A 72,089-nucleotide genomic window follows, 5' to 3' on the forward strand; every position below is an offset into this window, starting at 1 on the left:
ACACTCTCTATTTTCTTCACAGACTATTTTCTTATATCATGTCTGTGAAACCTCACTCTTTCTTTCTAGCTCTCAGATATATTTTCCTCTGAGATTGATAATCAAAAATGAGAGCCGAAGCTCTCATTTTATAGGCAAAAACGAGCCTCTCATACTTGTCATTTCAATGTTCTACAGCCTACTTTCTTTGACAGACAAAGAAAACGTGGGATGATGCTGCCTATATTGAAAACTGAAGCAAGGAAGAAAACTTCTTCCTTAAATTAAGGGGATGGACCCCACAAATCTCCCCCTCCAGTCTCATTCACCTGAAGGGGATAACACCGCAGTTTCTAGTTTGAGTTTATGCGGACAAGTTCTTTGCATAGCTCAAACTTGTCTCTTGGTACCACTTTGGTTAGCATATCCGCAGGATTTTCGCTTGTGTGAATCTTTTTGACCTGTAAAGATTCGTTTTCCACCTGCTCACGAATCCAATGATATCTCACATCTATGTGTTTGGTCCTTGCATGGTACATAGAGTTCTTGCTAAGGTATATTGCACTTTGACTGTCACAATAGACGACATACTCCTTCTGATGCAATCCAAGCTCTTGAAGGAACCGTTTGAGTCATATCATCTCCTTGCCAGTTTCTGTAGCGTTTACTCTGCTTCAGTTGTTGAAAGTGCAACACACTTCTACAACTTAGACTACCATGATATAGCTCCCCCTGAAAATGTAAACAAATATCCAGTAGTGGATTTTCTATTTTCAATGTCACCTGCCATATCAGCATCTGTATAGCCTTTCAAGATTGGATCAGATCCTCCAAAGCACAAACAATCTCCCGTGGTACCTCTCAGGTACCTGAGTATCCATTTGACTGCTTCCCAATGTTCCTTTTCAGGATTTTCAAGAAACCTGCTGACAACACCAACTGCGTGAGCAATATCAGGTCTAGTACATACCATTGCATACATCAAGCTTCCGACTGCTGAAGAATAAGGAACTTTAGCCATGTTCCCTTTCTCCTCCACTGTTGTAGGACACATCTTCTTACTCAACTTTAGATGACCAGCAAGAGGTGTGCTGACTGGCTTAGCATTCTTCATGTTGAAGCGTTCTAGTACACGTTCAATGTACTTCTCCTGAGATAGCCACAACTTTCTACTTGTTCTCTCTCGAACTATCTTCATCCCTAGAATTTGTTGTGCTGGGCCCAAGTCCTTCATATCAAATGACTTGGACAGATCTCCTTTCAACTTTGCTATCAACCCCTTGTCTTTTCCTACAATTAACATGTCATCCACATACAACAACAATATAATAAAGTTATTCTCAGAAAATCTTTTGAAGTATACACATGGATCAGAATAGGTCTTTAGGTATGTTTGACTTTTCATGAATGAGTCAAACTTCATGTACCACTGCCTTGGTGCCTGCTTCAATCCATAAAGACTCTTATTCAATTTGCACACCATGTGTTTCTTTCCAGCTACTTCAAATCCTTCTGGCTGCTCCATATAAATCTCCTCTTCCAAATCTCCATGAAGAAATGCAGTTTTCACATCCAACTGCTCCACTTCAAGATCTAGGCTAGCTGCTAAGCTCAAAATTGTTCGAATAGAAGTCATTTTGACAACAGGTGAGAAAATTTCGTCAAAATCAATACCTTTCTTTTGTTCGAAGCCTTTAACCACCAATCGAGCTTTGTATCTGACCAGCTTGCCATTTCCATCTTTCTTGAGTTTAAAGACCCATTTGCATTTGAGTGGTCTTTTACCCTTTGGAAGTTCAACCAGCTTGTATGTGCCATTTTTCTGTAGAGATTCCATCTCTTCTTGCATAGCTTTCATCTACTGGTTCTTTTCTGGATGGGACAACACCTCCTTAAGACTTTCTGGCTCCCCCTCATCACTGATGAGGACATATTCTGTGGAAGGGTACCTGCATGACTCTACCCTTGGCCTCTCTGATCTCCTCAGAGGTTGAGGTTGTTCTTCTCCCTGAGTGGGGTGCTCCACTTCCTCGACACCTTCATCAAGTTGCTCCCCCTGCTCAATAACCTCACCAGGTTGCTCCCCCTGCTCGGCAACCTCGTCGGTCGTACTTTCTGCACTTGTGGGATTGTTAGAAGTAGAAGGAATAGTAACAAAGGTTAGGAATTATACCATTCTTCGCCTTTTCTGACATATCAGCAGCAGTTCCAACTTCACTTTCTCGGAAGACTACATCTCTGCTTCTGATGACCTTCTTCTTTACAGGATCCCACAGTCTGTACCCGAACTCTTCATCTCCATATCCGATAAATATGCAGGGAACAGATTTATCATCCAGCTTTGTTCTCTGCTCTTTTGGTACATGTGCAAAAGCTCTGCAACCGAACACCTTCAGATGCGAGTAGGACACCTCCTTGTTGGTCCAAACTCTCTCTGGGATTTCAAACGCCAACGGAACTGATGGACTCCTATTGATCAGGTAACAGGCTGTCTGAACTGCTTCACCCCAGAATGACTTAGGCAGTTTAGCCATTCTGAGCATGCTTCTCACCTTCTCCACAATGGTGCGGTTCATCCTCTCGGCTACGCCATTGTGCTGTGGGGTTCCAGGAACTGTCTTTTCATGTCTGATCCCATGACTTGAACAATACTCTTCAAATTCCCTTGAAGTGTACTCACCTCCATTGTCACTTCGGAGACGCTTTAGCTTTCGACCCGTCTCCCTTTCTACTAGAGCATGAAACTTCTGGAAAACTTGAAACACCTGATCTTTGGTTTTCAAAATATAAACCCATAATTTTCGTGAAGCATCATCAATAAAAGTAACAAAATATTTGTTACCGCCCATTGATTCAATTTCCATTGGGCCGCAAACATCAGAATATACTAAATCAAGTATATTCAATTTTCTTTCAGACGATGTCTGAAATGAGACTCTATGCTGCTTACCAAATAAACAGTAGTCACAAGGTTTTACCGTTGTACCTTTGGCATAAGAAATGAGTGATTTCTTGGCAAGAATCTGCAATCCCTTCTCGCTCATATGACCCATTCTTTTGTGCCACAAATCTACAGAAATCTCATCTTGTGCCGCGTTCAATTCACCTTGGCATATTTCTGCATTTGTCCTGTACAACGTGCCACGAGCAACTCCCTTTGCAATCACCAATGATCCCTTAGTGAGTCTCCACTTTTGATTTGCAAAATAACTCTCGTATCCATCTCGGTCTAAAGCAATTCCCGAGATCAAGTTCATCCGCAAATCAGGTACATGCCGCACATCCTTTAGAACCAATGTGCATCCGACATTTGTCTTGATACAAATGTCACCAATCCCCGCAATCTTTGAGTAACTTGTGTTACCCATTTTCACTGTGCCGAAATCACCTGCTACATATCTGCAAAAAAGATCTCTTACCGGTGTGGCATGGTGAGATGCCGCTGTGTCAACCACCCATTCCGACTCTGGACCTGACAGGTGCATGCATTCCTCTTCCTCATTTATAAAGAGGACAACATTATCATTATTTTGCACCATGGCGGCTGTATTGTCGTCATTCTTCTGGCCATTGGTTTCACCTTTGCCCTTCCTTGGATTTGGGCAATATCTTTTGAAGTGACCTGGTTGATCACAGTTGTAGCAATTTCTGGCTCTTGATTTAGATCGGTTCTTTGACTTCCTATGAGCTCCGGATCTACCATAGTTGTTCGAACTCCTGCCTCTACCTTCTGTGATGAGAGCATGTCCTTGATTTTCAGGCTTCTTTCTCATCTTCTCATTGAGTAGAAGAGCCGATGTGACATCTTTCAACTCAATAGTAGTCTTACCGTGCAGGATGGTTGTTGCCAAATTATCGTACGAAGATGGCAACGAGTTCAATAGCAAGATGGCTTTATCTTCTTCCTCGATTTTCACTCCGAGGTTGGCAAGCTGTGTGATTAGTCCGTTAAACACATTTAAATGTGACAAAAAATTCGTACCTTCACTCATGTGTAGGGCGTATAACTGCTTCTTCAGGTACAATTTATTTGTCAGCGTTTTGGACATGTATAGGCTTTCCAACCTTGTCCAAATTCCACGTGCAGTGTCTTCATCAATGATGTTATTTACCACATCATCTGATAAGTGCAACCTGATTGCACTAGCAGCTCTTTCATCCAAGTCAGCCCAATCCTCAGCTTTCATGGTATCAGGCTTTTTGGAATCAACATCTAGAACCTTGTGTAATCCTTGTTGGATGAGCAGATCTCTCATCCTTCTTTGCCATGTTGAGAAACCGTTATCTCCGTTGAATTTTGCTACCTCGTACTTTACTCCGGACATTTTTATTTTTCACCAAGTATAGTACTACCGACAGTGAATAGTATTTCAGTGAACGAGCAGAACCTGTGCTCTGATACCAGTTGTTGGGAATAAACCCCTTACCAAAATAATATTCACGGTAATAAAAGCGGAATAATAATGTAGCACCGAGATATGGTAATTAACAAGAATAAAAGAGTAACAATGACACCAAGATTTTTACGTGGAAAACCCTTCTGAATAAGGGAAAAACCACGACCCCGAGAGGAGCAACTGATATCACTATAGTAAGGAATTTACACTTTGTAGGCCCGAGTAAAAATACTACAAAGACCACTACAATACTCAAAAGAAATAACCCTCTTTTGATATTTCACCTCACTACAATATCGCTCACACTCTCTATTTTCTTCACAGACTATTTTCTTATATCCTGTCTGTGAAACCTCACTCTTTCTTTCTAGCTCTCAGATATATTTTCCTCTGAGATTGATAATAAAAAATGAGAGCCAAAGCTCTCATTTTATAGGCAAAAACGAGCCTCCCATACTTGACATTTCAATGTTCTGCAGCCTACTTTCTTTGACAGACAAAGAAAACGTGGGTTGCTGCTGCCTATATTGAAAACTGAAGCAAGGAAGAAAACTTCTTCCTTAAATTAAGGGGCTGGACCCCACAGTTCTGTGGCTCCTGCGGTTAATTACTGGAAAAACAACTCTGATCATGTGTCCATAAAAGTTCTTATTGTGGTCGGGTTTGTAATTGCTTTTGGGCTTGCTATACTCTTCATGGTCATAGCTGTGATTCGCTTATGGAATATCTCTCCTGGTGATCCGGGGATTGCTAAGGTGGATACGGAACTTGAAATAATGCAGTAGGTTTGAGATTACTTTCTCAAGAAGAAAATGTTGCTATTCAATCTGTAATGTCTAATATAATTGTCTAATGGATGTGTTCTTCTCTCTTTTCATGGTGCTGATTATCTGCTTTATTTGAGTTATTAATTAAGTTGTGGACGAATATTGAATTGGCCTGTGCAAATCGTCAATAGTGGGAATGCACATTAGGTGTTTGATATGTGGCAATGTTTGATATCACTTTCCTTTTCTGTGTTTTGGACACTGTATTTGAGTATTTAAGTTGGTATGCATGAGGATATATTTATGCGGCGAGGAGGTATAGATGTATTAGTTGAGCTTTGAGTTATTAATTAAGTTGAAATAATTCGAGGTAGTATTTAAGTTGTTGTGCATGAGAATATACTTATGCTGAATACATGCACTTATGAGTTAATTGAGCAATTTGAGTGATGAGTATTAATTTGAAATAATTTTGGGTAGTAGAATTTAAGTTATTATGCATGAGAATATATGTATGCTAAAAGGGGGCCCACGAGGAGGTATGAATTAATTGAGCTTTGAGTTATTAAGTTGAAGCTTGATGGTGCTTGATACAGCAATGCAAGTGCATGGTAGTATTGCAGGTTTATCGGGCGACACTGTTCCTGTTCATCTTTGGGCTACGGCTCGGACATTGAGAATTGCACTTCTATATTGCTCCTCCTATATGTAGTAATCTCTAGACCTCTGCCTCATGGAGCCACGAAAATAGAGAATTGATAAATGAAATAGGATAGTATATTTCAGACATATATATCCTCTTCTTCTCTTTGGACCTTTTTTTTTTAATTTTTTTTATTGAATCCATCCACCAAGACTTTTACCTCTTGTGGTGGTAGGAGGTTTGGCATTGACCAAAAAAAAAAGAGACTACCTGTAAAGATGATGGCAAAAGCCTAACGATTTATATACTCCCAGTCAGGGGTGTTAAACAAACAATGTATGAATCAGAGTGATAACAGAACATGCCTGAAATGCCAAAAGTGAGTTCAGTGGGGTTCAAAGCACCAGCTTTATGTTTGTCATTTCTTGAACTTGAAATACTCCTACCAAATAGGCAAATAACGTAGTCATATATTATATGTAATTATGTATGTGTGTATATGTAAGCCTAAAAAATAAATTACTCATAAATAGCAACGTACGGAAAAAAGGTTTACAATATATGTACCGACAACCTTTTAACTTTAAAATTCCACTACCATCATATGGTATATATTCCTTTTCCAATATGGAATAGACCTCATATTTATTTCAGGTAAAAGAAGGATGAACAGAAACAACGTCATAAGCAAGCCTAGTAGTTTTGGTGTCCTTGAGTGTGTAATTGGGAGCTGGGTTGGAAAATTTGGTCAAGAATACATAACGCGCCCAAGATTTGATATGTGTGCATCAAATGATTTATAATAATAATAATTATTTCCCAATGCAGTCTCTCTTTTAAAAGAAATAATAATTTAAGACACTAAAACTTAACAATTATTTCTGTTTGCTAATATATATAGCACCAAAACTCTAAAAAAAAATCCTAGAAAAATAATGAAAATTTCTACTTAAAAAGTGTTTATAGGATCAGTATAATGAGAGAGAGAGAGACTTGGGGAGACAGATTAAAAGATTTGGGAGAAAGATTTGAGAAGAAATAGAAGAAAATTATTAGGAGAGAGATAGATAGAAAGGAGAAGACCACCTTCATAATTTTCGAAGTGAAAGAGAAACAGACTTGCTTTGTTCTTACACTGAAATAACCTAGTTTGTCTAAAAAGTTATTCCATCCGTTTAACCTATTTTCTTTTTAGTTTGTTCCAAAAAAAATTATCACTTTCTAAATTTAGAAAAAAATTAGCTTAAACTTTCAATTCTATCCATAATGAAAAGTTTTTATAACCATACAAATACCCCTTTTTGACTTGTTTAATACTACAAATTCAAAAAATCTTCATTTTTTCTTAAACTCTATGTTCAGTCCAATATGTTCACCTAAATTAGAATGGAGGGAGTACTAATTTGTCAAACTAAAAGTTGAATGTGGGATACAAGGTGTTAATAATCATAAGTTGGGCTTTTTAATGTCATTAATGGGGTTTAAAAGGTGTGGGTTAGCCAACTTTCGGACTAGTGATTGAAAAATATAATTTTTTTCTTCCTATAAAATATATGAAACTTATTTACCAAAACTCTCCAAATATTCTACATTACTCGCCATAAACAGGTTTTTGTTATAAAATCTATACAATCGCCTAATATAGTGTCTTTCTGGCTATGGGTTTCTTTAATTAGACGCGTGATTCAAGCAACAGAATATGACAACAACTTTGAACGTAATTATCGCCAAAATTTATCCATGTTTCTATCTCTCTATACGATTGCTCTATTCTGCTTTTACTGGACAATTTCTTAACAATATTGTCAATCTACAGCACCAATCACAGTTGAATTAAAAAGCATAATTGACCAAATTTGAAGTTTTAGCAGATTTCAAATCAAATTCAATCACTTGCAAACTTCAGATTCAACTTTGTATTGGTATTTCTAACAAGAATATATACTACACAGTTGATTTCTCACATAAAACTCAGTTTTTTTTTTAAGTGCGATGATGGCCCTTCTAATGTGAAACTCGAAATTTCTCCATCCAAATCATTCAGGTCCCATCAATATTCAAGTTTTTCAGCTCAAACAAATATGAGTCGGTGCACATTAGTCGATTTATAATTCATTCTCTACTTTTATTTCCTTAATAAATCAATTGAGAAAAGAACAATATATGTTACATTAACATACAAATTAAAAATAAATTTGGTATAAATTTGATAGATCTACTACAACATATAAACTAAAATTAAATTTCACACTACTAATTATACAGTGTACAACTTATTTACAATTTATCTATAACTTTCATATATCATTCTTACCCAGTTAAATATATTTGCAATATCATACAACTTACATACAATTTTTATATAAATTTTATACAATATGACTTTTGTATGTATCTTGTATATACTTTGTATATGGTGTGTTCTCCTTCCTCTCTGTAATCCCAATCAAAACTTTCTCTGTTATTACAATTTTGATACACAGTAATTTTATGTAAAAAGAGTGTATTTAATACTTAAATACAAATTTTATACAATGATTCATACAATATACTACTAATTTTCAACTTTCATATAACATTCAACAACGACAACAAACCCAGTGTATTATTAAAAGTGGTGTCTGGGGAGGGTAGTGTATGCGCATGCCTTACCCCTACCTTGTGAGGGTAGAGAAGTTGTTTCCGAAATTTCATATAATACTCAAATATAAAAAAATATAAATACAACAAATACAACTTTAAAAAATTGATATATAACTTTAATACAATTCTAATACAATTTTGTATGTATATCGTACGCCATGTCGTCTTCTTGTAACGACCTGACCGAGCGTTTTGAGCACTTACACTCCGCTCGATGGTCTGAGGGCATGAGTAGTTCCGTATGATGTACTATGACTTATGTGAATTGTTGGTTTTTATTTTCAGGTTATTCGGAATTGATTTAGAAAAATAATTTTCAACTAGTAAGTTTTAAATTGGAAGAGTTGATCAAGTTTGACTTTTTAGTATTTGACCTCAGATTGGAGTTTTGATGGTTATGTTAGCTCCGTCTGGTTATTTTGGACTTAAGAGCGTGTCCGGATTGTGATTTGGAGGTCCGTAGTTGAATTTGGCTTGAAATGGCGAAAGTTAGATTTTTGGAAAGTTTGACCGGAAGTGAAATTTTTGATATCGGATTCAGATTGTGGTTCTGGGAAATGAAATAACTTTGTTATAAAATTTGGGACTTGTGTGCAAAATTTGGGTCCATTCTGGATTAGTTTGCTATGTTTCGGCATGAGTTATGGAATTTAAAAAGTTCAAAGCTCATCAAATTTGAATTGAGGTGCGATACGTTGTTTCGATGTTATTATGTGTAATTTGAGGCCTAGAGTAGGTTCGTGTTACATTACGGGACTTATTGATATATTCGGACGGGGTCCCGAGTAGCTCGGGTGTGTTTCGGATGAGTTTTGAACAAGTTTGGGCATTTCGGCACTCTAATGTTGTTCTGGAGCTTTTGGGAGTGCGGGGGCACATTTTGGAGTGCGGATGTGCGGCCGCAAACTCCTGAAGTATGGAGACAGTGGTAATTGTACGGACCGCATTTGAAATTGTGTGGTCTGCAAAATTCTTCTCACGGCCACAGAAAAGGGGTTCTGCATGTTCAATGGTTTGACTTCGGAAGCTTATATCTTTTGATCTATATGGAATTTGGAGATGATCTAAAAACGAAAGTTATAGCCTTTTGAGTCTAGTTTCCAGAAAAATAAACCAATCAATTTTTGGAGATTTTTAAAGAAAGTTATGGGCATTTTATTGAAGTCTGGTAGTGCATTCAGTGTGGAAGTGTAACCGCACAATTTGGGCTTGTGGCCGCGGGACCTGGGATGTGCGGCCACACAAAAAAGAGTTTGGTCAACACAATGGGAGGTCAGATTTTGTACTATATAAATAAGGGATAGATTATTATTTCACATTTGGACTTTGGGAGTTCGATTTATGGCGATTTTTTGTGGCTTTTTCAAGAAATTCATCGGGCTAAGTGATTTTAACTCAGATTTGATTAATATTTTCAATATCTATATCTATATTATATTAAAAGGAGAGTAGTATGCATTGTGGTTAAGCCAAGTGGCAAGCTAAAATAAAGCCACTTGGCAATTTTAGAACAACATTAATAATTAGAAATTATATATAGAAACATAATTAATGGAAGTAGTTTAATAAATCTTATACATAATCTAAATAGATCTTAGACAAATCTAATATATATATTGTCACACCTCCTTTTTCCGGCACCGCTAGGGTACAAGGAGTTTTTTCCAATTAAAGGACAATCGAAACGGGATTTGTTTATTTATTTCAGAGTTGCCACTTGGGAGATTTAGGGTGTCCCAAGTCACCAATTTTAATCCCGAATCGAGGAAAAGAATGACTCTGTATTACAGTCTGCGAACCAGAAATCCGGATAAGGAATTCTGTTAACCCGGGAGAAGGTATTAGGCATTCCCGAGTTCCGTGGTTCTAGCACGGTCGTTCAACTATTATATTTGGCTTATTTATCTGATTTTTTTAACAATTAAGAACTTATATGCAAATTTAACTTTGACCCGCCTTTATCATTGTTGTTATTATTATTATTTTATACAAGAATTGCAACGTCGTGAAAACGCATCTTGAATCACGTCACAACCAGTGTACACGTGATTTGTTGACGCATTTTGACTCCGCCAAGATTGGGATTTGTGTTACATAAATGCACACCCTTATTTAAGAAAATACCCTTATTAAATACGCGCCTAAAGACTACGCTTTGTTATACTTTTAGGTAGGACCGTGAAATTTACTAAACCGCCCATCCCGGGATCTAAGTATTTTTTAAAAAAATAAATAAATAAGATTGGAGAACCCTGCAAATTTTGTATTGTTTATATTTATTTATTTCTTAGAGAAATCCTCCCTTATTTTATGAATATCCTAAAATGACTACATTTTTTTTTATTATTAAGTTTATCTATAAATATAAAATCAATCTCTACATACTTAAAAATAACATATTAAATACTGGTTTAAAACAAATATTAACGGAAAGTAATATTACTAAAATTCTAATCATAAATACAATGGAATTGTCAAATATTTTTTTTTTAAAAAAAGAAATTAATTATCCCATAGCCGGATTAAAATCATATTATTAGATAACTTGAGCTATTGAAATTAATTATTTACAAATACTGGAAATTAGAAACAATCTTGATTACTAATCCGTATTTCTAAAAATTAATTAATTTAACCTTAACTAACCTTGTTTTAATTCAAATCATGCCCTAATACTTGATTTGCAAAATTAATTTAAACTCATGTTTTAACTAAATTTAGCTACATGATTTCGATTAACTTAATGTTGGCGATACTGAAACCCTTATAAATAGTGAACTTAATCAATTTTGCCAAAACTGATTTCATAAAGTCATTTTTACGTTATTTTCTTCTCATTCTAATTATTAGACAGTTTAATCAATAATAAACCTGCTTAAATATATACTACCTAATAATCAGGTTAAAGCAAAGCATTATTTAGTACATCGCTACAATATGTCTAGTTATGTAAAACGACGGCGATTTACAGAATAATAATACATAAAATAATCTAAATACAATTAATAATAATAAAAAAAGCTAAATTAGAAATTTAACATTCCATTCTTCATTTCAGCTTACAAAATGCCAAAATTACAGTGGTGTACCTGGTATTGCCAATATAAGAAAAGAAAGTCAGCAACGTAGTACGTAACACAACAACAGCAATATTAACCCGCAATTCAGTCCACAAAAAATCCAGTGATAGATTTGAAAATCAAGATAAAAATCCGGAAACACCGATAACAAACAACGGACAGAAGCCAAGGGAATCTTTTCCGATTTGAAAGACTAATCAATGTTTAACCTTTTTTCTGAACCTGTATATCAGAATATTTATCAGGTGTATACTACTCTCTCTTTTAATTTTCAGCTCTTTTTATTTTTGTATTTTTCTTTTTTGAAAGTCTTAATATTTTTTCGGAATTTTTCTCTCTCTTTAATCTTCAGCCCTCTTTTTTCTCTCTCCCTATCTGTCTCCCCCTTAAAATCTGATCAAAATCTCTTATTTATATCCCATCCCAAACCCTTTAATCAATTAATAAAACCACCACTTTCTCCTACCAAACTCACTATCTTCCCACTCATCCCCTTTTAATCCCACTACCTAATGTTTTGTCCCTCACTTTATTAAACAAATACCCCATTATATTTTGTCCCCCGTGCTTATATTAAACAATTGCATTATTCCCCACCATTATATTTTGTCCCCCCATTATTGATTATTTCAATATTATCTTAATTTTAATGGAAAGAACACTCAAAGTAAATAATTATTCAGAATTTTAATTCCAAAAATAACCCTCTGCCCTTACTGAAATTACCACTTTACCCCTGAACGTACTGCAAATTACCACACTACCCCATCAACTATAACCAATTCACCTAATCAATCTCAACCAAAATATAGCCAATATGACCAATTTCTAAACAAATTCAACAACCAATCATATGAACACATATGAACAACATCAAATTAATGTGAATAAATTAACCATATTGGGAACCAATCCTGGTTAACTTAGACCAAAAATGGATGAGCAAAGAAACAACAATATTAACAACACAATACATGATTCAAACTAAATCAACAAATCAAAAACCAAAACATAAACTCACATTAAATCACTCGATTAAAAATGAACTTCAAACAAAGATGAACATGAATTAAATCTATTTTAAACAACAAAACATGACGGATTCAAATGATTAAACCAACATATTTTCCTATTACAACTAAATTCTTTTAGACAAATAACAAAAACAAAACTGAAGAAGAAACAATTATGAATTTTTGAATCTAACAACATTAACAATTTCTGAAAAATACATAAAACACATGAAACAAACTGAAGAAATAATTAATTAAACTTCAATTTGAAACTAACAACATTAAACTAACAATTTCACATGTACAAACTGAAAAATTAACAAAACAATGAATACGAACAAAACAAAAATCAAATATTTACTGATTTTAGATTCGAGAATATCAAAACGAAATACGGACAAAAATAAAACTCAAAAACCACTAACCAGATCGAAACGACGAACAATGACTGACCAACGATGAACTCGCATGGACTGTTTTGACGACCCCAACCAAAACTCGGACAAACGACGACGAAGACAAATTTAAGAAGCAACTGAAGCAGCGATGAAGCAGTAGCAGCAGGCGACGAGGTTTGGTTTAGACTCAGCTGCTCGACGATGCACAGTAGGGTCGTTTGGTTGTTTGGATGGAGAAGATGAAAGCAGAAACGTGAGCAGCAGTCTGGCTGTGTAAATGGTGGACGCGGGCAGCAACAACGGCGAGGAAACAGCAGCGACGAGGGTCGTTTGGATGCGACGACGAGGGTGGAAGAAACAGCAGCAGGCATGTGCGTGAAGGAGATGAAGATGAAGCAGAAGGCAGAAGCGGCATGGCCATGGCAGTCGCTACTGGTGGAGCTCGACGGAGCAACAGCAGCAACGCCGCTGAAGCAGCAGACGACGCAGCAGCAGCGGCACGGAGGAGCTGGCAGGCGGGGTCGTTCATGGCGAGGTTCTGTGAGGAAGAAGATGAGGAGGGGGAGGTCGTGTGAGGGTGGTCGACGTTGGGCAGCAGGGTAGCAGCAAGGGGGGAAGCCATGGTTGCTTGCTTGGGGAAGGTGATGGAGAAGAAGAAGATAAGGGGGGGCGGATGGTTAGTCTAGGTTTTTTAGGGTTTTTTCTTTTGTTTTGTTTTTTGAAATGCAAGATAGGGGGTGTTGGGTCTTTTGGGTTATGGACCGGGTCGACCCGGTTTGAAATGGACCGGGTCGTGGGGAAGGTTGGACAATTTTTTGGGCTTGTGGTTTGAAATTGAAGAAGAGGCCCAATTCCGATTTTCTTTATATTTTTGCTCTCTTTTCTTCTTTTATTTTTCTAAAACTAAATTATAAAAATACTTAAATTATTATTAAGAACTAAATTAAGTTATAAAAGCGCAAATTAACTCCCAATAACAATTAATGCACAATTAAGTAATAATTAAGCATAAAATTGTATATTTGGACATTAAATGCTAAAAATGCAAAAGATGCCTATTTTTTTAATTTTTAATTTTTGTAAAACAAACTTACTTACTAACAATTGTAGAATTAAATCCTACATGCAAAATGCGACATATTTTTGTATTTTTATTAATTTAACAAATAAACATGCACAGACAAATATACAAATAATTACACAAAAATACCATAAAAATTCAAAAAATTGCACACCAAGGAAAAATCATTTTATTTTGAATTTTTTGGGAGTAATTCTTTCATAGGGCAAAAATCACGTGCTTACATATATATATATATATATATAATCTATATATCTATATTTAAATTTATATGTATATTTGTATCTATATCTATATCTATATATTGATCCACTCATAGATTTTCTTCTATATTAGCTAGAAATATGGAGGTAACAAATTAATTAAAAACTGTAATAAAAAAATAAAAATATATAAAGATGTAAATTGAGATAATCTATGACTATTATACTTTGGAGTAAGTTAAAATATAAAATAAAACTAAAATTTACTTAAGATATTTAAAGATTTATTGAGTTTAGAATTTAAATAAATTCAAGCAGAAAAATAAGATCTTACATAAAGTATATAAATTATTTATAAGGTAAGAGAAAAATTAAATCATCAGCAAAAGATATTTTAATAGCAAGAATAATAAATTCATATTAATATTGATAAATCGTGCAAATGAATATTTTATACGTAAATATTACTACAATATTTAGATATAATGTGTTCAAATAATTAAGAAAATATTTTTTATGATTAATATTTGAATTGAGTTCAATTAGTTTAAGTTTGAAAGCATAACATAATTTTTAAAAAATATGGTTCAATTAAGAAAATAGAATGATACAAATTATCTGAATTTGAGATGAGAAAGTTTTTTAATTTATATCTATATTATATTAGAATAAGTGTGGTAAAAATAGATATTAAATTCAAACATGATAATAAAAATTCACATGACAATGTAATAATATTCGGTATTGAATAATATAAAATGAAAAATAAAGAATAAATAGAAAAAAAAAATTCAGATTTTTTATCATAGGAAAAAGGGTAAAACTTATTTAAATTTGAGTTGAGAAAGCTTTTATATTATGATAAGAAAAGTCATAATATAAGTCCACATAACTCAAGTCTAATAGTAAAATCAATAACTAAAAATATTGAATATTAAAAATAAATTAGAGATAATGTAAGGACATTTATAAACCACAAGTTTATAAAATAAAATAAAGTAAATATACAATACTTAAAAATATTATTAAATTTTAAATAATTTAAAATTTTCAAGCAATATTTTTTTAAAAAATAAATATTTATTTTATAATTAAAAAATTATATATTTATCTTATATTATTAAATAAAAGTAGTTGATAAAGATATTAAATAAAGTTACAAGTTAATAAAAAGCCACATAAAACATAATAAGACTATATATTAGATTAAAAAAATAGCAAAATTACGTTAAATTATTAGAAATGAAAAGAAAAGACTATTTGAATTTGAGATTAGAATGTTCTTAACACTATGATGCAAATTTTCAAATTATGGATAATACCATGAAATTGAAGTCTTATTTATGAAAATAAAACAATAATAAAAAATAAATTTTTAAATTACAAAAAAAAATTCTAATATAGGTAATTTTACAAAAATTAAATTTGTATATTACAACTAAAAAGGATAGAAAAATTATTTAAAGAAATTAAATAAGAGTGAAAATATTACTACAACATTTAGATTTAATATGTTTAAACCATTATGAATTTATTTTAATATGATTAATATCTGAATACAGTGCAGTTAGTTTGAGTTTGAACGCATAGCATAATTTTTTGAAAATGCGGTCCAGCTTAGAAAATTAAATGATAAGAATTATTTGAATTTAAGATGAGATTTTTTTTGTTTTTGAAAATATTACGTAAATAAATAAAAGCACATTAAAAATATTATTACAATATTTAGAAATAATGTGTTCAAAAAATTAAGAATTTTTTTATATTATTAAATAAAATTTTAAAAATATAAAATAAATTTATAATATTGGTAATCTTACTAATGAAAATTAAAAATTGAATTGTATCTTATAGCTAAAAAGAAATAAAATTTAACTGCATCTAATACAAAATTAATTATAAGAGAACTCAATACATTTGGAACATGATAATCAAATAACTTATATATTAATATTTTATACTAATTAAAAGTTACAATTTAAAACAAAACATGACATTTTTTTGGTTATAGGTAAAACATTAATATATAACTAATTAAAATTTATTGTAGGGAAGAGAACGTATATAAAAAAATGGAGGTAGTGAGAGGATACTTATACTTTAAATTAATTTAAAAATAGATAAAATAAAATAATGAAATTATCTTTAAAAATATTACTGATAAATTTAAATGATTAAAATATTATGAATAAGAGGATAAAAACATAAAAATATATCAAATTTCAAGAATAAAATATTTATTTTTATTAAATACTATTAACAGGATAATAAGCAAGACATTAATTTAATTATAAGCTAATAAAAAATTATATGATAGTATAATAATATTAAATATTAAATAATACAATAACTACAAGAAAAGAACCAAAAAAAAAAGAATTTACGTAAAAATAATGTGATGAATAAGTCATATTTGACTTCCAGATAAAAATAAAGTGTTAGTAAGAATTTTATTAAAATAATATGATCTAATGTACTCGAACAAGATAGATCACAATATGACATGTTTAGTATTCATTAATATCGATAGCGGAACGAAATGCAAGTACCAAAATCAAGGGGTTAGGTTGCTACAAATATATATTAAAAAGATTGGTTGCTCACTACGAGATTTGAACAATAATTTCATATCCGGCTTCATAATTAAATTCTCATGTTATATAATTTTTATCTGAGAGGTTTATATTTTAAGGTTATTTGTATATGATTCAAACAACCTACATCGCAATTTGAAATGATTTGTCCGCGCATAGCGCGGGTACTAATACTAGTATATATTAAAGCAAGAAAGTTTGCATTGTGGTTAAGCCAAGTGGCAAGCTACTATAAAGCCACTTGGCAATCTCAAAGAGTTTGTGGGAGATTGTCAAATAAGGAAATATCACTTAAGAACTATATATGGAATTCTATTTATTGAAATTAAATTGAAATAAGAATTCTTTCTTTTTAAATAAAGTTCATTCACTATACTAATATTTTTTAACTGAATTTTTTTATTTGGAAAGTAAAGAATTTTGATATCAATAGTATTTAGATTCTTTTTCTAATATCGAGTGAGAAGAATATATCCTACCGTAATCTAATGTGCAATTTTAATTTATTTTAAAAATTCAATACTTTTTAATGAGTTGAAGAGTATATTTTAAGATTTTAACCTAAAGTTTAGAATGTAGATATATTTAATAATAGATAATCTGAAGCATCTATTTTAGACTAAGTTTTCTGAATTTTAAACAAGTATACAATAAAAATAACTTTTTTAAAGGCTAAAAGCCTCAACAAAAATAATAAAAATACCGTAATATTTGGTGAAGTACTATATAGTTTGATCATATGCACTTTTATTTTTATCTATTATTGAATAAAATACTAAATAAAAAAATTAAATGAAATATCACACTTACTAGGGGAAATAATTTAGAAAGAGGGGGATAAAGATGGTGTGAGAGAATTTATACTTTGAATTAATTTAAATGATAAAATAAAGCAAATAAATAATTAATACTCAAAAATATTATTGAGAAATTCAAATATTATATAGTGAAAGATTAAAACTAAATAAAAAGATTATTTGACGAGAAAGAAAAATCATATTTATTATAGTATATTATAATAGAAGAAGCAGATAGGGATATAAAGTAGGTGACAAGCTAATAAAAAGTTAAGTAATAATGTAATCATATTAAGTAACGGGTAACACAGTAATTATAGACAAAGAACAAAAAATAGAGAATTTTTTTGTTGTAAATAAACAATATAATTGTAGATATATAGAAAGATTAGACATTTAAATTTGATATAAGAATTTTTTTTGAATTATTACGAGAAAAAACATATTATATGGATAATATCACGCAATTGAAAACATAATTTATAAACCTAAAATTTTAAACATTTACAATAAAATAACGCCAAGCAACAAATTAACAATATAAAGATGCAATTAAAATTATCATGTAGTTAAGTTATAAAAAAATAAAGTCAAACCTCTATACGAAAACAAAAGGAAAAAAAATAATTGCTTATTGCACATAATACTAAATAATAATTATTAAAAGTGTAGATTTATGGAAAATAATAAAAAAAAACTTCTTCGTTTAAACTTTGGCATATTTTCAAAAAAATTAGAAAAGTAATACGATAATGTTAATATTATAGATACAACACGAAATGTGAAAAATAATTAAAATATTATATGATAGAAAATAATGTATATAGAGGAGAATAGAAGTAATGTGAAGGGGTCTACACTTTAAATTTGTTCAATAAAATAATTAAATAAGAAAAATAATATTATTGATAAATTTAAACAAAACAATTGGAGCTACGGAACAAAAAAACAAAGTTAAATTAAATTTTAGGGTAATACAAAACTATATTCATTGTATTATACTAAAAGTAGAATAACGAGTAAGGACATAAAGTAACGCGATAAGCTAATAAAAAGTCGCATGACAATATAGCAAGTGTGCATTATGATTAACCCAAGTGGCAAGCTAATATAAAGCCATTTGGCAAATTATGACAATATTTGTTATAGTATTTAATTTAAATTAAAAGACAAGATATCTATTTAAATTTAAATAGAAAGATAGTAAATAAGATTCTTTTGAATCTAAATGGAAAGAAAGTTAAATTTGAATTAATTGATTAATTAATTAGGAAAGCTAATCAACACATAAATGTTCGAATTCAAACGGGAGGCTCAGAGAGTGAGGCAAATTGTTTTAAATAATGAGAAAGAGTTTTTTGAAATTTGAGTTCACAACAAAAATAACAGAAAAAACAAAAAAGTGTTTGTTACTAGAAATAAGACTAAAAAATCTAGGTTCGAACCCATAATCATAATTACCGAGTTGTTGGATCAAAACTTAACTTTCGCAACTACTTTAGGGATAATGTTTAACTATGAATCGATTCAGACATTGGCTAAACAAATGTCAATTGTGTTGCCTTACAGTAAAATTAATTATCCAATATTTTATAATTTATTTTATATCTCAATTGTTTGGAAGCAATACATATATATTTTTTTATTTATTTATTTTTCTATTAGTTTTAGCAGTTGCTATGCTAAAATATATAAAAAGGGAGGATAGATTCTTCTCTAATGGCTCAGGTACGAACAATGACTTTTTAGCGCGTTGTTGATGTTTATGTTCTCTCAAATTGTATGAGCCAATTGATCGAGCAACACACACACACACACACACACACATATATATATATGCGCACGCACGTCAATTAGAATGAAATAGATTTGTATAGGGTAAACACATAGATGAATATAATTACACTATTTGGGATTGTTATTTACACAAAATAAAGTGAATCATAAAATCATAAGATAAGATTCATTTAATTAAGAATTACATGTAAGAACTCGTCTCTTTTAGTACACGTGCATCGTAGAAGAAAAATATTTAAAGTAGATTAATATTTATTTAATTATAATATATTAATCTTAACTATATCCCAAAGGTATCATTTAAATTGTCAAATTGTATGGTTAAAATTGAGGTAACTAGCAAAATTATTGAGCAAATTACGATCCAACTGTTTTATAAGTTGGTAACTCCCAAAAGTTAGAATATATTGGTTGTTAATAAATTATTATGTATGTATATATTAATTTGTCACTGTGTAATTTTAGGTTGGTAGAAGTTGATGTTGATGTGAGAATTTATTATGTTGAGATAATAATATATTATATTTTTATAATTTAAATTAAGATATTATTAAATATATTTTTATTTGTTATTACCCTATAAAGTATGACTTCACTCAGCTTCAATATAGATGAGATAATTTGACTTGACACGAAATTTAAGAATGAAAAAGAAAACTTTTGAAACTTATGGTCCTAATAGTTTTGTAGGGCCATGATATTTGCACGGGTGTAAGAACTTCTCCTTATATGTAAAATGGGTAAAATAAAAAATTTAGAGTTAAATTATTTCCAAATACATAAATGTGTCATTCTTTTGAAACAGATTAATAAGAAAAATATTTTATGTAAATTGAAAGGGAAGGAGTATTTATTTTTGAATCATACTGTATTTTTATTTGCTTGTATCACCGGCTATATATGAAGTTATAATATTTAAGTTTATGTCAATAGTTATTCATATAATTTATTTTTTTTAATTTATAGAATTTAACAGGATCATAATATTATTCTCACCTCGTGCGGGTACTAATACTAGTATTAATAAGGGACAGTTTGGGAGCTTCCGGTTAGTTGCTTGCACGCACAGGGGTATTTTCGGAATTTTGCAACCAGGGTACATGTAGGCGTCTGCTCCAGGTTTTGACACGTGCTTACAACACCGTTTTTTAGCTAACGCAGTTCTCATCTTCACTGGCGGTTCCTCTGTGCTCTGTGTGAAAATTCCCCAAATTCCTCCTGCTTTCGTTCATCTCCGTTCCTCTCCTCTGGCACTGTTAGATTTCGTTGCATCGTCTGTGGAGCTATCCGGTTAGTTTACTTTTGCGCTCTTCTCTCTTCTTGATTTTCTCAGCTTCTGTTATTTTTAAATTATTATCTCATCACAGGTCCTATTCGATTAAACTGTATAATTGGGGTAAAACAGTTGGTCGATGGTTTCTCTCTTTTGTATATACTTCACAATCGCTAGAATTAAATTTTCTGAGATGACTTTACCTGGGATTTCGGAGCTGTTTGCATAGTTTTGGCTGGTTTACTTCTGAATTTAGTCAACTTTTTCTTTTTCCTACGGTGGTTGTGAAAACGAAATTGAATTTATTATTTGCACATACCTAGATTTTCTGTTTTGAAGTTACTTTTCCCGTGGCAAGTTCTACTGGATTAGTATTGTTTCAACTAGGTAAAGAAGTTGGTCTGCTATTTTTTCCTTTCGGGGACGGCGTGGAATTGACCTTGGTAAACAGAAAATTCGAAGGAGTCCAACACTAAAAGGACATATAGAACTCTTAAAAGAGTGTACGAAGGTGAACAGTTGAATTTTTATTTAGCTGTGCAAAATTAAAGGAACAAGCAGTAATTAATTTTTATTTTTACTCAGTCTCCTCTAAGTAGGAGCTTGCAAAGCTAGAAACGACTAATCTATTTTCATTTGTGGTGCTTTGTTCATTTGAGTTTTATACATTGTTTTCTGTTGATTAGAGTAGCTGATTAGATGACCATCTTTCTGAATTTGGTGGCTTTTTATATGTTGGTGTCTCAGTTTACGCTTTTTCTTTCTTCGTACTGTGATATCTTATTCTACTGTTGTGCGGCATGAGTTACTCCAGAGATATTCATTGTGCAGATATTCTGAATTGTTCCTTCATGAGTTTCTCTTGTTATTTGATGAAACAATATATTTACAAGGTCTCACATTGACGTGCAGGACGCCTGGAGTACCGACGCTTGCGAAAAGGCACATTAATGGATCATCGACAATCAAAAAAGAATTCTCACTCGGTAAACGAAGCTCATGATAAAAATACCAAACACCGTAAAATAGATAACTCTTTAGCAATGACTCAGAAAGAAGAAAAGTTGTTGCAACGCCGCCTCAAATATCGACAGGCAACAACTAATCGGCTTCCATGTGAATCTTGATGGAACGATATCTCACATACAGCATGATATTAATATTGGAGTAGCTTTTCCAACTTCAGAAACAGGTTAAAAAATCAAATCTGTTATTTCTTTTCTTGCTTTTTTAGTATATACATACACAATGATTATACATGTGCTATCCCTATGTATCATGACCATTAATTCTTACCATGTAGTTACTGTGCGAGGAAGTTTTTCTTCATTGGATGCATATGACAAGGAGAAAGATATGCTTCATCCTTTTCATGTTTTCGAAAAAGGTAGGCCCAAAAAAATATGGTGTCTATTTAAATTGTTGTGTTTGTTACGTGCAACCATAAATTAATAGCTGTCTTGAACTACGTTCAACATCGGGTACCGCAAATAAATCATGTGCTCCAACCTTTGAAACAACTGCAACTAACGGTTAGTATGACCACCACCCTTCAGTGATAGTATTTACAATTTAACATTTCTTCTATTTCTGCCCCGTAGAATTGTTTGCAATATGTAGGTCGTGTAAAGAATAAGAAAACTACGATTAATATTAGCCAACTACGCTCTGACTATGTTCCATTAAAGAAAGTTCCATGTTGTAAATTTTGCTACGCAAAAAAGTTTCAATATGAACCGCTTGGATTTTGTTGTAACAATGGTATAGTGAGATTGACCTCTCACCGAATGCCAGATAGACTGAGAAATTTATATGTAGGAAACAATGCAGAAAGCAAGCACTTCCAAATGTACATCAGAACATATAACAATTTATTTGCGTTTACCTCACTTGGTGTCAATTTAATAGAGATTTAGCCAAGAGAAACCGTGGTATCTATACGTTTAGAGTTCAAGGACAGATGTATCATCTGATAGATGATTTATATCCCGAAGAAAGAAAACCAAGAAACTTTGCAACTATACTTTTACGATAATCAAAATGAGGTTGAAAATAGAATGACTTGCTCCAATAAAATAAACGAATCTATAGTGAAGGAACTGATTGACATACTAAAAGATAATCCATACTCTTATATTTCTTCGATCTTTAACCGACATTCCAAACCTGCAAAACTTTCATATAGCATTAAAATGTGACACTGGATTGGATCAACGAGTATACAATTTGCCTACTGCTATTGAGATTGCTGCAATATGGGTTGATTAAAATGATTGTGCTGCTACTCATGCACCGCATGTTCAAATTTACACTCAAAGCCGCAGGACACAAAGAGTAAATTATTACTTTGGATGCTATGATCCTTTACAGTACCCGTTGTTATTTCCACATGGTGAAGGTGGATGGCACTGTGGTATTAAAAAGTTTCGCGGGTCAGAGAATATCCCTAGAAATCATACTTTGTCTGAATTTGAACAACTGCCAAATATAAAAAAAATTTACCTCCGTTGAAGGATACCTTGATATGGAGCTCAAAATATGCAAAAAGGAAACGCAAAAGAGATACAGTCTCGGTACATGAATGCTACTGTTACAAGCTCCAAATGAGAAATGATGATGAAGATGAAATTTTACATACGGGGAGATTATTCAACAGTATTCAGTTGATGAATATATAAAATTGGAAACTCAAAGACTGGATTTTGTGACATTCAATCAAGATTTGTTTAGAATGAGTATGCTTCAAGGGCTTCTTGACATTTTAAGACTTGGTGAACGAGATGCTTCTAACGTTGGAAAGCAGATATTTCTGCCAAATTCCTTCGTAAGAGGCCCTAGAGATATGCGTCAATGTTATACGGATGCTATTGTGTTAGTGCAACATTTTGGAAAACCTGATCTGTTTATTACTATGACATGTAACCCATCTTGGATGGAAATAGAAGAACATTTGTCATCAACTGATCAGGCACAAAATAGACCTGATTTGATTAGTCTGGTATTCAGGGCCAAAATAGAAGAGTTGAAGGCAGATATATTAAAACAAAATGTCTTCGGAAAAGTTGTTGCTTTTATGTACACTGTGGAGTTTCAGAAATAAGGTTTGCCTCACGCTCATTTTCTTATTATAGTAAGTAATGAACACAAATTGTTGAATGCTGAGGCGTACGATGATATAATTAGAGCAGAATTACCAGACGATAATGCAGAACCAAATTTGCGTAAGTTTGTTCTTAAGCATATGATGCATGGTCCTTGTGGTAGTTTAGACCCAACAAATTCTTGTATGGACAAAAAAGGTTGCTGCAAGTTCAAATATTCAAAAAAGTTTGCCGATCAAACATCGAAAGGAAATGATTCTTATCCAATTTATAGAAGACGAAACACAGGAGAAGTGGTGAAAGTGAGAAGACAATACTTAGATAACTCTTAGGTTCTTCCATATAATCCCTATTTACTTGGAAAATTCAACTCACATAAATGTCGAAGTTTGCTCTGACATCAAAGTTGTGAAATATCTTTACAAATATATTTGTAAAGGACATGACAAAATTGCATTTTGTGTACAGAATAATGATACAACTATAGAGATAGATGAAGTAAAGAATATCAGTCCGGCCAGGTGGGTATCACCGCCAGAAGCGATATGGCGTCTATTTGGTTTTCCTATTAGTGAAATGTCACCAAGTGTTTATCGTTTTCAACTACATCTTGAAGGCCAACAATTTATTTCTTTTAAGAGTAATATGGATATAAATACAATTCTGAATAATCCAGTGATCAAAAAAACGATGTTAACAGAATTCTTCTACATGAATGAACATGTTGAAGATGCCAAGGAGCTCAAATTACTGTACAAAGAATTTCCTGAGTACTCTGTGTGGTCCTCGAGCGACAAATTTTGGGCACGTCGAAAACAACGTAATGCTGTTGGTCGCATCATAACGTGTCATTCAACAGAAGGAGAACGATATTATCTTAGATTATTACTAATGCATGTCCGAGGACCAACATCGTATAATGATCTTTTGATAGTAAATGGAGAACCTTGCAGTATTTTCAGAGATTCTATAGAGAAGAGGATTGCTACACTATGATAATAGTTTAATAGAATGTATGTCTGAAGCAGCAAGTTATCAAGTTATCAGATGCCATACAGTTTAAGACGTTTATTTGCTACATTATTGCTGCATTGTAATCCTGCTAATCCAAGAAGATTATAGGAGTAATTTGAAGATTCAATGACCGATGACTATAAAGTATTGAGAACTATTGAAAGACGAGAAATTCGATATCAAGCTTTGAATCATATCAATGATATTTTACACTCTATGGGTCATGATGTAAATGAGTATGAACTCATCCAAGAAGCTATTAAGCCTTCCGCAGCAGCAAAAGAGGCAAAAGAGATTCAATTTGAAAGATCTATCATTGTTAGTAAGGAAGACATTTTCTTACATACGAGATTAAATAAAAATCAACTTATAGCATATAATGTTATCACTGAGAGAATATTTTCAAACAAAGCTGGTGCATTTTCCGTCGACGGTCCTGGAGGAACTGGAAAAACTTTTTATATCTTGCTTTATTAGCAACCATACGATCTATGGGATACATAGCTTTGGCAACAACCACTTCTGATGTTGCTGCCTCCATTTTCCCGGGTGGGCGTATTGCGCATTCGCACTTTAAAATTTCCATTGATATTGATGAAAATGCCACTTGTAACATTACCAAACAAAGCGCACTTGCTGGTTTAATCCGAGATGCAAAGTTAATTGTGTGGGATGAAGTATCTATGGCAAATAAAAGAATGCTAGAAGTTTTTGATTTACTTTTAAAAGATTTCATGAATACAAAGGTCTTATTTGGTGGCAAAGTTGTCGTTCTAGGAGGTGATTTTAGACAAACTCTACCCGTTGTCCGAAACGGAAACAAGAAAGATTTTATTAATGAAAGTTTGCTCTGTTCTAGAATATGGAATGAACTTGAAAAATTACGACTCTTAGAGAATATGAGAGCCAAAACAGATCCTGCATTTTGTGATTATTTGATTAGAATTGAAAATGGACAAGAACGAGTTAACTCAACAAACAAGATTGAATTTCCGAATTCTTTAGTCATTCCTTTCACAACCGAACGAGAATCTTTAGACAAATTATTTAGAGAGACATACCCAAATTTGAATTTGTTCTACTCTAATTCATTATGTACAGATTCCCGTGTAATTTTGACTACAAAAAACGATTTCGCCAATGAAATAAATGACATGCTTATTGATCAATTTCATGGAAAAGTAAGAACATTTATTGGCATCGATGAGACTACTGAACTTAATAATCAAACGCAATTTGAAGACTTATTACACAGTTTAAATCCAACCAACATGCCTCCTTACAAATTATCTTTGAAAGAAAACTGCCCGATGATGCTTTTACAAAATTTAAACCCATATGAAGGTTTATGTAATGACACACGATTAACCTACTGTGATTTTAAAACTCATGTTATAAGTGCTAAGATTACAACAAGTGATTTCAAAAATACGCGTATATTCATACCGAGAATACCATTGTTATCATTACAGGATGAAAAGGTACCAGTTTCATTTAAAAGAACACAATTTCCAGTAAGATTGTGCTTTGCTATGACTATAAACAAAGCACAGACTCTAGATTTTGTTGGAATTTATTTGCGAGAACCTGTATTTTCACATGGTCAGCTTTACATTGCCTTATCAAGAGCAAAGTGCTCGAACTGTGTAAAATTGTTGATTCGGCCACCGACACCCACTACCCATGATGATCATTCTACTTGGAACATAGTTTACGACGAGATCATTCGGAAAGCAATGATGTGATGTATTTTCCCTAAGGTGATTCCATAGGTCATTTGTTGCTTCTCTTGTCTTACTGTCCTACATTTGGTCGTAGATGCGCATCATTATCTTACATTATTTTGTTCTTACAGTGAAGTTTCTTATTTTAACCGTTAATAGACTATCATACGTTAAAGTATTTCTTATTATAGTTCCTGAGAGATTGAAGTTGCAACAATGTCTAGCCCGACTAAGTTGCTCATTTGATGTTCTTTTCTTAGTGTTTTTTTGCACACGCTCACCTCTCTTCTTTTGATGTTATTTCCTTATTGTTGTTCTGTTCTTGTTTCTTTCTGTATCATTTTATCTAATTTAACTTGGAGATCCGACTTCTACTGACAATTGCAGGCTCGAAATTGGGTAGTCTGCCTTGCGTTCAAAGAAAGAGAAATCTTTTGGATACATATACACAGAAGGTATTGGTGCAGCATTTCCCTGTACATGTAGTGGCTTTGACTATCTTTTGTATTAGATTTTCTTAGCTTTAGCCTTGCTAAGATATTCACACCCTCCTTAGCATTGTTTATTGTACTACCGTTGTTAAACTTGGTAAACCATGTTGACTGTAATATTTATATCTCTTTACCAAGGTGTTTATACTCATATTCTTTGCATATTTTAAGTACAATTAATCAAAATAGGATGAGTTCTCACAGAAATCGATGCGAAAGCATTAAATGGGAACTATGTTCATTATGTATTCTAAACGGAAGAGCAATTTTTGCATACTACATTTACAAGCAGTCACAGTTAGTTACATGTTGAAGGTTGGCTGATATTGTAGTATTCTTCTCTGAAATCTCTATTTCTCAAAAGTATATTGCAGATCAGAATGGAACTTATCCACCATTAAGGACTTATACAACATTTTTCCAACCCGAATGACCTTTTGATTTATGTTTCAATGCTATAATATTGATAGATAATTATGGTTTCTTGCTCTTTACAGCTCAACAGCTTGCTTGCCCCTATTTTACTGCTCCAGTGACATCTTTTTCACCTTATCAAGTCTGAGGTATCGAAATAGCTTTGATTGTGATTGTAATCTACTAGAAACTACATTACTGAGAGGAATTTCAGGTTGAGCAACAGCTGGCATATCAGTTGCAGCAGTTCTTGTAGTAGCCCGTTTAGCAGCTTGCATGTACCTTATATTTTATAGATGCAGGAAAGGGAGGAACAATTGTTTGTTCACTTGACACCTTACAAACATAGTCATAATGAACATGTTCATGGTAATCTTCATGGTTTTCAATCTCTTGACGTATACTTTAGTTACCCATCAAATTATACTGTGAGAGTTTCCACTGTATCTTGTTTCTCATTTCTCTTGCTTTAGGCATAAGGAATCACCATTTTCATGATGACTATTTGTTAAAGATATTACTCCAGTTGCCATTTCTAAAAATACAAGCTTCCTGCAATATGATTAATGATGAAAGTATGCCAACTAACTGTTCTATGGAAGCACTTCGTAATTCATCCTTGGAATAACTTTTGTAACTAAATATAGGCTTTGATTTTTTTTTAACTGACTCACGTCATGCAGATTTAGAGAATTCTTCAAAAGGGGATCCTCTTAGTAAGGGTGCTTCTCCGGAGCCCCTCGAAGAATCACAGTGGATCAGTTGTTGGAATTTTCATATGAAGAACTTGCTGACGCCAGCGACAACTTCAGCACAACATACAAGATTGGTCAAGCTGGTTTTGCATCTCTTTACCATGCAGAGTTAAGAGGCAAGGTTTATTGTTATTCTTCTTTGATTGAAATGATTAGCAATTACTTATTTGGATACCTAAATTCATCATCAGCTTTGTTGGAGCTGCTTTGTTATGTCACTATCGCGTCATTCACATAATCGTCTGATTCAACAACAATGATTATGCTTATTTCTTACTCCGGAGGAAATTATTCTTTTTCAGTTTAAATTTTAAGTGAGCATGCAGAACAAACAGTTCCACAATTGTAAAAATTCACAATATATTTCATATTTGCATCCTGTCATCTACATTAGAGGTCATGTACTTCATTGAAAGAACCCCTTGATGTAAAAAAAATCGTATAGTTTGGTTTTCTGTTTCATGCTGCTAGCTTGTTAATCACCTTTGTCTCAATTAATATGCAGAAAGCTGCAATCAAGAAGATGAATATGCAAGCAACAAAAGAGTTCCTTGCTAAATTGAAGGTTTTGACCCATGTTCATCAGTTGAACTTGGTAAATTCAAACCTCATAGTGATATACTATGTTTCTGCAATATTTTGATTACTATAGTTACAGAGTCACTATGATATGATGTGCCACCACGAGATGGTGAGATGATAAGTCTTTTAATGTAACTTTCAAAAAGATGGTGCACGTTTCCTTCTTTTTTTATTGATAAACTTCCTTTCAAAGATTCTACATTGCTCAATATTTCCACTCTATTTACTGATCTGAGCCATTTATCTTGCCAACGTGATATTTTCCTTGTGAAAGTTATAATTGGTGATTTAGTTCTGCTTCTTTAACCTAATACATCATAGAGAACAGGAGGTAATATTTCACATGTTGAAACTGTTGCAGGTACGTTTGATAGGATATTATGTTGAAGGATCTTTGTGCTTAGTCCACGAATACGTTGAAAATGGAAACTTAAACCAACACTTGAATAGTTTAGGTAAGTATCAGTTCTTCTTATTGCCAAAAAAAAAATTCATGTCTAATCATATTCTCGAATCTCTCTCAGTTCCGTATCCAATCATGGTTCTTCATTTCCAAGCAGAACACTGTTGCCATGGTCTACCATTGGTGCAAGCTGCTCTACATGCAGCTAGAGTCCTAACCAGTATAATCTTTGGTTTTTTGTATCTTCAGATCTGTCCAGGTAAATTGGTTGTCAGATATGTGTTTTTGATATTTTCAGTTTTCTTCTCGATCGTTGTTTCTTCCGCATTACCTGAATAACTATTTCTTTACTATTGGTATCATTTCTTTCTTGCCTATTTTGCTTTGTTAGCTTTTAAGTATAGATTTTATCTTCTGTATTTTCCTTGTAGCTCTTTCGCCATCACGTCATGTCACTTTATTTAAGCTCATTTCAGTCAGTAACATATGAAGTAAAAAGTACTACAAGTTCTTCGGTAGTCTTGCTATATGTAAGAAAGTCTTAGTAAATCTGGTTAGGCTTAGAGTAATCGAGCAATTATTCATATTTGTTAACATGTTACATTCAGATTCAGTCTTATATTTTAACATGCGAGTTTAACTATACTTGTTACTTAACTGAGAATTGTCAGATTCAGTATTCTTCAATTTTATTTAGGTATTATTCACTGTTAATGAGAATTAGAAGGTGCTTTTTGCTGACTCTGGTTATTATGCGCAGCTGAATCTGGTACGTTGCAAGATGCAATACTTATATGACGATAATGGACGTAAATTTGTTAATACATCTGAAAGAATTGTAACTATATCTGGGCACTGCTATCCTGGCGTAGTCAAAGCCATCATAAACTAAAGCAAACACTTATAGCACTCCACCATCTTAAACCTCAGTCACGCAATTACTGATTCTGCTGAGGCGCTTGCTTCTAAGTTACCTGATGATCTCAAGGTACTTTCTTATTCTTTGCCTTATTATCTAAACCAACATATCAAGTTATGCCACTTTTACTTAGTTTGGACCCCGAAACAAGTTCAGTAATAAGGGTTACCAATTGGTAATGCCTTGAGATAAAGAGTGAAAATAACAAGTTCCCGCCAACTTTATGATGTACTTCATAATACTGCTTCGTCTTGGAATGAATTTTATGGTGAGCATGTTGCTATTCATTCTTTTTAGCTTCATTGTAAATTCCCTCTTGTTAATCTTTTATTTCATCGATGTTGTTGCTGTTACTTACTGAATTTCGAGCTATGCATTTTGCCCGAAGAGATTAAATATTTATGAAATTCTTACAAGTTTATTTTATTCATCAAAAATTATGATGAAGGTAGCCCTAGATTTGTTTTGATATTGCCTGGATATGCAGACATAGACAAACTTTTTGAGCACATTTGCTGATCCTTTTTTCTCTTTAGCTTTAGATGATATAATTCTTCTTACTGTTTATAATGGTGCATGCCAAACCAACCTAAGTGAAATTGTTAACTTCTTGTGGACATGTGTGAAAATTTAGAGACAACCAAATCACAGTGACATTTCACTGCTCGCAAGTACAAGAGACTACAAACAGCAATACCTATCCAGTATAATCCCCACAAGTACAAAAAACTAATGGTATTCTTTTCATCTTTTGGTTGCTTGAAATGCAGAATGGCAAACAAACGATCCAACAAGAAGAATCAAGAGCATTGGCTTCTTGTGTCAATATGTTAAGGTATTAAATGATGTACTTATTCGTGACTCCGTTCTATTTCTACTTATTTAATATACTGAATCATGACGGCTAAATATTATACGTTAACAGGAGCACTTTTGCACCTACAGTAAATTCTTTATGAGGAGCTACCATCACTTGGTGTGAAGACTGACCAAAGCTGCTTTTCCTAGAAATAACGTTCAGCTCTTGTCTTTCCTGCTGCAGTTTTATAGCTGCATGATGCTGCCCAAGCTTTGTAGATGAATGCTATGTATTTGTTATCTCTTTTGTCTATCTCCTCTTTTTGAGTATATATAATGTGTTTGATATAATCAGCCAAATGTATTTAATTATCAATTTTTGAGTTGTTTAACTTTGTGCCAAAGTTTTTCGTCTTGGTTACTTGTGAATGGGATGACTGTATACACATAGAGTGTAACATAAGTAGTTTTTAAATTTGGTTGAATGTTTTTTGCAATTTGATTGTGTCTTGTGGAGTGGGAATTTGGGTGTTGTTTAAGTTATTAGACAATGTGTATATAACTTGGACAATGAACTGTAAGTATGCTATTGACTTATAACAGGCTGGAAGTGTTTGAATGGGAAGGTTTCTATTTTGGGGTTTCGCTTTGATCTAATTCAGTCAAGGGAAGTACTTTCTGAGACATCCAGTAATTCAAGTCAAAATGTTGGAGTAACAGGAGGTAATCGACTTGTAGATCTATAAGTGGGGAATTTGAATTTTATAGAATTGCTCAACTTTTCTTGGCTGACTAAGTATTATTCCTTCGTAGGAGGCCGTAGAGATATTGCGTTAGTACAGTATTTTAAAAAACCTAATCTCTTGGCTGACAAGAGGGGTTGCTCTGATGGTAAGCAACCTCCACTTCCAACCAAGAGGTTGTGAGTTCGAGTCTCCCCAAGAGCAAGGTGGGAAGTTCTTGGAGGGAAGGATGCAAAGATGGCACGCTAATATATCACATCCTTTTATGTAATCGTCATCTTCCAGTTATTATTGTTAACTACTTTAAGTCTACCCTTACTCTATACTGCTGTCTTAACAGAAATCCTACAGAAAACTTTTATCAATACTAAAACGTATTCCATTACTACGTATAACATTAAAAAAGTGACCCGATGTACTTTGGCCCGTGTTCAGCGCGGGCTTACTTCCACTAGTACATGAATATATCATTGTTTTCATCATTTAATTAGTATTTTGAGATTGAAATTGGGATTTTTTGCCTAAAGTTTCATAATGTAAATTTTTAAGTTTTGAGCATCGCTTTCGAGTCGGATTTGAGTGAAACTAGTATGGTTGAACTCGTAAGTGAATGGGTTGTCAGATTTTGTAAGTTTTTTGGGGTTCCGAAGCGCGGGCCCTGGTTGGACTTTATGGTTAATTTTTGGGCTTCTGATTAAGAATTTGACCTTTATCATTTAGAATTATTTCCTTGGGCTTATTTGATGTATTCGAGTTGCTCTTAGCTAGTTTCGAGCAATTCGGAGGTTGGTACTTGCAGGATGACATTTTTGGAGCATCACTTGGCTTGCTCGATATTGGAATTTGCTTGTTCGAGGTGAGTAACACTTCTAAACTTGATGTTGAGGGGACGAAACCCCGAATTACATGTTATGTGATTGGTGTTGAGGTGACGTACATGCTAGGTGACGGGCGTGTGGGTGTGCACCGTGTGAATTGTGACTCTGTTATTTCTGTGGTATGGTGTAGTTACCTGATCTTACCTGTAACCATGAAATTTCTACGTACTTGAGATATTGAGCTGTGATTCATGTTAGAAACCATGTCTAAGCTACATGCATATCCTGTTGGGACCCACTGAGGTCATTTCTACGAATGAGTTATCTGCTTTCATTGCTTTATGTACTCAGTCATACGCATTCATATGCATATCATATCTAAGTCTCTATTACCATTTATTGACACATCATATCATCATTTTGGGCTAGTTTTATAGCATTGTGAGCCCGAAAGACTGGAGAGATTGATGACTGAGTGAGGCCGATGGCTTGATTATGAGTGACATTTATAGGATCGGGATGCACGCCGTAGTGGTTATACTGATTTATGATAGCGCTTGGGCTGAAGGAGCCCTTTCGGAGTCTCCACACCCCCCAGTGAGTGTGGTTAATTATATTGAGGGATGGATCTTCCCTGGACATGGATCTTGTCTGAAGCATTTATATACTTGGGGATGGATCTTCCCCATGTGTTGGATTTGGCCCTACTCAGTACTTAGCGACTGATATATTTTGGGATGGATCTTCCCTAGGCCGGATTGGCTATATACAATACTGAGTGATTGAGCATGATGAGTGGAAAGTGTGAGACAGTGAGATTGAGTACTCTGAGAGTGTGAGTGGATGAGTTCATCTCTGAGATACATTGCATTGACATGCACACATAACATACATGCATAGAGATGCATTTTCCTCATGCTGTACGGCATCACATCATTCGTAACTTCTCACACATATTGACATATGAGCATAGAGAGGTATTTTACACTTGCTATCTGGAAAGAAAATGAAACATCTTATTTATTGTTGAAAGGATTTTTGTGAAAAATTACAGTTTTCAAACTTACTCGTATTTTTGATAATTTCAGTAAAGGAGTTGGGTTTTCTCTGATATACTTGAAAAGTGGAACTATTTTTTGGGAAATTATGAAAAAGCTGAGCATTTTATCTCTAAGTTACTTCTTTTATTACTTGCTTTATGTTGTTATGAACTGTTGTTGGCTATTAGTATTGGACCCGACCTTTGTTTCGCTCGTCACTACTTTCAACCTAAGATTATGTTGGTTACTTATTGAGTATATGTGGTCGGTTGTACTCATACTACACTTCTGCACCTCGCATGCAGATGTTGGATGCTGATGTTGCTGTGTTCAACGGAAGCTAGATTTGAAGACGTACCACATTCTGGTTGTAGTTGCCTCTTGTTCATGGTAGACTTAGATTCATAAAGATCTGTTTATGTACAAATCGAACTGATGATGTATTTATTTTATACCAACTTTGTAAATTCTAATCTTAGCAGCTCATGATTTGTACTACCAGTCTTTGGGAAATATATAAAATGCAGATATTTTTCTTTTACTTAATTGTCTTATTGAATTTCATTGGAATTGGATAGAGGTTAATTGGCTTACCTAGCGGGTTGGGTTAGGTGCCATTACGACTAGTTGGATTTTGGGTCGTTACAAGTTGGTATCAGAGCTCTAGGTTCATAGGTTCTACAAGTCATGAACAAGTGTCTAGTAGAGTCTTGCTGATCGGTATGATGACGTCCATACCTATCTTCGAGAGGCTACATGACAGTTAGGATATACCTCTCATCTTTCTTTCCTTATCGTGCAACATTGATTCAACTTGAAGCGTAACTCTTTGAATTCCTTCCATGCATTCGTATGTGCATGTGAGTGCTCGCTATCAACTATGCATCGACAGCTTATGATTCCATGGATGAGGTGAGATGTGATTTCAGTGTGCTAATGATGGGCCAGTCTGGAGGACTTGAGGCCGGGTTTTGACTATAGCTTGATATCGGAGATTTCAGTTGTGTGAGCATGCGTTTTTTGGTCTTATAAGTCCGGTAGTGCCCCTATAAGTGGAATTTATGGCTTGATGAGTGGTTGGATGGCCGTATGAGTAGGATTTGACTGCGGATGTGTTTAGATTGTTTGAAGGTGATGGGAAAAGTTTGCTTAAGATGTGAAAAGGACTATTGGATGCTCGATTTCTGTGGATGTGTCATACAGTCTTGAGTTATGAAGGTTTTTGAGAGATTCTTTCGTGTTATTTCATTTGTGGAACAAAGTAGAGTTTCGTGTCTTGTTAATGGGTTCAGACTCAGGAAGATTAAGTGATTGCGTAGTAGGTGTGGCTGTGAAAGGGTATAAAAAGATGTTAGTTTGAGGCTAAACAGGTGGGTTATAACCTGCAAGGTAATCTACAGATGTGTGATATTTATGATGTTGTGTGGAGGCTTTATTTTCTATCAGTAGGTTATATTTGTGCTATTTGAATTTGGATCGGTTGTAATTGTTGACCTGGCCGTCACAAGGTTGAATGTGAGATTTGCAGATGCTTTGAGGTATTAGATGGTTTGTGTTACATTAGCTTATGAAAGTTTTAGTTTAATCTCACTGCGGTATTATGTCAGTAATGGGGTATGGTTATTGTAAGTTATCAGATGTTTTATTTCATGGCTTTGAGCCAACTTGGGGAGTCTGCTATCGACGAGTTAATTGCACGGTTATGTGTTGTATTGGTTTCAGTGTGAGACATACTTGTGGATCGGTTATGACTTCCAGAAGCCGATTTTGAGGATGACGTAAGCAAGGAAGTTTCTGGATGCATGATGTATTATACTTTATGGGCATATGGGAATAATGGAATGATTAAGTTGTTATTCGTGAAAGATGTAGTGCGCATGAGGTAGGAATTTGCTCGGTTGCTTAGATGTGTGGATTACTTCTTTGGGTGTCATCATGCTAATGTGGCACATGTCGTTCGGTCTGTTTGGGCAGTGCAATTGAGATTTGAGTAGCGTAGACGACCCTTGAGAATGATTCTAATGGATTCAAGATTTATATGTAGCAACTGAGAATTTTGCAGATTTGTATATGGCTAGAATCTGAGAGTTACATTGGATGGTGTCGAGACTAGCGGTATTTCTATACCATTATGAATTATACATTTCAGTATTAGGAAGGTGAAGGAGACAACTTTAGATTCACATAAGGTCTTTTCAGAATGGGTATCTTAGTTGTGGTACTTTTGGGGTGCTTAAGAAGAGATGTAGTAATATATAGGCCTTAGGGCGGTGTGGCTTTATGCTAGGGTCTCGTGTGGTGAGTTTGGTTGAGGATTGTGGTATTATGGGCAAGGAGAAGTATCGACTTGAAGTCAATTTGAAAGAAACTCGGAGAAGTAGGACAACTTGATAGTAGGCTGGATCAGCACATTAATGGATATAATCGGTTCTTTGGGTATTTATGATGTGGCGAGTCTCTATAGGTGTTTTGCGATAATGCTCTTGGATTTTGGTGACATACATGGATTGGTTGAGCTAGAGGGATTTGGTTATGATAGTTTGGTTATGTGCAAGTGGATTCCAAAGAGTTCTCAATAGTTTCTACCACAGTTCGAGGTGCATTTTTCCTACTGGCGTGTGGAACATGTTTATGTTGCGTATTGTGATTTTCTCCTAGACGAGATCAAACGGAAGGTTCCTAGCTAATTGAGTATGTAGTTTACTTGTGACTCAGAGTTGATTTTGAGATTCTCGTACTTTTCGTATGATGACATAATAAGTGTGGTGTGTTGGGTAGGATTGAGATTTGCATGTGCAAGGTCACGATTCGGTTTTGAAAGGAAGGTCTTGAATTCTTAGGCAGCATAGACGGTTTCAGATGACTAGGTGAATGATATTACTATTTGGAATTGCTTGAGTAGAGTGTACATTTCAGAAGACACATTGTGTTTTGATTTATGGATACTTCATTGGTATTGCGGTACTCTCCTGGTTGATCAACTACTGATTTTCAGATGTTGCCATGTGGCACGACAATTGGAGAAGTATTCCTCGTGAGATGATCATGTATGAGAGATATATTAGACATTCACGCGGCGGAGTTAGGATCAGATATGGTGATTCGTGCGTTCTATGGATTTAGAGACTGGAAGTTCTCAGGAGCAGATTGTTTCATGGTTGTGTACTGTGAAAATGTGGCCAAGTTAGTCAGATCATGGTATGTGTTATGGTTAGGTCATTGTGGACCTTCAGAGGGTTATTTATCTACTTGTGGATGACCAGAGTTGATTTGGGGCCCATCAGTAGGCCTAATGAGGATCTGTATTCTCCGGATCGGATTGGATGACTATGTACTGCTACTATTGAGGGATGTGCCATTCGGTTGGAGTTGAGCTTATTCGTGTTCTGATATGTTCTATGTATTATTCTTCTATGCTAGGAGGGGGTGATTCGTTGGTTATATACACACTTGGTGCGGTTCGATTTGGGCCTTATAGTTGAATTTGAGTGAGAGGGGTATTATGGTGTTGAATGATTGATTGCGCATTAGTTATGTTCTATTGGGTTTGTGTGGCATTGTGTCATTTGCTTCTCCGTGGTTATGGTCGTGCATCTTGGGTACTTGATGTCGAATTCCACGTGGTTGTTTATTTTGAGCAGGGTGGCTTGAGGTATTTCATATGGACTAGTGATTTGATGGGGTCACACATTACAGCGAAGTTATGTTGGGATATGATCCTTTGTGTTAGATTCATGTGTTATGGTTCTACGGTGTGTACTAGGTTTTTAGCATCTTATTGTGGCGATACTTGTTGAGCTTGCGGGACGGTTCTCTCATTTGAGTCATTTTCTATGTTTGAGTACACTTAAATTATTGCATATTGGTATACGGATTATACGGTTTGACTTCGATTCGTCGTTACGTGTTGTCACTATTGACGTATGTTAGATGGATTGTCTAGAGAATCGGCTCAGGTATGTTAAGGCTATCCATTCTTTCTTTTTGGCATGATCCATATGATTCAAATGAAACGAGCAAATGTATAACTTCCATAAATGACTCTATTCATAGAAATACTAGAGGTTCCTATGTTCTTGATTCCCCATATGTCTTATCAGTCTATTGTCTGTTCATGGGTCTCAGAAAATACGTAAGTTGATAAAGTTTATTTCATGATAATAATTAAAGGCATAATGATCTTATGACACTCCGATAGATTTTATTGATGTACTTCTCATGCATTGCATTCATTTATACATAAACATTGACCCATGACCAGATGACGTTATATACGTATATATTTCTGTATATATATGTATATAGGATATGGCAAAAGGTTACGGCGTTATATACACACCACCACCTGATCAGTTGGTATACGTTGATGATTTGCCCAAAGTGGCTGATATGATATGATGAGATGCCCTCAGATGCTTGATTATGTTATGAACGCATATACCCATACATGATATGACATTTATACGCATATGCATGATATTATAAGTATTAAATGATTCACAGAGCTATTCGAACATACATATTGAGTCTTTTACTCTGTGAGAAAGCACAAGAGAAAATAATATTATTAATTACTTAATTAAAGTATTGTATAATCCTATTTATATACACTGAGTACATAATAATATTTATCTACTTCCTGATATGGGACACTTATACATGACTACCTACTTAAGACTTCCCTCAAGCCGGTGCATATAAATCATATGTACCGAGCTTGTTACAGATGTAATTAATACGAGAACCAGTAAGAGACTTAGTGAAAATATCTGCTAGCTGATCATTCGACTTCACAAACTTTGTAACAATATCTCCTGAGAGTATCTTTTCTCTGATAAAGTGACAGTAGATCTCAATGTGTTTAGTCCTCTCATGGAACACCAGATTTGACGTAATATGAAGAGCAGCTTGATTATCACACACAAGTTCCATCTTGCTGATTTCTCCGAACTTCCACTCCTTGAGCAACTGCTTGACCCAAACTAACTCACACGTTGCCACAGCTTTGGCCCGATATTCGGCTTCGTTTCTAGACCGAGCAACTACATTTTGTTTCTTGCTCTTCCAAGAGAACAAATTACCTCTTACTAGAACACAATATCCAGATGTAGAACGTCTATCAGAAGGTGATCCTGCCCAATCAGCATCTATGTACCCAACAATCTGCTCGTGACCTCGATCCTCGAATAGTAACCCTTTGCCTGAGGCTGATTTTATATACCGAAGAATTCGATCAACTGCATCCCAGTGACTATCACAAGGAGAATCCATAAACTAACTTACAACACTCACCGAAAAAGAAATGTCAGGTCTAGTCACTGTGAGGTAATTCAATTTACCAACCAACCTCCTATATCTCGTAGTATCTCTACGAGGCTCCCCCTTTCCAGGCAGAAGCTTAGTATTCGGATCCATAGGAGTGTCAACAGGTCCGCAGCCCATCATTCCAGTCTCCTCAAGAATGTCTAAGGCATACTTCCGCTATGAAATAACAATACCTAAGCTAGACTGAGTGACCTAAATACCTAGAAAATACTTCAATCTGCCCAGATCATTAGTCTTAAAGTGTTGAAAGAGATGCTGCTTTAGATTAGTAATACCATCCTAATCATTGCCAGTAATAACAATATCATCAACATAAACCACCAGATAAATACACAGATTAAGAGCAGAATGCCGATAAAACACAGAGTGATCAGCTTCACTACGAGTCATGCCAAACTCCTGAATAACTGTGCTGAACTTACCAAACCAAGCTCGAGGGGACTGTTTCAAACTATACAGTGACCTGCGCAATCGGCATACAAGACCACTAGACTCCCCTTGAGCAACAAAACCAGGTGGTTGTTCTATATAAACTTCTTCTTCAATATCACCACGGAGAAAAGCATTCTTAATGTCTAAATGATAAAGAGGCCAATGACGTACAACAACCATGGACAAAAAAAGACGAACATATGCTACTTTAGCCACGGGAAAGAAAGTGTCACTATAATCAAGCCCAAAAATCTTAGTTTGTCCTTTTGCAACAAGACGAGACTTAAGCCGATCAACCTAGCCATCTGGGTCGACTTTGACCACATAAACCCAACGACAACCAACAATAGACTTACCTGAAGGAAGAGGAACAAGATCCCAAGTGCCACTCGCATGTAAAGCAAACATCTCCTTAATCATAGCATGTCGCCATCCTGGATGAGATAGTGCCTCACCTGTAGACTTAGGAATAGAAACAGTGGACAAAGATGATAAAAAAGCATAATGAGGTGATGACAGACGATGATAACTTAAACCGACATAATGGCGATTAGGATTAAGTGTGGATCGTACACCTTTGCGGAGTGTAATTGGTTGACTAAGAGGGGACAAGTCCACAGTAGGTGCAGAATCTGATGCAGGACATGAATCACATGGGCTTGATACTGGACGTGGACGACGATGATAAGTAAAGAGTGGTGGAGCTGCAAAAGATTAAACTGGACTAGGTGGTGGAACTGGAGCTACATGTGGTGGAACTGGAGCTATATGTGGTAGAGCTACCATTGGAGCTGTAGGTGGTGGAACTGGAGTTGTAGAGGAAGATGAATGGCAGATAGTGACTGAATTTCCAAAAAATGAAAATGGTAGCACCTCTGAAATATCTAAGTGATTACCTAGACCTATGAAGTATGATTGGGTTTCAAAGAAGGTAACATTAGTGGACATAAGGTACCGTTGGAGGTCAGGGGAATAACATCAATACCCCTTTTGCTTTATCGAGTAACCTAGAAATACACACTTAAGATCACAAGGAGCTAACTTATCTTTTCCTGAAGTAAGGTTATGAACAAAACACATGCTTCCAAAGACACGGGGTGGAAGTGAGAACAAAGGTAAATGGGGAAATAGGATAGAGAATGGAACTTGATTCTGGATAGCTGAAGATGACATATGATTAATAAGATAGCAAGATGTAAGAACTGCATCCCCCCAAAAATGCAACGGAACATGAGATTGTATGAGTAGGGTACGAGCAGTTTCAATAAGATGCTTATTCTTTCTTTCAGCTACCCCATTTTGTTGAGATGTGTACGGACAAGATGTTTGATGAATAATCCCATGAGAGTTCATAAACTACTGAAATGGGGAAGACAAATATTCTAGGGCATTATCACTATGAAATGTGCAGATAGAAACCCCAAATTGATTTTAAATTTCAGCGTAGAAGGTTTGGAAAATAGAAAACAACTCAGACCGATTTTTCATCAAAAATATCCAAGTGCACCTGGAATAATCATCAATGAAACTGACAAAGTAGCGGAATCCCAAGGTAGAAATGACCCGACTAGGACCCCAAACATCTGAATGGACTAAAGTGAAAAGTGACTCTGCTCAATTATCAAGACGCCGAGGGAAATGAGAGCAGGTATGCTTATTGAGTTGACATGACTCACACTCTACAGTGGACAAGTAAGATAAACCAAGTACCATTTTCTGATGTTTTGACAAACTGGGATATCCCAATTGTTTGTGTAATAAATCTAGTAAATCGGTAACAAGAAAAGTTATTGAAGGAAGACAAGATGTGAGTCCAGGTGATTTTGCAAGGATAAGGTGATAAAGTCCATCTGATTCACGCCTGGTACCAATGATCCACCCCGTACTACGTTCGTGTCTAAAAACAAGGTCATCAAGAAATAAAACATCGCATTTAAGTGATTTGGCTAAGCGACTAACGACTATGAGATTAGACGGACTATTAGGAACATAAAGAACTGAATCTAAAGGTAAGGAAGGAAGTGGGCTTGCTTAACCTATTTCAGTTGCCATGGTTTGAGTCTCATTTGCCATTGTAACTCTTGGAAGAGATTGAGAATACGAAATACTAGTAAAAAGAGATTTGTTACCAGAAATATGATCAGATGCACCTGAATCAATAACCCAAGACTCAGAAGTTAAAGATTGGGAGACACAAGTCACTCTACTATCTATTTGAATAATGGAACCTATCTCTGAAGATGTCTGTTTACATGCTTTATACTAAAGGAACTCAATATAATCCGGTAAAGAAACCATCTGGATAGGATTCAATGCATTGGATCGAACGGACTGTGAGTTGAAGGTTTCAGATACAAATGCCATTAATATGTTGCACCGGAAAAAGCAGAAACTTTCTGAAATTACTGTTCACACCGGAAAATCACTATTCATGCTGGAAAAATATAAAAGTGGTCTGAATTTGATTTAAATTAGATGGGTAGGATTAGATTTGCGAGGAGAAGACATTGTCCTGAAGAAGTTTTTTCAAAATCTGGTCGGAAATAGTCTCACGCGCTGGCGCGTGGGCGTCAGAACTTCGCCAGAAAATTTCTTCTAGCAGCATGTGGGGGGTATTCTAACGGAGAATTTTTTATGGGTTGGTCGCCGGAGGCCGATCTACTTCTTGGTGGTGTTGGTTTTTGCACAACATTGACGAAAAGTGGCTTTTTACTTGCAGCAGACCTGTGTTTGCCGGAAAAAGACCTCCGGTTAATTGATATTTCTTCCCAGAGTCGCTGGAATTTATGCACAACGATAAATCTCATGATTTCTCTGATACCATGTGAGAAAGCACGGGAGAAAATTATTAATTACTTAATTAAAGTGTCGTACAACCCCTATTTTTATACAGTGGGTACATAATAGTATTTATCTACTTCCTGATGTGGGACACTTATACTCGACTAACTACTTAACATACTCCATATGTCTCTCATGTCTATTATTTACTTATTTTCATTCCTTACATACTCGGTACATTATTTGTACTGACGTTCCTTTTGCCTGGGGATGCTATGTTTCATAGTCGCAGGTCCCAATAGATAGGTTGAGAGTCCTCCAAGTAGGCTATCAGCTCAGCGGAAGGTGTTGGTGGGCTCCATTTGCTCTGGAGTTGCTTATTTGGCCAGTATGATTAGTATATGCATTGATTGGTATGGCGGGGCTCTGTCCCGACCTTTGTGATATTATGTACTCTTGGAGTCTTGTAGACAGATGTCATGTATACAGATACTTGTATGGCCTTGTCGGCCTATGTTTTGAGTATATAAAGGATCAAGTTAGCCTTATAAGCCCATATGTCACATGTATGAGTTTTCTATATCAGGTTGGGCCGTTCTATGTCGCGTATTCCCTTATGTTTACTCTAGTTATCTCACGACACCCCTTCTGGCCACTTACCCATGATGATGTAATAAGAAAGATACGTGATGTTGGTACTCGGTTGAGTAAGCTATCGGTTGCCAGTCGCGGCCCATCAGTTTGGGTCATAACAAAAGTGATATCAGAGCAGTTTTATACTAGGTAATCTATAAGTCGTGTCTAGTAGAGTCTTGTTTATAGGTGTGTTGTGCACCACACTTATAAGTAGGAGGCTATCAGGCATTTAGGACTATCACTCTTTCTTCTTACTCTAGATCGTGTGGTAGAGCTCAATTATAAGAACTTAATTTCCTAAACTCTATCTTATTCATAATACGACGATGCCTACATCTAGAAAGACGGTTGGTAAGAGATATAGTTGTGGAAGAGTTGAGTCAGAGGAACTCGATTTTTGCATCATGCTTATGATGGATAAAGATGAGGTATTCAACAGATCGTGAGAATAAGATAAATTGAACATGAATTAGGGACTGAGTGATTTGGTAATGGTCGGGATCATGAGAATTTCATATTGTGCTCCGACGATGATTGATGACAGAAGAATAACCTTTAAAGTTCATTAAGGAAGACACTTCCCTAAAGCAAACAATGTGAGCAAAGTTAAGCTTAAAGGACTGTGTGTGCCAGTTACACTATGTGTCTCCCTCGTGAGTAAGGAATATTGTTATCCTTGGTACATAAGGATTACTGCAAGGCGAGTAAGGATCATCAATGGTGTTAAAAGATGCCAAAGATGAAGAGGTAAAACATCTATAGGTAGATCGTCGTAGCTCTAAATCTTAGTACTCTCCTAAAGGGGGAATATGCAGTGATGTGACATTAAGTCAGAATTAAGTGGTTCTAGTAGCTATGGAATCGTAAAAGAAGAATGCGATAAAAATGAGAAAGGTATGAGATTGCACTTATCTAAATCCTATAGATATGCCACAATTCCAGAACATTATGAAAACATGACGTCAAGGAGAGGAAGTAAAGGTTCCTTCCTGAGATGTTATTGATAGATAAGGAGCCAGTGAGAGAGGTAAGTTAAGATAAAGGAAATAATCCAAGAAAGATTATGAAGAATATTGATATGAGAATGGGCCAACGAGTAGTTAGTAGTTGATTCAGGAAGATCCTAGTTATAGCTAGACAAGAGGATACAGACAAATCAACAGATCGTGCAAGATAAACATAGTGAACCCCAACATGGGGAATTCCGTCTCGCGGATATGATATCGAGATCTTTGAGAAATATTCAGACATGAGTTGTGGTAGTTAAAGGTACCGTATGAGTGTTATGTAAATAAAAGGGAGTGCCACTAGAAAACAGTCAAAATTTAAGTTCAAAAGCAACCCTACGAGCACAAGGGCATGGAGTACGTAAGTAAGGATAACTACAAGTGAGAAAGAACATCAAAAATTCTGTCGGGTAAATGATGTTTTAATAAGCTCACAGCTTTACAAGAGTCAGAGGGTCCTCCCTAAGTACTACAATAAAAGACTAGCTGAGGAAATAAGGAATAAGGCTTCCACCTAAGCATAGTAACTTGAGGAAGAAAAGGTCATGTAAAAACAGTCTCACTACAACACTGTATGCACTCCATAAAAAAGTGGCACCTACCGTGGCTAATAAATGGAAGGTAAAATCAAAAGTAATATTCGAGATCATATGAGTTGCACAAAAATTCTGGCATGTATGGGAACTAAGATAAGCTAAGTATGCATGCAACAAAGGGCGACGAAGACCAGGAAAAGTAATTGCTTACGTTTAAAGAAAGCTGAGAAGGAACAAAAGGAATTATCCGATCAATGATCCAGAGTTAGTTATGTTATGAACGCACTTAAGATTTCGGAGTATTATCCAATCATCATATATGTTGACAATTATACAATGGTAAAAGACTTCGGCATAAGTTAAAAGAAAGATATGTAACGTTAGTACTCGGTTGAGGAAGGCACCGGGTGCCCGTCGCGGCCCATCGGTTTAGGCTGTGACAAAAGTGAAAGGTTGCGAGTAATATAAATAGATATGTGTAGGTCGCAAGCTATTGTATGGTAAAGCGACAAGGTTCTAGAAGACAAGAGTAAGGATAGGAAAGGGCGAGTGAGAAGGTAACGAGCATGGATAAGTCCTCAGGATTAAGCCCATGAAAACAAGAAAGTTAATGGTTTCTCTAAGTTATAGAAAGCTCAGTATAGCCTAAATGAACTAAAAGGAGTCTAAGACTAGTAGCATTTAGAAGAGATGGAATGCTACCCTATAGTAAAATAAGGGTGAAATTGTGATAGATAAAGGATGACGTTTGGGCCTTCGATTGAGTAATGATTTGTAGGAGAAAAGAAAAGGAGTTTCATAAATTATACGGGATTAAAATACCCATGTAAGGTAAATCACATTGGGATGCTATGAAATACAGTTATGGAAGTATAGTATCACCCCCAGGTGGGTCAGTCTAATCACTTCAGATATTCCCCGATGAGACGTAAGCCCTAGTGACAATGTAGTATGTAAGAAGTTTCAAGTTATCAGTAGTAGATTACATATCAACACTGAGGTGAATCAACAATTGATGGATAAAAGTTACAAAGTATGAGATGATATTAGGCAATCATTCTTAAGATGAATGGTAATGAAGAAGCATTAAAGGACTTAGATTTATACATATAGGATAAACAATGAGAGTAACCTGGAGTTTGGTAGCAGACCTCAATAATGATAAATCAAAGTAAGAGTGATGGTACACTAACCTACCTAGATGTAGTAAAGCCATAAGATATATAACCAAAGTTATGAAACAAGATATAGCAATATTCGTAAGTTCAACAAAGTACCAAGCGAAGAACTTCAAATATACCTATGACACCCAAAGGGATAGCTTGTCATAATTCTATATATGTTCACAAAGTGAAGCCTAGAGATTGGCTAAAAGCTGGAGGAAAAAGGAGAGAAGAGTCGCATAGGCGCATATACAAGGAAAAATGTCGTACAAGCTGCATGAAAAAAGGTATCAACAGTTACGAAAATGAAAGAATTCCGACCACAAGTCGTGGTGTGAGAAAGAGGCCTAAAGGGGGGAATGCCCTGGTGTTACACCCCATGTTTTCGTACATGAAAGTACACCATGAGTAAATTGATATAAGCTCGGGAATGAGATTATTTTTGAGGTTATAAGTATTATGTTATTTCAAATATGTGATAAGTAAATTCATGAAAGTGAGAGGATAAGCAAATCGAAGAGAATGAATTTCGTCAAAATTTGACATTTTGGGATAAAATACGGTCCGAGCTATAATGTCCGATATTTATGGACTATTACTATACAAGGTACCACATGACCATGATAGTAAGGTGTATAGAGTGTATTAAAAGTAAGTAGTATTTTAAGTAAAGTGGGATAATTCTTAATTATGTGGGTAATTGTTAATTATTGGATTTGGGAATAAATATTTAAGTGAAATTGTTGGATAATTATTGAGGGGGCAATATCCACGTGGGGGTTATGTAAACATGGCAGCACATTGCCACCAATTCATAGTCTAAGTAGGTGGTTGCATGAAATAATCCAAACTTGAATATAAGACTCATTTTGCTGGACCAACTATCGGAAATAAGTGTATTTTCCAATCATGAAAGTTGAATGGGTGAGTTATGCATAAAAAAACACTCCAAATTAATGATTCTTCCCAAGACAAGATATGATATCTTGTAATCAAGACCAAATCCAGTAGTGACCAAGAACGCAAGAGATGGAAACGTGAAATTGCTTCGGAAAATTCATACAACATCTGATTATGCGAAAGATGCAATTATAAGGAAGCACGGTATAATCTTTCTCAAGAATATCATACGAATTTTTCTCTACTTCGATCTTGTCGTTATGTGTTGTCGCAATTCACGTCTGTTAGAGGATTGTCAAGAGAATCGACTCAGGTATGTTAAGGTTATCTCTTCTTTCTTTTTGGCATGATCTATACGACACAAATGAAATGAATAAATGCATTTTCATTTTCATGTAAAAGTTGATGTTTAATTTCATTTTCGGTTTCCATTGTTTCTATCTGAATAAAAATCCATTGAGATATGTTGTGCATGCACCTGTATGATGTAGTTTTGAGAAATTGTGTCATATTTTTAACATTACGCAAACCTTCTTTGTTGTTATCTATACCACTAAAATATTTGTTAACCTCATTTGAACAGTAGTCTTTTAAACTCAAACACTTGCAATTTTTTGATTTTTGTTTATTTCTTAAATGAAGTATAACATTGTATTGTAACTTACTGAAGGAAGTGCGATTTTTGTGAAGCTATAGGTTTTCAAACAGAAAAAATGATTCTTTGATTATACCAAAAAGTTCTTGGAAAGATTTTATTAACGTACTTCTCATGCATTGCTTTCATTTGCATGTGCATTTACCCATGAATCGAATGGTGTTATATAAGCGTATATATGTATATTATATGAATATGGGATATGAAAAAAGGTTACAACGTTATATATGCACCACCACCTGATCAACTGGTATACGTTGATAATTTTGCCCACAGTGGCCGAGATGATATGATGGGATGCCCTCAGAGGCTTGATGATATTATGAACACATGTAATTATGCATGACATGATATTCATACATATATGCATGAAACTATAAGTATTTCATGATTTACAGAGTTGTCCAGACTTACAGGTTGAGTCATGTACTCTATATTCCTTCCATGTCTTTTATATGCTTATTTATGTACCTTACATACTCAGTACATTATTCGTACTGACACCCCTTTTGCCTGGGGACGCTGCGTTTCATGCCCGTAGGTCCTAATAGACAGGTTAAGAGTCCTCCAAGTAGGCTATCAGCTCAACGGAAGATGTTAGTGCGCTCCATTTCCTCCGGAGTTGCTTGTTTGGTTAGTATGATTTAGACGTGTATTGTTCGGTATGAAGAGGCCCTGTCCCGACCTTTATGATATGTATGTACTCTTAGAGGATTGTAAATCGATGTCATGTATACATATACTTGTATGGCCTTGTCGGCCTATATTTCGAGTTTACAAATGATCATATTGGCCCTATAGGCCCGTATATCATATGTATAATTTTTTTATATAAGGTTGGGTCGTCCTATATTGAGTATTCCCTTATGGCTATTCTAGCTAGCCCATGACAGCCCGTTTAGCCCATTTGCCAATGAAAGTACAATAAGATAGATAGTTAAGTAGGTACTTGGTTGAGTAAGGTACCGGGTGCTGTTGGTGCCCAACGGTTTGGGTCGTGACAAAAGTGGTATCATAGCAGTTCTATCCTAGGGAGTCTACAAGCCGTGTCTAGTAGAGTCTTGTTTATTGGTGTGTCGTGCGCCACACTTATAAGCAGGATGCTGCAGGGCATTTAGGATTGTCACTCTTTCTTCTTACTCTAGATCGTGTGGTAGAGCTCAGTTGTAAAAATTCGAACTCCTAAATTCGTTCTTATCCATAATACGACGATGCCTACATCTAGAAAGAAGGTTGGTAAGAGATATAGCTGTGGAAGAGTTGAGTTAGAGGAACCCGATTTTTGCATCATTCTTATGATGGATAAATATGAGGTATTAAGTAGATCATGTGTATAATAAGATGTGTAAGCTTTTTGATAAGGATTCCTAAGGTAAGAATTCCTATCCACTCTTACAGTAAAAAGGAATAATAGAATCAGAAGGTAGACACAAGTTTCGGCAAGTAAAAGAAGCAAGGTGAAGAAGGGTACAAGGTACCCAGTTAGTGAAGATGATCATTATTTACAATTCAGCAAGAGAGATATAAGCATTATGAGTTACCTTTAATAGTAACAGAGGTATGTATAATTGGCCACACCGATCTAAGTTATGCCCTGTGGGAGCTAAAAAATATGGTTTAAGAGAAGGACAGAATATCAAGATTCGGCTGGGGTTAGAGTAATCCAAAATGGTGGAGGCCTTTGGATTTATTCACGGAATAGTTGCCTAGATGGTAAGAAGAGTACTAAAGTATTCGGAAGACATAAGTTACGAAAATGATAAGTGCATCAGTCAACATTCGAGGACGAATGTTCCAAAGAGGGGAATAATGTTACACCTATTTTTTCGTACATGGAAGTATGCCATAAGCAAATTGATATAAGCTCAGAAATAAGATGTTACATCCTGTATTTTCGTACGTTAAAGTTTCATCGTAAGTTAATCGACGTAAGCTCGAGAATGAGATTATCTTGAGATTATAAGTATTATGCTATTTCAAACAAGTGATAAGTAAATTCGTGAAGGTTAAAGGGTAAACGAATCAAAGAAAATGAGTTTCGTTGAAGATTATCGGTTTGGGATAAAATACGGTTCGAGCCATAATACCCGGTATTTATGGACTAGTGCCATACAAGGTACTACATGACCATGATAGTAAGGTGTATAAGGTAGGTTAAAAGTGAGTAGTATTTTAAGTAAGTTGGGATAATTCTTAACTATGTAGGTAATTGATTAATTATTGGATAATAGGGGATTACCTAGTTAATTAATGAATTGTTGGGTAATTAATTAAAGGAATTAGTAAGATTAGACCCCCCAACCACGTGGCAGCATGCCACCCAAGATATATGTCTCTTAAGTCATTATGGGTTATGTTGCAAGGTTAAGGATTAAGGGTGTGTGGTTAATCCACCACATGGAATGGGGACCACACCTAGTCAAATATAAGGCTTTTCTGATTCAAAGGGAGATACATATATTTCAATAATTCATGGCAAAGTATCTAAAGTACGGTCCAATTCTAAGCAACATTATTTTCAATAGTTAATGACTCTAAGTTATGGATCTTCAATAATTCAAACAAAGATTTCATAGCATCTTAAGCAATGCGAGATTTTGCGATTTTAAGGGAGTACGGTGCAATCTTTCTCAAGAATATCAGACAAATGTTTCCTTACTTCGATCCGCCGTTACGTGTTGTCACAATTGACATGTGTTAGATGGATTGTCTAGAGAATCGATTCAGGTATATTAAGGCTATCCCTTTTTTCTTTTTGGCACGATCCATACAATACAAATAAAACGAGCAAATGCACAACTTCCATAAATGGCTCTATTCATTGAAATACTAAAGGTTCCTATGTTCTTGATTCCCCATGTCTTATTATTATATCATCTGTTCATGGGTATCAAAAAATACGTAAGTTGATAAAGTTTATTTCATAATATTAATTAAAGGCATAATGGTCTTATGACACTCCGAGAGATTTTATTGACGTACTTCTCATGCATTGCATTCATTTATACATGTACATTGACCCATGACCAGATGATATTATATACGCGTATATTTATGTATGTATGTATGTATGTATGTATGTATGTATGTATATATGTATGTATGTATGTATATATGTATGTATGTATGTATGTATGTATGTATGTTTGTATGTATGTATGTATGTATATGGGATATGGGAAAAGGTTACGACGTTATATGCGCACCACCACCTGATCAGCTGGTTTACATTAATGATTTGTCCACAGTGGCCGATATGATATGATGGGATATCCTCAGAGGCTTGATGATGTTATGAATCCATATACCTATGCATGATATGACATTTACACGCATATTAATGACATTATAAGTATTAAATGATTCATAGAGCTATTTGGACATACATGTTGAGTCTTTTACTCCATGTTTCTCTCATATCTATTATTTACTGATTTTCATTCCTTACATTCTCAGTACATTATTTGTACTGGCGTCCTTTTTGCCTGGGGATGTTGTGTTTCATGCCTACAGGTTCCGATAGACAGATTGAGAGTCCTCCAAGTAGGCTATTAGCTCAGTAGAAGGTGTTGGTATGCTCCATTTGCTTTGGAGTTGCTTATTTGGTCAGTATGATTGGTACATGCATTGATTGGTATGGCAGGGCTCTATCCCGACCTTTATAATATTATGTACTTTTAGAGGCTTGTAAACAGATGTCATGTATACGGATGCTTGTATGGCTTTGTCGGCCTATGTTTTGAGTATATAAAGGATCACATTGGCCTTATAGGCCCGTATGTCAGATATAAGTTTCTATATCAGGTTGGACCGTTGTATGTCGGGTATTCCCTCATGTTTCTTCTGGTTATCTCATGTCGCCCCTTCTGGCCCACTTACCCATGATGATGTAACAAGAAAGATACGTGATGTTGGTACTCAGTTAAGTAAGGTACCGAGTGCCCGTTGCGGCCCATCAGTTTGGGTCGTGACATTCTTTTTATGTTTCAAAAGATAATAAGCCTTTGATTTTCTTAATGACATGGTTCTTTCCAAAGGCAGTTATTGTGTGAACCGGGTGACTTGTCCCAACAATGGATGGCGTGACAACCTTCTTAAGGGAATGAGTCCATTTTGTGTTTAGGTAATAATAGTAGTAGTAATGAATAAAAAGACCTAATTGAGTCATGCTCAAAGAGTCAATCGTGCTTCATTTAGTACCAACACACTTAACTACATGCTTATGGTAAAAATAAGGTTTTTGAAAGAAATAGCTCTAGTTAGTGACTTTGTGACTCTTGTGTTGACTTTGGCAACCATCGAGTGGTTTAATTGAACCATAGTGATTTTCAAACTTGAATGTGGTCATTGTGGGTCCTTAACTCTGTCCTCTTTAACAATCCGATTGCATGAGAGGTGAGTTTCTTTGTTGTTAGTCCAAGTACCCGTGCAAAAGGTCTAGAACTTGCCCCGAATGTGTTTCAAGGCGAAATCCTAAGTTTTGCTTGGCTTGAGAATGATTGTAGGGTTTTTTTTGGCCCGTTTGAGTTTTCTATTGCCTACCAATGATGTAATCCCTTGTCAACCCTTCGAGCCTTTAGCCTTTATCATTTGAAAACCATGTTACAAGCTTTTACCCGTTCTATTGTAACCCTCTCTTGGCACCCGAGCTTTCCTTAATACTCATGTGAAAAATGTAAGTTTGGGGGTAAGATGAGGAAATTGAAAAAGGTATCAAGGCACAAAAAGTAAAAAGAAATGATAAGAAGGAAAGGCAAAGAAAAGAAAAGAACAAAAAGAATATGCAACAAAATGATTAAATAGAAGCGTTGAAGGGATTCAAATAAAGGTAATGGTCCCAAACATGGAGAAATGTGAATGTAATGATCAAGAAAGAGTGATGTTTAGTCTCTCTAGTCCCCCAAGGGAAATAAAGTGCCTCAAGGAATTGGCAAAGTGTGAGCCGAGAAATGAAAGATGGAGTGCTTAAGGAAGGTGTAACCACTTATCCATATTGTATCAAACCCTAATCCAAAAGCCTTCATTACATCCCGAAAGAAGTCCTACTTGATTTTGATCCGAGTGAGCTTATATTAGTGGTGGTCTACATGAGGGGCAAGCCTATGATACTTGAAGCCGTACTTGTGACATTCTCTTGAGAGAGATGAGTGAACCCTTCATAAATATTTGGATTGAGTGCTAAATTTATTAAGTGATCCAAGAAAATGGAAAGTAGAGGAGGAAGAGTTTGGAGTCCACCATGACCTACAAGATAGAGCGAGAGTCCTTGATGAGTGAAGTCAACTCTTGAAGCTCAAATGTCACACTAGAACTATAGGTGCATGAATGTTTAACTTGTATAACAACCCGGCCTATTGTTTTAAGAATTTACACCCCGATCTCCTATTAACTACTTTCCCAGTGTTTGTTTCTGCTATTTTGATTTGTCGGGATGATTCGTTGTGAGTTTCAGAGCGTTTTGGGACACTTAGTCCCTTAATGAGAGCTTAAGCTTTAGAAATTGGACCGTAGTCGGAGCAGTGTGAAGACGGCCTCAGAATGGAATTCCATCGATTTCGTTAGCTCCGTTGGGTGATTTCGGGTTTAGGGCATGTTCGGATTGTGTTTTGGAGGTCCGTAGCTTATTTAGACTTGAAATACCGAAAGTTGAATTTTTGAAGTTTTTGGATTGATAGAGAGACTTTGATATCGGGGTCGGAATCCGATTCCAAAATTTGGAATTGCTCCGTAGTGTTGAACGTGACTTGTGTGCAAAATCTGGGGTCAATCGGACTTGGTTTGGTTGGTTTCAGCATCGGTTGTAGGATTCTTGAAATTTCATGTTCTTTAGGTTTGGATTGGAGGGTGATTCATGGTTTTAGCATTGTTTGATGTGATTCGAGGATTGGACTAAGTTCGTATGATGTTTTAGGATTGGTTGGTATATTTGGTCGAGGTCCCGGGGGCCTCGGGTGTGTTTCAGATGCTCAATGGATCATTTTTGGATTTGGAGAAAGAACAGATTTTTTGGTTTTTCTGTTGCAGACATTCCTTCTTCGCGATCGCGTGAGGAGGCTCGCAATCTCGTAGGCTCAGCTGAGGCAGAGTGAGTTTGTTCTTTCCGTTCGCGGGAAATGGTATGCGAATGCGTAGCAATGGTGGAAGGTTGAATCGCGAACGCGAGGGCTATGCCGTGTTCGTGAAGAGGAAGTGAGGCAGCTGGGGAGTAGAGAGCTTCTCTTCACGATCACATAGGCCTGAGGAGAGAAAGCATCGCGTTTGTGTGGGGAGTTACGCGTTCGCGTAGGGTAAATCTAGGAGCCAGCGAAGTTATTCTTCGCGATCGCATGGGAGCTTCCGCGATCGCGATTAAGGTCGCGTCTGGGCAGAACATAAATTTCAAAATTGAGGGTTTTGAGTTCATATCACAGAATTGAATTGGGAGCTCGGTAGGAGACGAATTTTGGAGAGATTTTCGGAGGAAGTTTGCGGGTAATGATTCCTAACTCCTTTTTTCTTATAACCCATTAATTTAAACATGAATTCATCATCTAATTTCGGATTTGGGGTGAGAAATTGAGAAAATATTGAGGAAAATTCTTAGGCTTAATTTTGGGTTTTGATCAAGATTTATATATCAGATTGGCATGATTTTGGTATGGTTAGACTCGTGAGTGAATGGGGGTTCATAATCTGTAATTTTACCCGATTCCGAGACGTGGGCACAAGGAGGAATTTTGGGCGTTTTTCTATTTTCTTGGCTTAGCTTCGATTTCATTAGCTAAATTAGTTGTTTTTAGTTGTATTTATGTTATGATATTAATTTGATTAGATTTGGGCCACTCAGAGTTGGATACTCGTGGTAAGAGCGTGATTTCAGATTGATATTGAGTCGGTTCGAGGTAAGTGACTTGCCTAACCTTGTGTGGGGGAACTCCCCTTAGAATTTTGGTATTGTTGTTATATGAGTGTCGTATACGTGAGGTAACGAGGGCGTACACGTGCTAATTTTTGACAATCCCGTTTTTATTAAGTAAATATCTGTGTTTTTCTTGTAATTGAGCAATACTTATACTTGAAGCCTCTTGTTTAGCTTAGGAAAAACATGCTTATGTCTTCTAATTGTTTTACCTCCTTTAATTGCTTACTTGTATTATGTGCAGTGTGTTTAGAGTAGAATTCCTATTTATCCATGAATGAACTGTAGATTCTATATTGATACTATTGTTTATTTACTTTGGGACTACGGGACGATATCCTGGGAGATCCCCCTACATGTTTACTTTGGGACTATGGATCGGTATTCCGGGAGATCCCCCCTCTACTTTATATTTGGGACTATGGGACGACACTCAGGAGATTCCCCTGTACTGGATATTTACTTTGGGACTACGGATTGGTATTCTGGGAGATCCTCTGCACTTTTACATTTGCGACTACGGGACGATATCCTGGGAGATCCCCTGTTGCCATCTCTGTGTACTGAGTTACATTCTTTCTATGATTTTATTCTCTATTAACTGTTAGTGCTTTAATTATACTGTCACCTTTCGTACTGTTTTACCTTGTTTTATGTATATAACCTGTAGGGCCTTGCCCTTCCTCGTCACTACTCGACCAAGATTAGGCTTGACACTTATTGAGTACCTTTGTTGTGTACTCATGCCCTTTCCTGCATATGTTTTTTATGTGCAGATCTAGGTTCTTTAGCTCAATCATACTATCAGTGAGGTGAGGTGATTCTTAGAGACTTCGAGGTATATCTGCCGCATCTGCAGACCGAGGAGTCCCTCTCTATTCTCCCTTTTAGCTATAGACGTTTTGTAATAATTTTGTTTAGACTTCTGGAGTTAGACATTATGTATTTCCTCTATTGTGATTCATGAGATTCCGGGTTTTGGGAGTGTTAATATTGTTCGAGAGTGCTATTATTGTATATGCCGAGCGGCATCTTAAACTTTTCTATTATAATACCAGTAGAATTGCTAGTTTCATATTTGTTTCCTTTTCCGCAAATTGTTAGGCTTACTTAGTCGTAGAGACTAGATGCCGTCACGACAGTTCATGGAGGGAGAACTTGGGTCGTGAAAAGTTGGTATCAGAGCACTAGATTCATAGGAGTCATGAATCACAAGCCGATTTATTAGATCTTACGGATCGGTATGTAGGCGTCTGTACTTATCTACGATAGGCTATATAACTGTTAGGAAAATTCCACTTCATTTGATTTCCTTGTCGTGCGAGATTTTTGATATCGAAATTCTAAACTTCTGTCTTCTATTCTCTCCCAGATGGTGAGGACACGTGCAACCGGAGATGACCAAGCACCCACGCCCCCTGCTAGAGCTGCCAAAGGTCGGCGTCGGGGTAGAGGCCGAGGACGCGCCCGTGGTGCAGCTAGAGCCCCCGCTCGAGCTGCCACAAAGAAGCTACCAGCAAATCCAGCCGAAGTCCAGGCACCTGATACACCTACTGCCACTACTATTCCAGTTATTCAGAAGACCCTTACGCAGTTTGTGAGCATGTACACCACCCTAGCTCAAGCAGGGTTGATTCCCCTTGCTGTAGCCACATCCTAGGCTGGAGAGGAGCACAGACTCTCGCCGCCTACACTCCTGAGCAGCGGGTCCAGGCTGATAAGATCTTAGAGGTTATACCGGTATCGCCTGTGGCCCCAGTTCAGCCCGAGGACAGGGAAGCAACTTCCGAGGATGAGCAATGGAGGCTTGGGAGGTTCAAGAAGTACAAGCCTCTTGTATTTAGTGGTTTAGCATCAGATGCTGCTTTGGGATTTCTGGAGGAGTGCTACCGTATCCTCCGCACTATGGGTATATTAGGATTGAGTGGGGTTTCTTTCACTGCCTTCTAGCTTTGAGGAGTAGCCTATCAATGGTGGCGTACTTTTGAGTTGGACAACCCAGCTGAGGCAATATCCTTTACATGGACCCAATTTTCAGATATGTTTTTGATGGAGTATGTTCCTCAAAGCCTCAGGGACGCATGGCGCGTAGAGTTTGAGCATTTACGTCATGGTAGACTATTTCGGAGTATGATGTCCGTTTCACTGACTTGGCTAGGCATGCACCAGCCTTGGTTTCTATAGTTCGTGAGAGAGTTCACCGGTTTATTGAGGATCTCATTCCCAGCATCAGGTCTAGTATGGCTCGGGAGTTGGAGATGGATATTTCTTATCAGTAGGTGGTGAGCATTGCTAGGAGAGTAGAGGGTATGCATGCTCGGGATAGAGAGGAGAGGGAGGCCAAGAGGTCTCGAGAGTCAGGATATTATTCTGTTGTTCGTGCCCTAGCTGCAGTTCGTCATGGTAGGGGCTATATGAGTCGCCCTGTTCGTTAAGCTCTTCCAACAGCTAGTGGTATTCCAGCTCCTCCTAGACCTTAGGAGCCTTATTATACACCTCCATTATCTTGTGCGCCTCCTGCACGGGGTGCTTTTAGCGGTCAGTCCAGCAGATCTGGCCTGAGCCAGTCACAGCCTCCACGTCCTCCTAGAGCTTGTTTTGAGTATGGTGACACATGCCATATGGTGAGGGATTGCCCCAGACTTAGGAGGGGTGCACCTCCACAGACTTCTTAGCCACATCGTGCCCTGCAGAGTTCCCAAGCTATGGTTACAACACCAGTTGCTACCCCACTTGCTCAGCCAGTTATAGGTGGAGGTCGCCCTAGAGGGGGAGGCCATGCCAGATATAATGCCCTTCCTGCCCATACCGAGGTTATCGCCTCCGATTCTGTTATCACAAGTATTGTCCTGGTTTGTCATAGAGATGCATCGATTTTATTCAATCTAGGATCCATTTATTCTTATGTGTCTTCTTATTTTGCCCCGTATTTGGGCGTATCTCGGAATTCTTTGAGTTCTCCTATTTATATTTCTACTCATGTGGGAGATTCTCTTGTTGTGGACCGCGTTTATCGGTCATGTTTGGTTGCTATTAGTGATTTTGAGACCATAGCTGATTTATTATTCTCAGCATGGTAGATTTTGATGTTATCTTGGGCATGGACTAATTGTCGCCCCATTACGCTATTCTTGATTGTCACTCCAAAACCGTGACGCTAGCTATGCCAGGTGTACCGGGAGTAGAGTGGAGGGGTACTTTAGATCACACTCCCAATAGAGTTATTTCTTTCCTTAAGGCTCAGTGAATGGTTGAGAAGGGATGTGATGCGTATCTGGCCTATGTGAGAGATGTTAGTGTTGATACCCCTACAGTTGATTCAGTCCCAGTAGTTCGAGTTTTCCCTGATGTGTTTCTAGTTGATCTTTCGGGTATGCCACCCGACAGAGATATTGATTTCAGCATTGATTTGTTGCCGGGCACTCAGCCCATTTCTATTCCTCCTTATCGTATGGCTCCTCCTGAGTTGAAGGAGTTGAAGGAGCAGTTGCAGGAATTGCTTGACAAAGGTTTTATTCGACCCGGTGTATCACCTTGGGGTGCTTCTGTCTTGTTTATGAAGAAAAATGATAGTTCTATGCGTATGTGCATTGATTATCGCTAGTTGAACAAAGTTACAGTGAAGAACTGGTATCTTTTGCCTCGTATTGATGATTTGTTTGACCATTTACAGGGTGCACGAGTGTTTTCTAAGATTGACTTGCATTCAGGTTACCATCAGTTGAAGATTCGGGAGCTAGATATCCCAAAGACTGCTTTCGGGACTCGGTATGGTCATTACGAGTTCCTTGTTATGTCATTTGGGCTGATCAATGCCCCGACAGCCTTCATGCATTTGATGCACATTGTAATCCGGCCATATCTTGACTCGTTCATCATTATCTTTATTGATGATATTCTGGTATACTCCCGGAGTCAGGAAGATCATGAGCAACACCTGAGGACAGTGCTTCAGACTTTGAGAGAAAAGAAATTATATGCAAAGTTCTCAAAATGTGAGTTTTAGTTGGATTATGTGGAATTCTTGGGTCACTTGGTATCGAGTGAGGGGATAAAGGTCGATCCGAAGAAAGTGGAAGTAGTGCAGAGTTGGCCCAGACCATCCTCAGCTGCAGAGATCCGATTTTCTTGGCTTGGCGGGTTATTACCGTCGACTTGTTGAGGAATTTTCATCTATTGCAGCACCTATGACCAAGCTGACCCACAAGGGTGCTCCATTCCAGTGGACGGAAAAGTGTGAGGAGAGTTTCTAGAAGCTCAAGACAGCTTTGACTACAGCCCCAGTTTTGATATTGCTTACAGGTTTGGGGTCTTATACTGTCTATTGTGATGCATCGAGGATTGGCCTTGGAGCGGTATTGATGCAGGATGGTAGGGTGATTGCCTGCGCGTCCAGACAACTGAAGGTGCATGAGAAGAATTATCCTATCCATGATCTAGAGTTAGCTGCTATTGTTCATGCCTTGAAGATCTGGCGTCATTATTTATACGATGTTCCTTGTGAGATCTATACTGATCACCGGAGTTTGCAGCATTTGTTCAAGCAGAATGATCTTAATTTGTGCCAGAGGAGGTGGTTAGAGCTACTGAAGGACTATGATATCACTATCTTGTATCCCCGGGCAAGGCCAATGTGGTGGCCGATGCTTTGAGTCGCCGGGCAGAGAGTTTGGGGAGTTTGGCTTATTTACCAGCAGCAAATAGGCCCATGGAGACGTATGTTCAAGCCTTAGCCAGCCAGTTTGTGAGATTGGATCTTTCAAAGCCCAATCGGGTTCTAGCTTGCGTGATTTCTCGGTCTTCCTTATTTGATCGTATTAGAGAGCGTCAATATGATGACCCTCATTTGCTCATCCTCAAGGACAAGGTTCTACATGGTGATGCCAGAGATGTGACTATTGGTGATGATGAGGTATTGAAGATGCAGAGTCGGGTATGTGTACCCAATGTTGATGGGCTTCAGGAGTTGATTCTAGAAGAGGCCCATAGTTCGCGGTATTCCATCCATATGGGTGCCGCGAAGATGTACTAGGATTTGAGACAACACTATTAGTGGAGGCGGATGAAGAATGATATAGTTGGGTTTGTAGCTCGGTGCCTCAAATGTTAGCAGGTAAAGTATGAGCACCAGAAACCGGTGGGTTGCGTCAGCAGATAGAGATTCCAGAGTGGAAGTGGGAGCGGATCGCCATGGACTTCGTGGTTGGACTTCCATGAACTTTGAGGAAGTTCAATGCTATTTGAGTGATTGTGGATCGACTGACCAAGTCCGCGCACTTCATTCATGAGTGTACCACCTATTCTTCGGAGTGGTTGGCGGAGATTTATATCCGGGAGATTGTTTGTCTGTATAGTAATCTAGTTTCATCATTTCAGACAGAGGTACACAGTTCACATCACGGTTCTGGGGGTCGTACAACATGAGTTGGGTACTCGGTTGGAGTTGAGCACAACATTTCACCCCTAGACGGACGGACAGTCCGAGCGCACTATTCAGATTCTTGAGGATATGCTCCATGCGTGTGTGATGGAGTTTGGAGGTTCTTGGGATCAGTTCTTGCCACTAGCGGAGTTCGCCTACAACAACAGTTATCAGTCCAAGATTCAGATTGCACCATATGAGGCTTTGTATGGTAAGCGGTGTAGATCCCCAGTGGGTTGGTTTGAGCCGGGTGAGGCTAGATTATTGGGCACAGACTTAGTTCAGGATGCCTTGGAGAAGGTTAAGGTGATTCAGGATAGACTTCGTACAGCTCAGTCCAGATAGAAGAGTTACGCGGACCGAAAGGTTCGTTATGTTTCCTATATGGTTGGAGAGTGGTTCTTGCTTTGGGTTTCACCTATGAAAGGCTTATGAGATTCGGGAAGAAGGGGAAATTGAGTCCTAGGTTTATTGGTCCTTTAGAGGTATTGAGACGTGTCAGGAAGGTTACCTACAAGCTTGCCTTACCTCCCAGCTTGGCAGGAGTTCATCCAATATTTCACGTTTCGATGCTCCGAAAGTATCATGGTGATCCGTCGCACGTGTTGGATTTCAGTTCAGTCCAGTTGGACAAGGATATATCTTATGTTGAGGAGCCGGTGGCGATATTGGACAGGAAGGTTTGAAAGTTGAGGTCAAAGAAAATTGCATCAGTGAAGGTTCAGTGGCGGGGTCAGCCGGTCGATGAGGCGACTTGGGAGACCGAGCAGGATATGCACAGCCATTACCCTCATCTTTTCACCACTTCAGGTATGTCTCTATGCTCGTTCGAGGATAAATGAATGTTTTAAGAAGGGGAAGATATAACGACCCGACCGATCGTTTTAAGAATTTATGCCCCGATCCCTATTAACTGCTTTCCCCATGTTTGTTTCTGCTATTTTGATTTGCCGGGATGATTCATTGTGAGTTTCAGAGCATTTTGGGACACTTAATCCCTCAATGAGAGCTTGAGCTTTATAAATTGGACCATAGTCGGAGCAGTGCGAAGACGGCCTCAGAATGGAATTTCGTTGATTCCATTATCTCCATTGGGTGATTTCGGGCTTAGGGGCGTGTTCGGATTGTGTTTTAGAGGTAGCTTATTTAGGCTTGAAATGCCGAAAATTAAATATTTAAAGTTTTCGGATCGATAGTGAGATTTTGATATCAGGGTCGAAATCCGATTCCAAAAGTTTGAATAGCTCCGTAGTGTTGAATGTGACTTATGTGCAAAATTTGGAGTCAACCGGACTTGGTTTGATTGGTTTCAGCATCGGTTGTAGGATTCTTGAAATTTCAAGTTCTTTAGGTTTGGATTGGAGGGTGATTCGTGATTTTAGCATTGTTTGATGTGATTCGAGGGTTGGACTAAGTTCGTATGATGTTTTAGGATTGGTTGGTATGTTTGGTCGAGGTCCCGGGGGGCCTCGGGTGTGTTTTGGATGCTCAACGGATCATTTTTGGACTTGGAGAAAGAACAGATTTTCTGGTTTTCTGTTGCAGACATTCCTTCTTCGCGATCGCATAGGCTGAGCTGAGACAGAGGGAGTTTGTTCTTTGCGTTCGTGGGGAAAAGGTATGCAAACGCGTAGCAATGGTGGAAGGATGAATCGCGAACACAAGGCTATGCCGCATTCGCGAAGAGGAAGTGAGAAAGCTGGGGAGTGGAGAGCTTCTCTTCGCGATCGCGTGAGGTCATCCGTGATCAAGTAGGCCTGAGCAGAGCAAGCATCGCGTTCGCATGGGGAGTTACGCGTTCACGTCGGGTAAATCGGGGAGCCTGTGAAGTTATTCTTCGCGATCGCGTGGGGGCTTCCGCGATCGCGATTAAGGTCGCTTCTGGGCAGAACATAAATTTCAAAATCGAGGGTTTTGAGTTCATATCACAAAATTGAATTGGGAGCTCGGTAGGAGACGAATTTTGGAGAGATTTTCGGAGAAAGTTTTTGGGTAATGATTCCTAACTCCTTTTTGCTTATAACCCATTGTTGATACCCAATTTTTCCCTATGTATTTTTTATACTCAAAATACTTTCAAAATATCATATGTATGCATATAGAAGCACGCCCAAAGGCTTTGGTATTTTCCCAAATTTTTAAAGATTTTTAGAACCAATTTATGGCCTATTTTGCACTATAAAAAAACCAATAATTATTCCCCAAAAACTTGTCATTTTGGTGAATAATTTATTTTATTCTCTCATTTACACAAAATATAATTTACATGATTTTTGCATAATTTTACAAGTCCATTTGGTATTTTTAAACTAAAATTGCATGAAATTGCAATTTTAGCCTATTTCTCGATTTAATAGCATTCGTATTCACAAAATAATTTCTAATATTTTTAAATTAATACTTATGCATTGCTTATTAACTATGTATTTTTAATTTGATTTTAAACACTATTCACTATTTTTATAAAATCAAAACGGGGAAAATTGGCTATTTAAATTGCAGTCCCTTTTTATTTCAATTGTAGCCCAAATTGCACCCTCAATTTCAACCCCAACCCGTATTCCTAGATTACCCGACCCATACCCAATTAATTTACCCGATCCATCCTTGATCTGATCTGAGCCGTTGATCAAATGAGATCAACGGCCCAGATTCTATTTCCCAAATTAAATCAAACGACCCCCCTTTGACCCCTCATTTCTCATAGAGACCGGTCTCTCTCTTGGTCTCTTCATCTCCTCCTTCTCTCTAGAACCCTCTGGTTCCCTCCTCCTTCTCCGACGAGCTTCATCGCCTCTCCGGCCATGCTCCGTCCTCACTTCTCTCGACCACCAGTCGCCATGGAGCTGTGTCTCGCTGATTTTCTCTAAGTTTTGAGGCTCCGGAGACTTCCACCATGCAAGATGGTCACTGGAAGCCTTGATTGGCTTATCTTTCTCCGATGGTTTTCAGTCCGATGGTACTATGAACGCCATTATTAACGAGTTTCACAGCTAGGTTCCTTACCTCACCGATTTATTACAAAAAACCCTAATTTCCGCCTAAGTCTCTCGATCTCTATCTTTTTAAAGCATTTTTAACTTATCCTTTTGTGTTTTGCACTACCTTTTGCCTGATTCTCAAATTTTGAACGTTTTGTTCTTTTCTCAAAAGCTAGGGTTTCCGAACCCCTTTCAAAAATCACTATATCTTTTGCTTCTATTTGAGTATTATGTGCTTATGCCTGTATTATTTGTTTATGTTTGTGTTATGAGCTTGTTTGTGTGATTTTCTGGTTAATCCGAGTTCCATGCTTTAAGTTTCTATTAGGGCTCCTGTCTTGTGTTGAAACTGTGATCTTCTCGCTTAGTGTTCTCTGATTTTCACACCTATTGTGTTTATAGGTCTAATTGTTATTCTAAATAATTCTGTGCATCTCTTTGAATCCCTGATTATCCGTATATGATTTCCTTGGAGATGCTCCACTGATTTGAATTGTTTCCTTGATTGTGAGATGCTTTCCTTACTTAAGGATGATTCCTTGTGATTTTCCATCTCACCCGTGATTTTCCTTAACTAATTGCTTTCAAAATCTGTCTGTTTATATGCACACTATATGCTTATTTACTTTCCTTACTTGTAATTATGTTGTACCTTCCTTATTTGATGCATTTTTCTTTACCGTTTGAACTGTGACTCCCTAATTGAAGGCAATTTGAGTTTTAATTGATTCTAATAGGTTTTCTTTTTATAATTATAATCAGTCTATATGTGTTACCTTATTTTTCACTCATTTGAAGACTATATATATTCTACCCTCTCTTTAACATAGGAGGAGGGAATCATTTTCTGAACTCTCTCTTACACAAAAGAAGTAATTCAGTACTCTCTCTTTGTTTCACACAATCTCTCTCCCCTTGTGACTACTGGCTGCTCAACTAGCTTGAAACTCAGGCTGAGTTTCAGGCTGCTTCATTGTTCCATTGCTCTCTATATTGCTGCTCACTTCACTACTATCGCTGCACACTCTCTATATTGCTGCTCACTTCACCACTTTGCATATTATAACTCACTACTGTCCTGCATTACTTTGCCTTCAACTGGTATGTCTCCTATTTGATTTACAGCTTCAAAGCAATATGTTTTCTATGGGTATTACACTTCCTTTTGTTTCTCGTATGTTTCTACTTATGATTTTGTTGTTCTTGCTGCAATTAGCATGCTTCTATGTTGATTAACATGACTATCTTAATCTGGCATGCCCATTACTCCCCTTATATGTCTCATGCATGTCTTTCCTTATCCCCTAACCCCAGTGTAGTTATCAGCATGAAGTTCTGACCTCTTTGGTTGAAACCTGCCTGATTGTTTAAGTGCTGAAGTGCTTCTCTTTGATGTTTGTGTAACTGTGTTCTCACTTGTGAATTACTTGTCCCCTGCTCCTCTGCCCCTGCTTGTGCTTACCTGACATTGTATCTTCTGTTTCAAACTGCTTTTCAATTCAATCTTTTGAAACTCCATCACTATCTCACTACTCTTAGAAGTTTAGGGTCAGCCACCTTAGTGTAAGCATTGCTTTGGGTACCTTGAGTACCCACTGAACTTTGATGCACAAGGCTGGTAATTCCACACTTGCACTTGTCTTGTTAATTTGTTTTGGGTGCCTGGTATTGGCCAAGGGTCCCAATGGGCCTTTAGGGAGCTTTGCCGCACCTAAACCTTGGTAAAGGTTGTGAAACTCGAAAGAAGTGAGGATTGGAGACTTGGGCCTGGTTGAAGGCTCCCTATAGAATAGCTTCTTATTTTTCTACTCTTCACTACTGTAATCTGATTACTTCGTCTGTAATAACTTGTAATGAATAATTGGGGCTATAGTGAAATTGGGTGGGATTATGCATGCTTGGTTAATGGGTAGAGAACATGTCTATAGAGTTTTACTTACTTATTTGTGCAATAGATATCCTGCTTAGGACATTGATCTCACACGATTAGAAATCTTGTTTTAGGCTCTTTTACTTTCAGCTCGTTATTTTGTAATCACGATTAATTAACAACCTGTTATACAAAATGCTACTGCATTTTGGGACCATGTTTTAGGAGCTTTATATGCATTAGACATCATATTACTTAGGATCTTCGTTTGAGTTGCAATTGCTGAACGCCTCACTAATTTTTCTAATTTAACACATAAGTCTGATGAACTATGCCTCCTCTCCTTAAAACTGGATTAATATGCATGCTCACCTTTCAAGTAGGCAATATATACGACGCCTAGGCAAGCTTTAGGCCTAATAAAATTGATTGATTTTGTTTTGCCAGTTTTCAGACTACTCCGTCTCTTTCTTAAACTACTGAACTCCATTCCTTGTTTGCCTCGCTGAGGATTACTCTGATTTCTGTTAAAACTCCAGTCCCATTTTGACATACTCTCGGAATCATGCATATGTTTTATCATGTCTCTACTGGGTTGTTTGCTTGTCCAGAATCGTGCTATTTTACTACATCATTACTATATTTTGAAAGTGTTTCAATATGTCTTTTACTAATTCCTAAACTATTATATACCTACTGCCATTTTTTAGTTATACTTCTGAAAATTTCGATCAAACTTTTTGATTTCTGCCAAAACCTATCTTTAATATTCCTGCTTTTAACTCTCATTTCTTTAGACCTTAAATGTGATTGAGAGGTGCTAATTATATGTCTATCCGTGGAGGGACATTTGAGCCTCTTACATGCCTTTATGTGATCCCTTACATGAAGTCTTATTTGTTTTGTATGTCGCCTAGTATTTTGACCTTCAAACCTAAGGGTTCAACCTAGTCCTTACCTTATAGGAATAATGGTCCTAAATACCCTCTAGGACTTATAGGACGGGACGGGTAATAGCACGCAATAAGCACTCACGTCCAATCCACACATTTAATTAACCTTTACGGGGCGGGAAGGGTAGAATATGGAGATGATGACGGTGCGCTAATATCTCGTGTGAGAATGATTGGTGGGTATTGCACCAAACTGATTCATATTATATTTAAACCTAGGACCCCTTTTCTCCTTCTTTAGTTATTGATGTTTTCTTAAATTAATGTTTCTTCAACTAAGCTTTCTCCTTTTAAAATCACTTGTGTCTTTCTTCTTTCAAAATTTTTCAACTTGTTTATGTGCAAACTTTGCTTGTTTATTCCTACTCTTCTTAAAGTCATAATTAAGCACGGTCGGGAACCACACTAGTGGATCTTGAGGGGTGCCTAACACCTTCCCCTCGAGATAATCTCAAGCCCTTACCCGAACTATGGTTTATCTTTCAAAATCCTCTTTTTTTAAGTGTCCTAATGCACTATAATCATTAGGTGGCGACTCTTCAAATTCCATATCCCAATTCCTCAAAAGGGGAATAAGAGTTGTTTTGTCCATAATGTCATAAACCCGATTTCGCCTTCTTTTAGGAGGGAAAAAGGGGGGCGTCGACACCCATTAATCTAAACATGAATTCATCATCTAATTTCGGATTTGGAGTGAGAAAATGGGAAAACATTGAGGAAAGTTCTTAGGCCTAATTTTGGGGTTTTGATCAAGATTTTGATATCGGATTAGCGTGATTTTGGTATGGTTAGACTCGTGAGTGAATGGGGGTTCATAATCCATAACTTTTACCCGATTCCGAGACGTGGGCCCGGGGAGGATTTTTGGTCATTTTTCTATTTTCTTGCCTTAGCTTCGATTTCATTAGCTAAATTAGTTGTTTGTAGTTGTATTTACGTTATGATATTAATTTGATTAGATTTGGGCCACCCGAAGTTGGATACTCGTGGTAAGAGCGTGATTTCGGATTGATTTTGAGTTGGTTCGAGGTAAGTGGATTGGCTAACCTTGTGTGGGAGAACTTTCCTTAGGATTTTGGTATTGTTGTTATATGAGTGTTGTGTACGTGAGGTGACGAGGGCATACACATGCTAATTGTTGGAAATTCCGTTTTTATTAAGTAAATATCTGTGTTTTTCTTGTAATTGAGCAATACTTGTACTTGAAGCCTCTTGTTTAGCTTAGGAAAAGCATGCTTATGTGTTCTAATTGTTTTACCTGCTTTAACTACTTACTTGTATTCTGTGCATCATGTTTAGAGTAGAATTCCTGTTTATCCATGAATAAACTATAGATTCTATCTTGATACTGTTGTTTATTTACTTTGGGACTACGGGATGATATCTCGGGAGATCCCCCTGCATGTTTACATTGGGATTACAGATCAGTATTTCGGGAGATCTCCCTGCACTTTATATTTGGGACTATAGGACAACGCCCGAGAGATTCCCCTGTACTGGACATTTACTTTAGGACTACGAATTGGTATTCCGGGAGATCCTTTGCACTTTTACATTTGGGACTACGGGATGATATCCTGAGAGATCCACTGTTGCTATCTCTGTATAATGAGTTTGTATATGGCTAAAATCGTATGGCATTTCGCAGCCCGTCTTCAGAAGCCGCGAGGCACAACTCAAGGTTTGACCCCGAGGGTTCCCTATGCTGGATCTCGGGGCAGTGCAAATCGGTGGCTGTCTTAGACAAGCGGGAAACTCCCAAAAAGCACGTGGTTAAAGTGACCAGGTCTACAAGAATAGTACAAATCCGTACCGTGACATTAAATAGTTGTACCAGCGGCATATCTTTGTAATAAATGCATATGTACTTGTTGAAATTCCTCCTCCTATATAAAAGTGATCCTTGTCATTTTGTAAAGATATATGATATTCAATACAAGAATAAGAACATTCTCTGCTCTTTAACTTAAACATTCTCCATTGTCTTCCCTTTGATTTATTGCTTATATTTATTGTGTTTCATTGATTGTTCCTCATTTATTACTCATCATTGATCATAAAGAGCCATCATTGAGGCCCTTGGAACTGTTAGTCCTTTATCGATCATCCCAGTCTAGCTCATTAGCTCAACCTCGAGGCCCAGCTTAGGCCAGTCCGAGACCCCGATTCGCAACCGTTCGGTTTGAATAACAACACTGCCTCTTACTCTTACTTTACTTTTCTAGCTCACACTTAGCATCTATTTCCTAACAACTAGTATTAAAATAAATCACATATTTTTAAAACCACAAAATCAAATATAATTGTAATTACCATTTTCAAGGTAAACAGTTTGGTGCCCACCGTGGGGCAAAAAATAATAGTGATTATTTTACCTCTGGTTTATTGAAAACACAAGTTATTCTTCACACTTTTTATTGTCCAAGAATCTTTGATATTAGGTCAAAATGTCTAACCCACTGAATGCACATGGAAACAACAGTCCTGAGGACCATGGAGAGAATGGTGTAGCTATTCCAGGCACCAGTATACCACAGCGAAACCCTGAGGATGCACCAGAGCCAATCCCCGTGGATGTGGGCTCACGCAATGCCCAACATGTCGATATAAGCTCCCACACTAACGGGAGTATACGCCAAGAAAACCAACAAGAAGCTCAGAGAATCCCATCTCGGGAGGAACGAGAGGTTAGCCTTCACATCATTTTTGAGATGTTGCAGGCACAACAGCTGGCAATTGCTCAACTGCAAAGCCACCAAAAAACTCCAAGCACGGCAGCACCGGAAATGGCTCCTCAAGCCGAACAGGTACCGGAAAGATCGAGCAACAACGGGTCAGCAGCCTACCCCGCTCTTATGAAGATGCTCAAGGACCTCACAAAGAGGATTGAATCAGGCGAAAAGAAGATAGAAGCTAATGACAAAAAGGTGGAGACCTACAATTCAAGGGTCGATCAGATCCCGGGCGCACCCCCGATTCTGAAGGGTGTTGATTCAAAGAAATTCGTACAAAAGCCATTCCCATCGAGTGCTTCTCCAAAGCCCATACTGAAGAAATTCAAAATGCCCTATCTCCCAAAGTACAATGGAACCTTAGACCCCAACGAGCACATCACTGTTTACACTTGTTCTGTAAAGGGAAATGACCTGAAGGACAACGAGATTGAATCCGTCCTGTTAAAAAAATTTGGAGAAACACTTACAAAAGGGGACATGATGTGGTATCACAACCTATCCCCAAATTCGATAGACTCATTTGCCATGCCGGCAGATTCTTTTATAAAGGCACATGCCAGTGCCATCAAGGTTGCTAAAAGGAAATCCAACGTCTTCAAAATCAAACAGAGAGAAAACGAGATGCTACGGGAGTTTGTATCTCGCTTTCAAATAGATAAAATGGAATTACCACCAGTCTCCGATGACTGGGCAGTGCAGGCCTTCACCCAAGGTTTAAATGAACGAAGCTCGATAGTTTCGAAGCAACTAAAGCAAAATTTGGTTGAATATCAAGCCGTGACTTGGGAGGATGTCCACAACCGATATCAATCAAAGATTAGAGTCGAGGATGACCAACTAGGAGCCCCCTCGGGCTCAGTATATCCTAGCAAGCTCCTGAAAAAGGAACCAAGGCCAAACAAGGAAAGGTACCAACCATACACTGAAGATCAAAGAAACGCCCCAAGGAGTAACATACCCTGAAACGACCGAAGGGCAGATCGAGGTTAAAATCCTCGGGGACTCGTGAGCAGAGTCGGACTCGACAGACATGTAGGACCGACGAAGGCACCCCGATTATCTGAGTACAACTTCAACATTGATGTTTCGGACATCGTATCAGCCATAGGTAAAATCAAAGACATCAGGTGTCCAAAACCCATACTATCAGATCCGTCGCAAAGGAACCCTAACCTGGTGTGCGAATTTCACGGAACACACGGTCATAGGACCGAAAATTGCAGACAACTCTGAGAAGAAGTAGCCCGACTAATCAACAAAGGGCACCTCCGAGAGTTCCTCAGTGACCGAGCCAAAAATCAATTTCGGGAAAGAGAGGCGAAAAAGAAAAATGAAATAGAAGAGCCACAACATGTCATCCACATGATCTTTGGAGGAATCGACATCCCACAGGAATCTATTGTCAAACTAACAAAAATATCCATCACCAGTGAAAAGCAAACTCGATGTTATATACCAAGGACGCTCTCACATTCAGCGAAGAGGACATTGAGGCCCTGTTTCAGCCTCACAACGATGCATTGGTAATTTCTTTTCTTGTGAATACATTTCAAATTAAACGTGTGCTTGTGGATCCATCTCGGCCAATATTATCAGGTCGAGAGTGGTGGAGCAGCTCAGACTACTCGACCAGATCATGCCCGCCTCTCAAGTCCTCAACGGATTCAACATGGCGAGCGAGACAACAAAAAGGGAGATCACCCTCCTAGTCAACGTGGCCGGCACAACCCAAAATGTCAAGTTTCATGTCATCGAAGGAGACATGAGGTACAATGCCTTGCTCGGAAGGACATGGATACACTGCATAAAAGCAGTACCATCAACCCTTCATCAAATAATGAAATTTCCAACGAAGGATGGAATAAAAACAATATGCGGGGAGTAGCATACATCGAGAGAGATGTTCGCGGTGCACGACGTGGCACCAACATCGACACCTTCTACATTGAAGGAGCCAAAGGACAAGCAAACATTCAAGTAGCAATCACAAGCTACATTCTCGGCTACACCCGAATGAATGTGTAAAGGATCGTACTGCATCCTCGGAGCAAGCAGTTGAAGCACATCGAGGATCAAACACCATCATTGTTAAGGTATAACCCTCTCCCTTTTCATTCGGGTTTTACACTAACCTATGTGCATGTGTCCGATTAGAAAAATCGAAGCACCTTCCATTTTGAAGACCTCAAGTTTTAAAGCATGTGTTGCGCTCTTTTGCCCTTAGATCGGATTTTATCCCAAATGGGTTTTACCGACGAGGTTTTTAACGAGGCAATATCTATATGCTACCTAAGGAGAACTCAACAAGTATTCAAGGCTTCTCTTCAATCAACCTCGAATACTGGGGGGCATCCCTAATAACTAGAGATTCTATTCTATTTTAGACTCCTTTTTGCTTGAGTTTTTGATTAAAAATGTATACAAATAATTCTGAAAGCTTACATGTTGTGCTTGTTTGCAGTGTTTGGTCAAAAAAATGATAAGAATTCAAAACCAGCTCAAAAAGGAGTGAAACCTGCACAAGTTCCAAGAACAAGTCAAAGCACCGCTGCAGCAGTAAATCCACTACGGCCGTAATAGACCCACTACGACTGTGGTCCATTTAGTGCGGTCTATGGTGGCAAAGTTCAGAGAGGAAGCAATTTTGGAGATTCAAGCAATGCGGCCCGCGGTAGATTCTTCGCGGCCGCGGTAGCCTCATCGCGGCAGCAGTCTATTTGTTGTGGTCCGCGGAGAAGGGATTCAGAGAGCTAGGATTTTAGAAGTTTCAAGACACCGCGGTTCATGATCCATTTGTTGCGGTCCGCAGTGAAGCCATCACGGCCGCGGTGGCTAGATTCAGAGGACAGAGATTTGAAGCTAAAAGTCCCACCACGGCCGCAGTCCATTTCTTGCGGATCGTGGTACCTCCGTTAAGGGTATTTTTGTCTAGAAAATTTGGCCTTGTATAAATACTTCTTTTTCAGATTTTTAGGGTATCTTTATCTTAGCAGAGCAAGTGAATGGCGATTTTAGTCTATTTTGAGTAATTTTGTAGCTAGTTTAACATTGAATCTTCAAATCTTAGCTTGTAATTATATTTTATGGGTTATTCTTCATGTCAATATCTGATTTCTTCCATTATTATAAGTAGTTAGACCCATTAGCTAGGGTTGTGGCTCAACCCTAGTGTGGGTATTTGATGGGTCTCTTGTTTTAAGGCTTAGATATTTATGGGTGATTGATATTTGGCCTAATTTGTGTTTTCCATGTTTAATTAGTGGTTGCAAACACTAATTTGTGTCTTTTTGACTTGGGCTCTTCTTGAGAAAGAGAGTTTGAGTCTAGGAAAATTAGGTCAACAAGGAATTGGGGCATATTCAAGAGATTGATAGCCCCAATTAAAGGTTAAACCTAGAGATAGTAATACCCGATTTGAGCATGTATTGCTTGCACAATTTTGACACCTAATTGGTATTGAGAAAGCCAATTAGGGAAAAGTCTCTCAAGCTACCTAGAGGTATATAGTGAGTAATTATATGCATTGGCTATATCGCGATCCCAAACATAACAACCTTGCCTTAAGCTTTAGAACCCGTCAAGTATTCACCTAGGGGAAAGTCACTTCCCTAGTGACTTTTTACCCATTTAGAAAACCCTACATACATATCTACTTAGCTTAATTTCGCACATCATTAGTATAAAATTAGAAGTAAAAAACAAACAAATATGATTGGAAGTGCAATTAAAAGCACTACGCACTGCTAGCTTAGATAGGAATCCAATTCCCATTCATTCTAGCTCCCTGTGGATTCGATCCCGACCTTCTCGGGTAAAAGCTGCATCGACCGCTCTTGCCACTCCGTAGTGGTGTAGGGTTGGACTCCATCAATCCCCCTAGGAGATCACCTCCTCAGAGAAATCTAAATAAGCCAAAAAGGGTCTCGATAGGAAAATGATATATCAGGCCAAATGGTCAAATGAACTGTGTCCGCATAGAATAATCGAACCCTCGACGGCGAAAACATGTATATTGCACGAAGTAATCAAAGGAGTATCTTTTATCATCAAAACGCTTTGCGCTTCAAAGAAGTTGCTATTATCACGAGAAACAGCTCCAAGGCCAGAAATTTCCCGAACACTCAGGGATTGACATAAAAAACTCAAAGCCGTAAGACCTCAGGGCCGGAAACTTCAAGCTCGAAAGCCCTCGATAAGGCAACATCAAGTTCACAAGGAATGACTCTAGAGCCAAAAGATTTCGATGTCTTGAGGATTGTCGTCGACTGTCACCCCATCGAGCTACCAAAAACTCGAGGCTATAAGACCTCAAGCGGGCAACCTCGAGC

General features: G+C 36.9%; 2 protein-coding genes across 10 annotated transcripts; both read left to right on the forward strand.

Annotated features, from left to right (window-relative positions):
* The first annotated feature begins 20,533 nt into the window (after window positions 1–20,533).
* On the forward strand, window positions 20,534–31,329 carry LOC104237677 (chitin elicitor receptor kinase 1-like). Of its 9 annotated transcripts, XM_070168044.1 has the most exons (13): window positions 20,534–20,682; window positions 21,578–21,857; window positions 21,969–22,052; window positions 26,892–26,959; window positions 27,493–27,558; window positions 27,712–27,778; window positions 28,093–28,280; window positions 28,670–28,759; window positions 29,108–29,201; window positions 29,271–29,408; window positions 29,910–30,137; window positions 30,839–30,903; window positions 30,994–31,329. In XM_070168044.1, exons 8-11 carry the CDS (start codon window positions 28,688–28,690, stop codon window positions 29,945–29,947), a joined length of 342 nt encoding a protein of 113 aa, XP_070024145.1. In that variant the 5' UTR covers window positions 20,534–20,682; window positions 21,578–21,857; window positions 21,969–22,052; window positions 26,892–26,959; window positions 27,493–27,558; window positions 27,712–27,778; window positions 28,093–28,280; window positions 28,670–28,687; the 3' UTR covers window positions 29,948–30,137; window positions 30,839–30,903; window positions 30,994–31,329. The 9 variants fall into 9 exon arrangements, with proteins under 9 accessions (XP_070024145.1, XP_070024141.1, XP_070024143.1 ...); XM_070168040.1 differs by having other exon boundaries at window positions 27,493–27,778; XM_070168042.1 differs by having other exon boundaries at window positions 27,712–28,280.
* LOC104237679 (uncharacterized) lies at window positions 25,272–26,525 on the forward strand. Its single transcript, XM_009791869.2, has one exon. It carries the CDS (start codon window positions 25,272–25,274, stop codon window positions 26,523–26,525), a length of 1,254 nt encoding a protein of 417 aa, XP_009790171.2.
* Window positions 31,330–72,089: the final 40,760 nt, after the last annotated feature.

This window comes from Nicotiana sylvestris, chromosome 2 (genome assembly GCF_000393655.2).
Source record: "Nicotiana sylvestris chromosome 2, ASM39365v2, whole genome shotgun sequence".
NCBI classification, from domain to species: domain Eukaryota; kingdom Viridiplantae; phylum Streptophyta; class Magnoliopsida; order Solanales; family Solanaceae; genus Nicotiana; species Nicotiana sylvestris.

Coding starts and splice junctions, on each gene's coding strand:
- LOC104237677 (XM_070168043.1), top strand. CDS start 28,688: ATGAATATGCAAGCAACAAAAGAGTTCCTTGCTAAATTGAAGGTTTTG. Junction 28,760..29,107: donor ATGTTCATCAGTTGAACTTG/GTAAATTCAAAC, acceptor AAACTGTTGCAG/GTACGTTTGATAGGATATTA. Junction 29,202..29,270: donor CCAACACTTGAATAGTTTAG/GTAAGTATCAGT, acceptor AATCTCTCTCAG/TTCCGTATCCAATCATGGTT.
- LOC104237679 (XM_009791869.2), top strand. CDS start 25,272: ATGGGATACATAGCTTTGGCAACAACCACTTCTGATGTTGCTGCCTCC.